Source organism: Myxocyprinus asiaticus, chromosome 22 (assembly GCF_019703515.2).
Source record: "Myxocyprinus asiaticus isolate MX2 ecotype Aquarium Trade chromosome 22, UBuf_Myxa_2, whole genome shotgun sequence".
NCBI classification, from domain to species: domain Eukaryota; kingdom Metazoa; phylum Chordata; class Actinopteri; order Cypriniformes; family Catostomidae; genus Myxocyprinus; species Myxocyprinus asiaticus.
This window is the reverse complement of record NC_059365.1, coordinates 21,771,652-21,841,607: the sequence shown is the minus strand read 5'-3', so window position 1 is coordinate 21,841,607 and position 69,956 is coordinate 21,771,652. Positions and strand designations below refer to the sequence as shown.

The 69,956-nt window shown below is 37.5% G+C and overlaps 7 protein-coding genes across 15 annotated transcripts in view; 3 read left to right on the top strand and 4 right to left on the bottom strand.

Annotated features, from left to right (window-relative positions):
• The window catches only part of LOC127412928 (39S ribosomal protein L18, mitochondrial-like), a 4,639-nt gene extending 114 nt beyond the window's left edge, over positions 1–4,525 (top strand). Inside the window, exons 1-4 of one of the 2 annotated variants that reach the window (XM_051649657.1) lie at positions 1–119; positions 1,474–1,645; positions 1,909–2,143; positions 2,244–4,525. The exon at positions 1–119 is cut by the window's left edge and continues 114 nt beyond it. In XM_051649657.1, the coding sequence (XP_051505617.1) occupies positions 23–119; positions 1,474–1,645; positions 1,909–2,143; positions 2,244–2,315 (576 nt within the window). In that variant the 5' untranslated portion in view covers positions 1–22 and the 3' untranslated portion in view covers positions 2,316–4,525. The remainder of the gene's footprint in view (positions 120–1,473; positions 1,646–1,908; positions 2,144–2,243) is intronic. The other variant, XM_051649658.1, reaches the window with a different exon arrangement.
• Positions 3,001–21,311, bottom strand: LOC127412909 (protein phosphatase Slingshot homolog 3-like). 3 transcript variants are annotated; one of them, XM_051649626.1, is made up of 16 exons: positions 21,138–21,311; positions 19,796–19,895; positions 18,562–18,599; positions 18,273–18,456; positions 15,900–16,018; positions 15,425–15,493; positions 14,464–14,529; positions 13,862–14,138; positions 9,180–9,308; positions 9,050–9,096; positions 8,816–8,962; positions 8,323–8,523; positions 7,112–7,283; positions 6,185–6,280; positions 5,193–5,288; positions 3,001–5,072 (listed from the first exon to the last, which is right to left on the bottom strand). In XM_051649626.1, the coding sequence occupies exons 2-16, from the start codon at positions 19,841–19,843 to the stop codon at positions 4,923–4,925; spliced, it is 1,839 nt and encodes a 612-aa protein (XP_051505586.1). In that variant the 5' UTR covers positions 19,844–19,895; positions 21,138–21,311; the 3' UTR covers positions 3,001–4,922. The 3 variants fall into 3 exon arrangements, with proteins under 3 accessions (XP_051505586.1, XP_051505588.1, XP_051505587.1); XM_051649628.1 differs by having other exon boundaries at positions 15,903–16,018; positions 21,138–21,310; XM_051649627.1 differs by lacking the exon at positions 21,138–21,311 and adding an exon at positions 20,973–21,127.
• A 2,527-nt stretch (positions 21,312–23,838) lies between these two features.
• LOC127412916 (sushi repeat-containing protein SRPX2-like) lies at positions 23,839–38,003 on the top strand. Of its 3 annotated transcripts, none has more exons than XM_051649638.1 (10): positions 23,839–24,091; positions 27,541–27,627; positions 27,705–27,896; positions 28,029–28,205; positions 28,308–28,431; positions 28,520–28,641; positions 30,268–30,447; positions 30,778–30,911; positions 30,999–31,120; positions 36,590–36,759. In XM_051649638.1, the coding sequence occupies exons 1-10, from the start codon at positions 24,019–24,021 to the stop codon at positions 36,615–36,617; spliced, it is 1,239 nt and encodes a 412-aa protein (XP_051505598.1). In that variant the 5' UTR covers positions 23,839–24,018; the 3' UTR covers positions 36,618–36,759. The 3 variants fall into 3 exon arrangements, with proteins under 3 accessions (XP_051505598.1, XP_051505596.1, XP_051505597.1); XM_051649636.1 differs by having other exon boundaries at positions 23,840–24,091; positions 36,567–38,003; XM_051649637.1 differs by having other exon boundaries at positions 23,840–24,091; positions 26,241–27,896; positions 36,567–38,003.
• On the bottom strand, positions 37,668–56,752 carry LOC127412903 (synaptotagmin-like protein 4). 3 transcript variants are annotated; one of them, XM_051649614.1, is made up of 17 exons: positions 56,587–56,752; positions 53,863–54,002; positions 52,546–52,761; positions 52,263–52,372; positions 51,901–52,015; positions 51,585–51,713; positions 50,711–50,816; positions 50,495–50,591; positions 50,247–50,347; positions 49,521–49,613; positions 49,230–49,408; positions 48,924–49,017; positions 42,060–42,221; positions 41,726–41,831; positions 41,523–41,631; positions 41,221–41,432; positions 37,668–38,320 (listed from the first exon to the last, which is right to left on the bottom strand). In XM_051649614.1, exons 2-17 carry the CDS (start codon positions 53,976–53,978, stop codon positions 38,178–38,180), a joined length of 2,088 nt encoding a protein of 695 aa, XP_051505574.1. In that variant the 5' UTR covers positions 53,979–54,002; positions 56,587–56,752; the 3' UTR covers positions 37,668–38,177. The 3 variants fall into 3 exon arrangements, with proteins under 3 accessions (XP_051505574.1, XP_051505575.1, XP_051505576.1); XM_051649615.1 differs by having other exon boundaries at positions 53,863–53,999; positions 56,587–56,741; XM_051649616.1 differs by lacking the exons at positions 48,924–49,017; positions 49,230–49,408; positions 49,521–49,613.
• Positions 56,753–59,077: 2,325 nt separating this feature from the next.
• LOC127412932 (tRNA wybutosine-synthesizing protein 2 homolog) lies at positions 59,078–62,384 on the bottom strand. Its single transcript, XM_051649661.1, has 4 exons — positions 62,074–62,384; positions 61,802–61,950; positions 60,595–60,684; positions 59,078–60,196 (listed from the first exon to the last, which is right to left on the bottom strand). Exons 1-4 carry the CDS (start codon positions 62,087–62,089, stop codon positions 60,173–60,175), a joined length of 279 nt encoding a protein of 92 aa, XP_051505621.1. The 5' UTR covers positions 62,090–62,384; the 3' UTR covers positions 59,078–60,172.
• A 1,078-nt stretch (positions 62,385–63,462) lies between these two features.
• On the top strand, positions 63,463–64,726 carry LOC127412931 (ribonuclease H2 subunit C-like). Its single transcript, XM_051649660.1, has 5 exons — positions 63,463–63,537; positions 63,666–63,819; positions 63,908–64,020; positions 64,242–64,361; positions 64,509–64,726. Exons 2-5 carry the CDS (start codon positions 63,666–63,668, stop codon positions 64,530–64,532), a joined length of 411 nt encoding a protein of 136 aa, XP_051505620.1. The 5' UTR covers positions 63,463–63,537; the 3' UTR covers positions 64,533–64,726.
• A 142-nt stretch (positions 64,727–64,868) lies between these two features.
• Positions 64,869–68,886, bottom strand: LOC127412910 (zinc finger and BTB domain-containing protein 18-like). 2 transcript variants are annotated; one of them, XM_051649629.1, is made up of 2 exons: positions 68,408–68,886; positions 64,869–67,578 (listed from the first exon to the last, which is right to left on the bottom strand). In XM_051649629.1, the coding sequence occupies exon 2, from the start codon at positions 67,562–67,564 to the stop codon at positions 65,810–65,812; it is 1,755 nt and encodes a 584-aa protein (XP_051505589.1). In that variant the 5' UTR covers positions 67,565–67,578; positions 68,408–68,886; the 3' UTR covers positions 64,869–65,809. The 2 variants fall into 2 exon arrangements, with proteins under 2 accessions (XP_051505589.1, XP_051505590.1); XM_051649630.1 differs by having other exon boundaries at positions 68,387–68,474.
• Between the last annotated feature and the right edge of the window lie 1,070 nt (positions 68,887–69,956).

The window sequence follows — 69,956 nt, the reverse complement described above, 5'->3', positions numbered from 1 at the left end:
GAGGCGTTTTTATAGCTGTTAAATGGCTTTGTTTATTGATGTTTGCCGTAGTGTTCGTGCGCTGCTAGGTCAATGTCAGAGATCAACAGCAGCAGCTGTGTGGATTCATTGCCAGTTATGTAAGTACATGCTATAAAACTTTATTCATTTACTTCTGCTTGCACGTATTCGATTCATTACAAGTGACAGAAAGAATCTGTAACTTAAATTAGCCATCTGGGTTTGGTTATACGAGCATTTGGCAACTTGTCTATTGACTTATTTATCAACATCACGGTTACAAAATGAAGCATACTGTAAAGTCTTCTAGGCCCTGTATAGTCACAATTTCTTGTTTTCACATTTCTTTCACTATTTTAAATGGTCATGATTTGTGAGGGGTTGGGTTGATCCATCCCTTTAATTAAGACCACATAATTAAGATATTCAGTGTATTCGCTGACCTCCTGTTATCTAATACACATTTCACACACTTAAAGAAATATTCCGGGCCAATTTTACAACTTTTTTTGCCATGACGATGTGATGTCAACAAACCCTAAAATCACTATATAAACGACGATTTAAACAACTTTTCATCTCTAACAATATATGAGTTTTAACGGAATTAATGCAAGTGCATTTATAAACGTATAAGCTTCACATTTCTGCCTTTAAACCATTCACTTCTATTGTAAATGCCTCACTGTAACCTCGATTTTTGTTTTTTTAAAGGAGGGACGAGCCAAAATAATTTTTTGTGGTAATCAGCATTTTGCCACAAGTGGTGTAGATTAAACTTAACTTGTGTTGAACCCGGAATATTCCTTTATGAAGAGACTGCAGATTTCAAAATCCCTGAAAGGAGGGGACTTAAAATAGCAGTAACACATAGGGCAGAAAATAAGCAGGAAACTCTGATCTATCTAGTGTCGGATGATGTTTAAATTCAAGACTACAGGTAGTCATCACCTACAAAGAATATCAAATATTACCATTTCTAAAGTTAGCTATCAGATCAAAAAGTGTCCAGAATAAAAGCATACTGTCTTAACTTAAAGCTGAAGTATGTAACTTTTCATTGTTAAAATATTTTCTTCTATCCCTGCTTAATATGAAGAAACAACTATAAGTAAGCTATTCATAGGTTCATTTAAAAAAACAAAAAAACAAAAACAAAACAACTGTAAGCACTGTTTCTCTGTGGCGCTATAAAAATTCCTGTTTGTTTTAATTGACCTGCCCCAACAACGTTGCTCAACCAATGGCATGTGTTGGGGATCGGGACTATCTGTTTTGAAAACATTGTTTATTTTTGCATTTCCGTTCGGTGGTGCTAGTGTCGCAAGCTTTAAAAGTAGAGTCTGCTCCACTCTAAAACGGAAGTGATTTGTATACTGAGCAAATACAACACAACATCACAGGGCTGAATCCTCTCGAGGGATCTGTAGGTTTAATTAGAACATGATGTTCATTTTGATTGTCTCTTCCTAGCAGCTCGGAAATACAGTCGGCCAGCACCTGAGCCAGAGCCGGTGGTTAGTGATAATGAAGACATCAATAAAACATTTGTCAACCGAAACCGAAGGAACTTGGAACAGATGGCCCTCGCAGTAAAGGATCGAGGCTGGGGCACAGTGTGGCCCTCTAGACAGTATTATCATAGGTTTGTGTGCATTTCTAGTGTATCAAAATATTGAACATGTTTGAAATCATTTAAAAATCCTGTAGGGTTATAAATGGATTAGAAGTGTGTACAAATGATGAAAATGTAAGAATAAAACGTTGAAGGGCTTATGCAGTTAACACTGCAACTGCAGTTATGGCTGTTAGTTTCCTGATAAATTGCAGACAATATAGGGCCGAATGATATCTGTATGTCATCCACAATAAATTGTACTCCTGGTTCTATAACCTCCCTTTCCTCAGGTTGGTTTTCAGTCGCTCACAGCAACATGTCACAGCTGAGGTGTTCTCAAATGACTCGATTGTTCCTGTACTCTTTTGCTCCACAAAGGAGTGGGCTTTGAAGCAAGAACTGGGCTCCACGCGGTCAGTCGCAGCTTGCCGAGCCGTAGGTGAGGTGCTTGCTCAGCGGTGTCGTGAAGCAGGCATCACAAGAGTTTTTTATCGAGAGGTACCATGGAAGTTTCGCTCTGATGCAGTAAGTTGTTGAATTAAATTTCACTTTTTACATTTTAATACATTGAGGTACAATTAATGATGTAAATGCTTGAACTAATTTATTTTTTCCCCCACTATAGAATCAGACGTTCTGGACAGCAATGAAAGAGGGTGGGGTTGCACTTTGTGAACCAAGACGAAAATTTATTTAAATTGCATTTTTTATTATTACTGTCTTAAAATGTGACATTTGTCTGTAAATATAACTATGTTCTTACATTCAAACCGTGTGGTCATTGAGTCCATTACGGATTAATGGTTCCTAGCACAGAAGATATTACATTTCTGTGCATTTTATCTTCGTATTCCCAGCTTGGATTATATTACTAATAATGTTCCCAATGTGGTCTTCTGCTGTTGTAGCCCATCTGCCACAAGGTTTGACGTGTTCTGCATTCTGAGATGCTATTCTGCTCACTACAAATGTACAGAGTGGTTATCTGAGTTACCGTAACCTTTCTGTCAGCTTGAACCAGTCTAGCCATTCTCCGTTGACCTCTCCCATCAACAAGGCATTTCTATTCACAGAACTGGCACTCACTTTATGTTTTTGGCACCATTCTGAGTAAACTCTAGAGACTGTTGTGTGTGGAAATCCCAGATCAGCAGCTACAGAAATACTCTTGTATAAAAAATATACTTATATACAGCCTAGCTATGGTTATTTCCAGCAATATCTGTAAAACACCAGTTTAAGTATCATTTTACAGTAGCATTATTAGTAATAGAAATAACATATGGACACTTGATCTGTCAGCGGTTAACCCAACAAAACCTTTCTGAACCAAATTTTTGTGAAAGCAAATTCTGGGCATGAATTAGACATTAAATTGTAAATTCATTTTTTAATTTTTATTGCACAGACAACCTTGTATATCAAATTAAAAAGATACATTTTCAGATCATAAATAGAAAAAAAAAAAAGCAATAGCAACTTTTATATGTATCACCATCTGTGACCAACAATGGAAGTTCGAGTAAAATCAGAACAAAACATTTCACGGTCACTTCAGATAAGGCATGGCACATTGTACATTTGACATATAAAGGAAAATCAGCACTTTGCAGGCCATGGGCTCCATCAGTCATTATCACTAATACACATATGTAAGATTCATTTGTTCATGTGGGAAATAACTGCAAACCAGTGGTGAATCGATTCTAAGAACATTCCACAACATAACTTTGGTTTTACAACAATGGCACTTTGTGCGAGAACAGTATAAACATTTCACCAAATGTGTTTTACAGCAGATTCAGATATTCATTATACATATATTTAGGAAACATGCTTTACAAGACAAGCTTACATACAGTACAAAGAGCATGCATACGGTCCAATACTTAAATAGGACATCATGCACAGGTGCTGACGATAAAACAAATTGACTACTCATATAACTAAAGACACATGTAGGAGTTAGTTGTGTTAGAACAGCAAGTACATTAAAACCAACAAATTATGTAGTTATTTTGGTCCACCAATCTAAATCAAAGGCACTGAAGCAACAGAAGTGTGGCATGCAGAATGATTAGATAAGACAGCAGAGACTGATTACAGTAAGTCACATATCAACTGTGGCACGTTTTTAAGAAAATTCTCCGTTTTTTTCTCCTGCATTTTGTGCAGGTTAAATATATATTAAATTTTAGACCACATCTGTCTAATTTAAAAACATGTGTAAGTAGCTCCAAGTTTGGAGCTAAATGTTCAATCCTTGATTGCTTTCTCTAAGAACACTTTTCCATCCAGCAAGCTCTAAATAGACAGCATAAAGCTTCACATTCATGAAGAGGAAACAGCTATAAAGATGAGTAGATTATTGCATAGGAACCCTAAAATGAGTGAGATCACTAGGAATGGGGAGATCACACTCATGTATTTATTGAAAATAACACAAAAAAATAATGTCATAAGAGAGAGCAATCTTTCATGTTTCATGTAGAATGACATGAGAGATAACAGCCAAGGAAATGTCTTAACCCCTAATAATACCAAACTAAAATCTGTGAAATAAACTGAATTGTATGGCTCAGCATGAAGGTGCAAAGGATACAGAGATTCCAAAAGGCACAAGGTGACATTTCAAAAGGTAACAACAAAATTGCTGCTCTAAATAAAACAGTTCTTATATTACAGTAATACTCACTTCAATGGGTGGCTGAAGGAAACCAGCTATTGTAGTTATTTTTCAATAATCCACCTGCAACTGACCAGTTTATGAGTTTTGGGGTAGATGGACAGGTGAGGGAAAATATATGAGATATATCTATTTTTTGTTTTCTCCATGTGAATTAACCTAAAAGACTTGATTTAATAGAATTAATTTCCCTCATTTTTATTGTGCTATGACTCTTGGAGTGATACAATCAGAAGAATGATGTTTGTGTGCAAGGGTGTCCTATATTTTAGTATCCCTACTTTTGTTTCTTTTCCTCTTCCTCTATTTTCCTTAACATGACCCTTTCTTAAAGAGATAATTCACTAAAAAAAGTAAATATTCTGTCATCATGTACTCACGCTCATGCTGTTCCAAACCTGTATGACCTTTTTTTCTGTTGAACACAAAAGGAGATTTTAGGCAGAATCCCAGTCTCAGTCACCATTCACTTTCAATGTATTGAAACAAAGTGAAGTGAACAGTGAAACAGTGCCCAATATCTCCATTTGCATTCCCCAGAAGAAAGAAAGCCATATGGGTTTGGAACAACATAAGGTTGAGTAAATGATTTTTGGGTGAACTATCCCTTTAAGAGCTTCACAGACCCATTTCATCCTGGTTTTTGTTCTGTGCCTGTCTGCTGCTTGGATCAGGTGAAACATCTACATGTGCTTTTTGATATGTCAGTTCCCTTCGTCTGTGACTCTGCCTTCGTTGTGCAGGAGAATGCTTCTGACCGAAAGGGATCTAAACAAACAGGAATAATTCAGTTATGCATATGGGAAGTTTGCATGTCTGTTGACTTAGTTTTACCAGTGGAAAAAAATAAATCTATCTTACATTATAACCAGACTCTCTTTCTCTCACCTCTTTATCTATTCCTCTGTCCTCATCATCAAGCTGTATAGACTGCATAAGAGAAAACAGATCCATCCTACCACTTCTGCTGGGGCTTGAAGACACCTAGGAGAGAGTGTTTCAGAAGTTAAAAATCCCTAACACCAGTCATTATTTATTTTACACAAATCATTATTTACAAAGTAACGAGAGTCGCATGAAACATATGGAAGGCCTTTAAAATGGACTGTCCAGCAGGGCAAGAGAGACTCTGCTTGTCTTGTATGCTTTAAAGGGATAGTTCACCCAAAACTGAAAATTCTCTAATTTGCTCACCCTTATGCCATCCCAGATGTATATGACTTTCTTTCTTTTGCAGAACACAAACAAAGATTTTCAAACGAAGAATATCTCAGCTCTGTAGGCCCATACAATGCAAGTAAATGGTGACCAAAACTTTGAAGCTCCAAAATGCAAATAAAGCCTGCAAAAAGTAATCCATAAGACTCCAGAGGTTTAATCCATGTCTCCTGAAGCGATCCAATCGGTTTTGGGCGAGAACAGACCAAAATATAACTCCTTTTTCACTGTAAATCTTGACATCAGCAGTCTCCTTGGCGATCTTGATTTCAAGCCTGTTTACACTTCCTAGTGCAATCCAGCACTCTGTGCATGCGTCAAGCACTAGGAAGTGTTAACGAGCTTGAAATCATGATCGTGCCTAGAGACTGCAATGGCAAGATGTACAGTGAAAAAATAGTTACATTTTGATCTGTTCTCACCCAAAACCGACTGGATCGCTTCAGAAGACATATATTAAACCACCTGAGTCTTATGGATTAATTTTATGCTGCTTTTATGTGAGCTGAGATTTTCTTCTAAAAATCTGTATTTGTGATCAGCAAAAGAAAGAAAGTCATACACATCTGTGATGGCATGAGGGTGAGTAAATGATGAGATAATTTTTGGGTGAACTATCCCTTTAACATGAGTTTGATGAATCAGTTTCTGACTGGTCTAACCTTATCACTTTCTTGTACAGTAATAAGTGGGTTTGATGTGGCCGTCTCTAACACAGGCATGTCAGGAACACTCTCATCCAGTTGCTCATCAAAGACCTGTGTGAATGAGAAAGACAGAGGAATAAATAACAAACATCTTCAACAGTATGAGAGAGTTTTGGGCAGGTTGATAGAACTGTCACATGCCCTATTAGGCCAGTGCTGCATTGTCATTACGTCTCACATTCATTGATCATGTACATGTGGGTTTATGAAACTTAAATTTGGATTTAAATATGACACCAAGGTAAAGTAATCTTGCTGGCAAACTTAGATGAAGTTTTGTCGAAATTGACTTGTGTTTGTCTTGGAATAATCACTTAGAATGGGTTGAATATTATAAACAAATTAGTGATGTTTTGCATCAAATGTGATTGTTTTTGATCAAGTTGTTTATACATTTATAGCTCACATGAATTTTTATTACAACTGCATAATTTCTAGCTTTTAAAAATATATTTTTTTTTAGCAATGCATTTTTATGTGCCAGTTTTTTTTTTTTTTTTTTTTACTGTATATAATCTGCAAGTACAAATCTGAATTACTGTACTAACTGGGGGCAGCACTAAATAAATAAATACAAATGTTATTGTTCAGCCCTTTACACAATGATCACTGTAAGACATTATAGATATTTCTTCTTTTTTTGTTAATGCATGATTTCCTGTAAAGCTGCTATGAAACGATGTGTGTTGTGAAAAGCGCTATACAAATAAAAGTGACTTGACTTGACTGTCTGGTAGACATTATACAAAGTTATAATCACAATAGTTTAGTAAAACAGCAGTGATGGTAAATTACTTTTACTTTTGGTCAAGCTTACTTAGAAACTAAAGAGACACTGAAATGCATCAAAAGTGAGGAGTGTTATATGAACTATCTTCTTACATCTGTTTCCTCCTCCTCCTCACTGCTTTCTTCTTCTTCTGGGCTTTCCGATTCTTCCTCTTCTTCCTCTTTCTGTTCATGCCCGCTTTCTGTGGCTGGTGCGTTATGAACAGATGGCTGACGGACGTCTGGTTTGGACTTCCTCCTCCAGAGGGCACTGTGGCGCTGTTTACTGAAAGACACGTAGAAGACCACTCACAATACTGTTGCTATGTTTGGAATGTAATACTCTTTGACTATTTTTTAAAACAGCATGTGAAACAATAAACATAAACATTTCGGTAACAATTTACAATAAGGTTACATTTGTTAACATTAGTTAACAACATTATTTAACATGAACTAACAATGAACAATACTTATACAGTATTTATTACTCTTGGTTGATGTTACTTTCAATATAGTAATACATTTTTCAAATCAAACGTTGTTTATGTTAACATTAGTTAATGCACTATGAACTAACAATGAACTAACAATGAATAATAGTATTTTTAGTAACTTGCATTAACAAATATTAATAAATGCTGTAAAAATAAATAGTTCATTATTAGTTCATGATACCTCATGCATTAACTAATGTTAACAAATGGAACCTTACTGTAAAGTGTTACCAACATTTCAAACAATAGTATGCTACATGGCTGGTGTTGCTAGTGCCATGTTCTACCAGTTGAACAATAGGAACACTGTATGCTAAGGTCATGGGTTTGATTCCCAGAGAATACAAATATGGGCAAAATACATACCTGAAACCCACTGTACGTTGCTTTGGATAAATGCGTTTGTCAAACACAGAAATTTACACTGTTGTCAGATAACCTCAATACATTGCATTTTTAATTCAGTGAGTGGTGTCTATTTATCATCACAGAAATATGTTTTTTATTTTTATTTGTTTAAGTCTTTGCAGTCCGATGTAATAGTGAGTCAAGCATGAGACTAGTGCATTGCATTGTGAGGCACTGCACAAATAGTAAGAGCTTTGTGTATACCAATTTGTGTGTCATTCTGAATGTATATTCAATAACTTTATAAGGAGGCTATTATAAATATACTGTATGGCTGCGGCTGTTTGAGATGGGTGTGAGTTTCAGTTTCTGTGCCATTCTGTTCCCCTGTGTACATACATGGCTGAATGACAATAACTTGACTTGACTTGTCTGTATCTGAACTGCCATTGAGACAGTACCCAAGGTGGAAAGTATTACCTGGCACTAAGGATTCCGCTATACGTTTGCAGCTGTTTGAGGAACCCTTCATTGGGCTGCACTATAGGCCGTCGTTCTCTGACGTGGTTTAGGGTTTGATCTAAAGTCCAGCCCTGCTGCTTCATCACAAATGCGATTACTGTAGAGGCAGAACGAGAGACGCCCATCTTACAATGCACGAGTACGGCCTGTCCGCTCTTCCTGTATTATTGTTGGTATAAAAGAAACAAACAAAAAAACAATGATACATAAAACTTCAGCATTAGACAGTTATGTTGAAAAGGGTAAAAACTTAATTAAATGTAATCCTCACAGCAGACATTCTCTAAATGACTACTTCATAGGAGAATAAGAATTCCATACTGTCTGTCCATCTATGTGTAAACTGATGCCTTTACAGACAATTGTTTAAGGTAGGTGAGTCTGCAAACAGAAAAACTGGATGCATGCCATTTATGAACCTAGGTGAAGAAAATTAGCGTGTGTTGCGCACCTTGCTTCATTGATGAACCTGTAAGTGCTGTTCCAGTGTGCAAGTAGGTCTGTCGACTCCACATCGTAAACTCTAATATTCATATAGGTGAAGGATTGTGGGAAAAAGTTGTCAATCTCCATGGTAACATTCAGGATGTAACCCACACTATCAACAAATAAAAATAATCAAATTATTGTATAACCTTCTGCTGCAGAATATTTTTATTTAATAGGATAAAATAAATGTATGTACTTGTTCTTTTGTAATTCTTCAAAGTTGGCAGCATTCCATTCTGAACCCTTTGAAAAAAAAAAAAAAGGTAAATTACTCTAGTTTTCCATTAGTATAGTGGATGAGATAGTATACAAATGCCACCACTCACCAAGTAAAGGTAGTCCAAGATTCTGGAGGGTTTGTCCATCTGAGCCATTGTGACCATCATTTCATTGTCAATGTATTCTTTGTAGTCTTTCATGTCAATGCCTATTCTGGACTCCATTGCTGTTCGAACCTACAAACACAGATACAAATTTCTCTAGTCATAAATTACACATTTATACTTTCAATGTATTCCTCACGTGAGCTGCATTTATAATCATCTAAAATTTGAAACAATATTCGTATCAACTGAAACGCGAAACATCTCATGAATATCTTTATTTGACATTTACGTTCTTAGCAGACACTTTTTTGCAAAAGACATTTCTGAAAAAACAAATACAACCAACATGAATGGAATGAATGTCACTAAAATACTGCCTGAATGCCATAATACCGTACACGTGCATACCATGAAGATTCTCTGAATAAGATAACAAGCCCAGGCATATTGCATTCTAGAGTAGGTGTCTTCAAAAGGTGTGTCTTGAGGCTTCTGCTGAATAACCGTAAAGGTGCCGTGATATGAAGAAGATTATTTCCCTTGCTCTTTTGAAACAAGACTTCAGTCTACTATGCAGACATACTCCGATGTTCACTACACAAATCTTCCTCTTCAACCCAGCCAGACCACTTTCCGAAACTAAGCTGCAAAAGCATGTAATTCAATAATTGTCTTGGTTGTGATAACTCTATCTCTACCATGGTCCCAAATAATTTCCGCCTAGCTTTAACAGTTTGTGTGGCATGTCTCAGCATAATATTAATACTGGCTTTGCAAAGATGCAGTTATTATTGAGGGACGGTGCAGTACAGCATCACTCATTTCACATGTAAAGATGTTAGGAAATCATTACAGAGTTCATTAATATATCATTAGCATGTCTAAAATGGATAATTCACCCCAAAAAAATAAATGCTGTAATGATTTTGCTGTTCACATATGACTTTGTGTCTTCCGTATAGCACAAAAGGAGATGTAAGGCAGTATATTAGTCTCAGTCACTAGTGACTTTTAGTGTAAGGAAACAAGATGCAATGAAAGTGAATAGTGACTGAGGCTAACATTCTGCCTAACATCTTTTGTACTATATGGAAGACAAAATGTCAGATGGGTTTGGAATGACACGAGGATGAGTAAATGATGACAAAATGTAAAAATTGGTGAACTATCCCTTTAAAGGAACAGTGGCAAAACAGATGGTTTAACACTTAGATGCATACCTCGGGTCTTAAGTGACCCGGGACCTCATTTCACCCCTGTATTTTTGGAGTTATGCCCACACCTCTTTAATATTCCTCAACCTTTCTCTTCTGAATAGTGTAAATGGCAATATTACAAAAAATAAAATGTGTATAAATACTTAATTACCAAAAGTGTATAGGGTCATTAAAGACCCTAGATAAGAAAGTGTCCGTTTTTTTTTTTTTTTTTTTTTTCACTTTCTAAATCATACTTTTATGATTATTTCCATCTATATAAGTTTACTATCACAGGATATCTATTTTTTGTTTATTACAAGACAAATGAGTACAATATTCAAACTAATGACTGTTATATCACATTGACTTTCTGTGTGACAACGATGAATTTTCAGTATTCCATATGCGTGTACACATACATATTATACATGCTGTTTTTTACTTAAGATGTGTTAGCGAATTACATGATTTACATTTGACTTTGCTATTTGATAAAGAAACAACATGGAAGTAAACAATAGCAAGTGTAACACATGACAGTATGATATGACTATTGACAGTTGGGTGTACTACTGAAATTATGTAAGTTACGTGTCTATTTAGACTCAAAAAGCGCCTGAGAATATACATATGTGTAGCTTATGTTATGTGTACATTATGCCTTATGTGTAGCTCAATATGTGTTTGACAGCCAGTTGCATCTTATGAAATTTCAGTGTTGAAGTAATGAATCCTGTTCTAGATTTGTTGTATCATCTCTTTAATATATAAAACACAAAACATCAAAATATATCAGAATATATTCTATTCTATTATTTTCAAATTTTCTTGAAAATGTTTTAAAAATTTGACACAGTCTGGGCATTTTGTGGATCAATTGAGATAGATCTACATGCTGGGTCTCTAAAGACCCGAGTATATAATAATGTTTGGTGAAACATCCATCCATTTAAGGGTTAATTCAAAGTGTCAGAGAAAAGGACAAAAATACAAGCCACGTAAAACTAAATTACAATGTTTTTTGGTGCAAGAAACTTCAGCGAACATTATCAGGGTTGCTGCAGAGTTTTTAAAACCAAATTTAAGACTTTTCAAGACTTTTTTCAAGACCTAAACAAATGAAATCACTACTGTATCCCCATACCAAAATAAACCAACACAATCTCAAAATGAATCATCTATCACAGACTCCTACTTAAACAGGCAGGGGCACACTTATCAGTAAAACAGGGTAGGCTATATGCAAGTTTTCCACATTTATATCATATTAAAATTGGTTTATGTACCATTATATCTGATATTGGATTGTGCTGATTCTATAATGTGTTGAAAGAAAGCCAGTTAATCTGCCAATAGTTTTTTAAAATTGGTAGCCTATATTAAAATTTCTTAGTCTTTTCTTCCTGTGATGGGAAGGGCCAGACAGAGGCTACAAGAGTCAAAATTTAATTAAATTCCAGATGCACTTTATGGAACTTTTAACTTTTAACTAAGTTTGAAATACACCAGGGACTCTTATTTTGAAATGCTTGTGCTTCACTGCTTCCAGCTCCTCATTCAAACAAATAAGGGATATAAAATGTGCACTCCTAAAATAATCTACAACGTATTACAACATAAAAAAAATTTTTTTTTTCTTTTTTTCTCCCCAATTTGGAATTCCCAATGCGCTCTAAGTCCTTGTGGTGGCGTAGTGACACGCCTCATTCTGGGTGGCGGAGGACGAATCTCAGTTGCCTCTGCATCTGAGACCATCAATCTGCACATCTTCTCATGTGGCTTGTTGAGCGTGTTACCGCGGAGACAAAGTGCTTGTGGAGGCTTCACGCTATTTTCCGCGGCATCCACGCACAACTCACCACACGTCCCACTGAGAGCAAGAACCACATTATAGCGACCATGAGGAGGTTAGCCCATGTGACCCAACCCTCCCTAGCAACCGGGCCAATTTGGTTGCTTAGGAGACCTGGATGAAGTCACTCAGCACACCCTGGATTTGAACTTGCGACTCCAGGGGTGATAGTCCCTACAATATAAACAGGGTTGGGAGGGTTACTTTTGAAATGTATTCCACTACAGATTACAGAATATATGCTGTAAAATGTCATTTGTAACATATTCTGTTAGATTACTCAAGGTCAGTAACGTATTCTAAATACTTTGGATTACTTCTTCAGCACTGGTAGATTTTTTATTTGTTTTGACTATAAAAACTCTGCCAGTACAGTAAGACAAAATACACGTTAAAAATACATTCTCTGAAAAACCTAAATATCTTATGCAGTGTTGTTTCTAAAACAAGATAAATCAAACTGATCTTGTTTTAAGGATTTTTAGATATTTCTACAGGAAAACAATACAAAAATTATTATCAAGAACATGATTTTTGCGTTAATATCAAAGGTCTTACTAAAAAAAAGAAATTATGATCCAACATGAATTTTCTTGATAAAAAAATATGATCGTGCCTGGTAACGTGTGCATGTAAAATGGCTAGAAATAGCATTTTAGCTTAGCGTAAAGCTGACAATTTACACAAGGTTTATTTCTATTTCTTCTGCTCCAAACTTACTTCAAACTTACTTCTCTGTCTGCTTGTATGAATGTAACACATCATAAGAAAGTGTTTCACCGCTGTTCAAATGCACTTTGGATCACATCATTTATATGTATACATTTTTCCATCTGAAAGGACTAAATATTACATTAAACAAATGACAATAAAATACAAAGTAATCTCTTCAGTAATCAAAATACTTTTTGAATGTAACTGTACTCTAATTACCAATTATTTAAATTGTAACTGTAGTGGAATACAGTTACTTATATTTTGTATTTTAAATATGTAATCCCATTACATGTATTCCATTACTCCCCAACCCTGAATATAAACAATTAAAAGTAAATGTATTTCATCAACACTACATCATCTTCATCATCATCAACAGGTGATCTTTAGTGATCGCTTGTCATAAATTTCTGATATGGCCTAATGATTGCACTGCTCTGCAACAGCTGGAAACACTCACAAGCCCCCGCATTCTTGGAGAAAATACAATAGTGCCACGTTTTCACTCTGAAGGACGCAGCGCATGCATTTATTTAATTAAATGTTATTCTTTTAAAGTTTGATAATCACATTAGTTCATATCATGATTCCTGTCTTTCAGCCCCCATATTTAAGACCGCTTTAAATAAAAATTAAGACTTTTATTGTATCATTTAAGATATTTAAGATTTTTATGACCTTAAGTTTTGGAAAACTGAATTTAAGACATTTTAAGACTTTTTAAGGATCCGCGGGATCCCTGATTATAAGTGGACGTGGACTTCAGGGAAGAATTAAATGCTACGAAGGTATAAGATAAGAAAGAAAAAAGAAAAGTTATTGTTTAAAAGAGACAGTATATGTGTTACTAACAAACAGAATGTTTCTTGTTGTGTCTAGTATGTCTGACTGTCTATCTCTTTCGATATTTTTACCTGCTTTGAGGTAATGTTTTCCAGGTCCTCAGTCCTCATAATCTCCCGCAACTGAGCTTTGATCTCCCTCTCCACTGACACCCGATTAGTTGTTGAACTTCCTCCAGTGTCCTTCCTGACTGACTCCAGGCCAGTCATGGCCCCCCATTCATTAAGGCAGTGCTGGTTGGATTCCACATGCTCTCTGTAATGTTGTGCCCACTCCAGCCCACAGCCAGGGATGACAGCACCACGCACAGCCCGTTCACAGCAGCCATGAAGCGCCTGCAACACTGACCTAGTGCAGAGTGTGAATGACATACAACAGTAAGCTGTAAACAAGTAGTCTGCAAACCATAAGCACAGTGTTATTGCACAAGTCCCAGAGCTAATTCGGAGGCTTTTTATAGATGTACTATAAAAGGGACCATATGATGACTGACCAGGACCACAGCAAAATAAGGTAATTATTTTTTTAATAATGAAAATAAAATGGCAAAAGAAGAAAAAGTGTGGTTTTAAGTATGTATATACTGCAATGCCAAAGCTACATTGCATTTTGTCGCTGGTTGAGGAAATAAGGGTAAGTTTGTTTCCTCAGCATTTCCTGCTTTAAAACTTACCACATCGTCTGAATGGACACGGGCTTGAAGATTCGTGTTGCTTCTGCAGATGTCACACTGAAACCTCTGTAAGAGAAAGAGTGAAACAAACTGTTAAAAAGCAGAACTTTGGGGCTAAGGCTTTAACAGCTTCTGGTGAATTATGCAGATACATTCATACAGAACACAATTTTCTGTTACTTTTTATTTATTATATATATTTACAGGATATAACACCACTTATTGCAGAAGACATTCAGCATGTTTAAAATATTGTTGGGGGGGTTTCTCCCCTTTTCTCCCCAATTTGGCATGCCCAATTCCCAATGCACTCTAGGTCTTCGTGGTGGCATAGTGACTCGCCTCAATCCGGGTGGTGGAGGACGAATCTCAGTTGCCTCCGTGTCTGAGATGTCAATCCACGCATCTTATCACATGGCTTGTTGAGCACATTACCACGGAGAAATAGCACGTGTGGAGGCTTCACGCTATTCTCCGCGGCATCCATGCACAACTCACCACGCACCCCACCGAGAGCGAGAACCACATTATAGCGACCATGAGGAGTTAACCCAATGTGACTCTTCCCACCCAAGCAACCAGGCCAATTGGTTGCTTAGGAACCCTGACTGGAGTCACTCAGCACACCCTGGATTCAAACTTGCGACTCCAGTTGTGGTAGTCAGCATCTTTACTTGCTGAGCTACCCAAGCCCCCCTGTTGACTGTTTCCTAAAAAAAATGCCTTTGTACTTGAGCTCCCTTCAGTTTACATGACAAACCTCACAACCACATAAAATTAATATCATGTAAAAGATGTCTTTGATGATAAGATTAATGTAGCAAGATTACCCCATTAAATTACTTGCACTAAAAACATATACTATCTAATAATAACACTTAAACGGCAGGTATCTGCTTTCCTGCTGTTTGTCTTTTATTATTGGATTTCTGGTCAGAGTGGTTCAGTTTCATGCTCTTACCCGTCTCCATCCAGGTAAACCTGTGTATCACTCCATATTGGCAAGACAAGGCCAATAGTGCATTCATCACTGAGGAAGAGAAAAAAAGAAAAGGAAAGAGTGAGTTAGAGAAGATCTCTTGACAGGCTTTCAGAAATATTATGGAATTTGCTACAATTTCTGCTTATATTTAAAAAAGAAACTATAAATGACACAAAATGAATAGTAAAATAACTGCAAATTCAGTTTGCAAAAAAAGTAGTATTTAAAAAACACAGTCTACTTGATCTGTTTGTGTTTGTGAAATTGAGGAAATAGAGGTTGAGGTAATTAATAATTGAGGTTATCAAAAATGCTGCAATATTATTCCTATAACTGATTTTTAAATATTTTATGAATATTTATATTTTATAAATATTTATGATATTTTGCATTTCTAATGAAGATTCTGAGTATCATTAAACTGTGTGTCTTACATCTACTTATGATTACTTACTACCTGTTTGAGTCACGGAAGTCCATGCCAAGTAGTAGACTCTCCTGTTTTTCGTTAAGGGTGCCAACTATGAGCAAATATCTCACTCTAATTGAGCTCACCGACTCCAAACGCACAGCCTGAGAGAGAGAAATTGTTTACTCAGGTTTTATAAAGTAGAAAGTTTAACTCAGGCTTAACCTGCTTAAATGAGACACAGTAGTTAATGTCTAAGCTGGATTCATTAAAATAATTTCAAATTACTGAGAGATCATTATAATTCAAGCATAGCACATGTCACTGAAAAGTCTGGCTAAAAAGACCCAGGCACAACCATGACGTCACATAGAGGTTGAAAAACCTTGTCCAATCAAATGCTTTTTTGAACAAAAACGCACGCTCTTCCTACATCTGATCACTGCCCATGGCTGTGTTCTAGCCCGAGCTGATAATGCCTTCACAGGGCACTTAAAACGGAACACAATCCATGTTGTAGGGTCGTTCCAAACAGAACTGCTATTAACAATTACTTGAAAAGTAAGTTGTGAATGACCGTTATCACCTTTCAGCCCTCTGAAGCTCTTACAGTGTAGGGTTATTGTAATAAGGAATAGGGATGATCACTTCTGAATAGAACACGCACACGGGAGCTGAATACAAGGAAGGTTGCAAGAGTCTCGATACACCTGTGTTCTGTTAAACTGTATTTGTTGCACAATATCTAGCCTTTTTAGTGCAAGAAAGTGATCGGTCTTAAGTCATCATCAGTGAATTCACAGTTTAAGCATTAGAATGTGGATTTTTTCCTAAATTTGACAGAAATTCAAATTCTGAATTTTTTGACAGCCTTAAAGACACTGTAAGCGATTTTAGCAGTTCTGGAATTTCCACAAGCTGAGCCGTTGGATTAGCCACGGCCCTTTTTCCAAAACCCCACACTCCAAAGATACCAAATGAGCTTTACTGAGAAACTGACACTGAGCAGAAGCAGTTATCAAAAACAACAGCAGCAAAATAGCGCCATCAACTGACAACTGTTATGAACAACATGGCATAAAAATGGCATTAAGCCTCAATAATTTGCTGCAACTCCAATACTATGAGAACATGCAAAATCACAAAATGACTGACAGGCAGAAAGTGTCAGAGACCAGGCTCACGGACACATTTTTGTTTGCTGTTTACAGAGCCTAGAGCTGTCACAGAGACAGGTGAGATATCTCACAACACTTATTTCATCAATATCTTTCATGGAGTAGGACATTTTTTTGCAAACCTTTGCATGAAAAAATCACTTACATTTAATAGACACACTGACCTAGTAAATTGTTTTGCACATGGCTTCATTCATGAATAAAGTCAAAATTGGGTTTATTGTCCTTTCTCTCCTGCATAGCAGAAGATGGAACAAACTGTGACACAGTTGTGACATATGCTTACTGTAACTGTGTCTTAAAGACAGGCAGTAAGAGCTAACACTTCCATAAATTGGAGTAAATTGGACAATAAATACAGTGTACAGTCTGTACAAATGAATAAGGTACTTATTTCACAATGACTCACAGTGTAAGAGTAGTAGGCCTACAGTATACAGGGTTACCACATATTTGTTTGACCCAAAAATTACTTTTCCACTCATTTGTGATAACTGTAAAAGTTCACTTTTAAAAATCATTTTATAGATTTCTACCTACAAGAGCAATTTCTGGCTGATTAAATAGTTTAGAGCTGACCATAAGAAGAAAAAATTATATTCACAATAGAAATTCACATAATTTTAAATGACATTTTAAGATTTTATTAATTTCCATAACTTTTCCAGACCAGGAGTGTGTTCCCGTACAACTACGTAACCTACTGCTTTAACCACCACAGTATGATGCATCGTTGGAGAAATGCCTAGCTAGTCACTACTGTTTCCCGAAACCGTAGTAACTATGTCACACATCCATCGTTTGAACCACATTGTTTCAACAATATAGAGCTGTCGTTAATGACGCTATGCAGGGAGTGGAGTAATAATTTATGTGGATATTAAATATATGGAACAAAACATACAGAAGCCTCGGCGAAGTCAAATGATCTCCACACAGGAAACTAACAATGAACTATGCTTCTAACCACAGGTAAAGAGCTGTAGTTCCAACCACACAACTTTGCGCTGTTGTGTGAGAATGTTCGTTGGAACTATGGTTTCGGGATACACCAAATTATTGAACTTTGTTGGTAACAATGGAACTTGCGACCATAGTTGGCTAACGATGCTTTTGGGAAACGCACCCCTGGAAATTATTATTTTAAGATTCCCTGATATTTACAGGTCTTCCATGACTGTGGAAACCCAGAGTATAAAATGGGCAATGTAGTAAAATATGATGTTTGGGGGATCCTAACCAGTTTGACTGTGTCCTCTGGTCGTAGTAACGAAATCATTGCGTGCAAATGTCTGCGTTGAGTGTCAGAGGCTCGGCCTCCTTGCCTAGGACCTAGCAGAGGGGGTATGGTTTCTTCTTGTAATCCCTCCCTCTCTCTCTCATCCAGCAGGAGCACTGCCCCCTTAACCAGTGCAAAACTTTCTCTGGTGTGTGGAAATAAAAGATTAATCAGTTTCATCAGCATTTCAAGAAGTACAATATACACAAAAATACGCATGTTTGATTAAAACTGTATCAGGATCATTCACCTTTTCTGAAGCCTTCCTAGTCTTGGGATGGGTTCATCCTTGAAAACAAAATTCATTCGATTAAATTAAGTAGATGGAACTGAAATTAAATGGAGAAAAGTAATGCTAAAAATGAGTGATGGGTATGATTTACGGTGAATTGATTAGACTAAGTGATGCATTATGCAGTCTTCACTTCATTAAAAACCAGACACCAACAGATGCTGCTTGACTCCTTTGCATCATCTGACTCTGTAGGCACTAAATGTCAGTGTAACCATAAGGTTTGATTTTGCCAAGTTAACCGAATACACACTTGCATCAGGAAAGGGCTCTTTAACCTTTTTTCTCACCCAACTCACTTTAAGATGAGTGTTTGGGTGAAAAACAGAAAAAAGGAAACCCAGAAACAGAATGACAAGGCGTTCAGACAAACATTTTGGATTACAATGCTGTGACAGTGTGATAAGACACTGAGGAAGTTCATACTGATGACGACTGGTAACAGACAGTGAGAGAGAAAGATTGGCTGAGACGAAGACACCAAAGAGACAGAAGGAAACCAAAGAGGCTGTTATCAGTGCTTGTATTGAATGAAACAGGAGACAGTAACATTACCTGTTATGTGACTGACGTGTCCAGACAGAGACAGGTAGAAAGAGAAGAAAGGGGGTGGAGAGGAGGGGCAATGAGGTTTTAGGTTAAAGCTCAGGTGAGACTTTACTTAAAAGTCTGTCCAAGCAGATACTAGCAAGCTACTTCGTATGCAAGGTTTATGGGTGAAAAGGAATCTTTTTATGTTATTTAATAAATGCATAGCCTACCAAACTGCCAACAGAGATAGAGAATGATTAATGGACATTTCAAAGACCTCTCAAAAACAACTATAAATGTTATCCAGAATTTTGGCTCTACTGTAGAATCCTAACAAACTTCTGGGGCTTTTGGAACAGAAATGGATGCGCATTTACACTTTGGCCTACAATAAATACGTTCACAGCAAAAATATTCCTTTAAAGTTTAGGAAGCTTTTGGTATGCTATCAAGAAGGCATTCCTCCTAATTATACATACATACATTTGTGGACAGAAAACACAAGATAGAGGTGCAGAGTAACAGGACACACAAGAAAGAAGTGAGTATGTGTGGATGTGTGGAGAACTGCAACTGACACACAAAACTACCATATTATTTTTCTGTTGCACTTGTTGTACATTGTTGAACATTTTTACTAATTAGACCCAATAAAACTCACCGGCGTCGTGCAAACAGACGGTGTTCTGTGCAAGGTCAGCAAAGCCATTCCACAGCCTGTTATTCCGCCTTAACACCGGCAGAGAGTCTCTGCAAGTGTTCTGGTTTGGATAAAGAAACAACAACATTAATTAATACAAATACAGTACTGTGCAAAAGTTTTAGGCACTTGTGAAAAATGTTGCATAGTGAGGATGTCTTCAAAAATAATGACATAAAAAGTTTTCATTTATCACTTGATCTCAAATAAAAGTCCAGTAAACATAAAAAAGCTAAATCAATATTCGGTGTGACCACCTTTGCCTTTAAACAGTACCAATTCTAATAGGTACACCTAGACAGTTTTTCTTGGTTGTTGGCATATAGGACGTTCCAAGCTTCTTGGAGAATTCACCACAGTTCTTCTATCTATTTAGGCTGTCTCAATTGCTTCTGTCACTTTATGTAATCTCAGACTGACATGATGTTCAGTGGGGGGTTTTGTGGGGGCCAAGACATCTGTTGCAGGGCTCCCTGTTCTTCTATTCTACTCTTTTCTATTTGCAAAAGTAATGTTTGGGAGTCTAACATTTATATTTCCTATTAACACACTAAAGCTGAAGATATAAATAACCATCTTAAGACAAATGCTTTTGTGAAACATCTTATGTGCCTATATATACATATATATATATATATATATATATATATATATATATATATATATATATATATAATTTTTAATACTAAACTAAACTAAACTAAACAGGTTTGGTCGGCTGTGATAGAGCAGCCCAAAGATCTGTAAATAACATCCACATGTGAATATATCTACATTCCCAAAACATCTAACCAGCTAACTAACTAGCATTTCTTTCATCTGAACATCCATTCCAGTTTGAACAGTCGGTTTCTTCGCGATGTATGATACAACATATTAAAGAGCTCATCTGATCACACACGCCCTGAAATCTCAAAATGAGAAGTCACAATGCTCGATGTTACATGTGGACGAAGCTGTAATTATACCGTAGTAACGCCGTTGTGCATGTCATGTTGATACAGTCTACAATTTCTCAGAGCTCAAGCATTTGCTGCTTCACAAGACTACTTGTCAGGCTAACAATTGTCTGTGCCTGTAAGACCTTACGGTTTCGTCGCTGGCTTGAAAAATATGATGTTAAAAATATGATACATACCTAATATATCCTGCTGATATGTATGTTCGAGTTGATGCTTTATGCTTGTGTTGCTCCACATAAGCTACAGCTGTGTTTCAACCAAAAACACGTCTCGAGGCTTGACATGGCCAGTTCCTTAAGACAAGCAAAAGAGGGCGGACTAAAAACAGGCAGTTCGCTTACCTGAATCGTGGAAACCCTTCGGAATGATGAGGATTCACTCCTTACTGAATATGCCAGGAGAAATCTAAATTATTTTAATCCCCTGACCACAATTCGTTATTAGTCCAAAATACATTTAAAGGGGAAGGCAGTTTACTATGCCATGAAACCAGGAAGACTTATTCTCGGCCGAGAAAAGTAAATGTGCCCTTAAATGGAAGAGGCGGATCAGGAGTTATTTGTTTATTAAAGCGACAGAGCCATTATTAATTATTTAGTTAGTCGGGTCGAAGGTTCATTTTTCGAATAAAATTATAATAAAATTCTCAACATATTTTTTTATGCATTCCCTGATAGCACACGTGAATCACCCAGACGTCTATTTGATGTGTGTTTACAGCTGTGCTGTAAAAAAAAAATAGTTTGCCTTTAGGTTATCATAACTTAAAATGTAGAGTTAGACTAACAGCTCTGGATTGATCTTGTTGAGATAACTTAATTATTACACTTTTTGTTAGCTTAGAAACTCTAGATAATGCAAATCAAAAATATAAATCAACAGAACTGCAAACGTCATGTTCACGTATTCCAATCATGCACTGCCACACATATATATATATATATATATATATATATATATATATATATATATATTTGTTATGTAGCAATAATTCAAAGCTAATCTTTTTACTTGATGTGTTTAATGATCATCTCCATCACTGTGCTTAGCATATAAAGTGATGAGGCCCATGGGTGTCTTCATGACAAGCTTAAGATTGATTTTGATGAAGAGAGCAGGTGTTTGCCTCTGATCATCAACTAATCATTCACCATCAAATGGAAGATTTGAGAACTTCTAAGGTTATCAATATTAATGAATGCTAATACAATATGCAATTAAACTTCTATATTCAATCTGAACTGCTTTAGAACAAGTTGATTGATCTTATATTGAAATAAGTCAACTTTATGCTCTGTTTAAATGACTTACCCTCTTAAAGCTGAAGTACATGTAATTTCTGTGCCACCAAACAAAACTGCATAAATAAACAATGTTTTTAAAACAGTTTTCCGAATACACCCCTCGTCTGCTGTTGTTCAAACCGTCAGATAGTCCTGCCACCAACTCACGCCACTGGTTGAGTAACATTGTTGGGGCGGGTCTAAGCGGGTCTCTCAAAACAAACACAGGAATTGTATAGTGCCACAGAGACACAGTGTTTATTTAAATTATAGATTCAATAAATAATATATATAGCAGAATTCTTACAAATTGCTGCTACTCTGTGCTCTTAGCCTACTCCTAATCCCGAATTTAAAATGTAATCCTCCCCTCCTAGTTTATATCATATATAACGTTATATCTGCCTGGCAATCACATGGTTGATACTAATTATTGCAAGATCACTAAGAAGATCCTGTGTCATGGTGTAGCCTACCTATACTGTTTATCATGGTTATCTTATGTTTGTTCATAATGTAAGAATACATTATGAACATCCATAATCCTAACCATATAGAGCATTTAAGGCTGAGTAGCCTGTCGGGGCAACTTTCTCCCATCGCAATCTTGCAAGCTGTGCGGGGGCAGGGTGGCACGATTCAGGGCACCTATCTCCCATCGCAATCTTGCGAACTCTGTGTGGGGGCGGGGTGGCACAATTAGGGGCACCTTTCTCCCATCGCGATCTTGCGAGCCAGGGGCGGGGCAGCACAATTCGGGGCACCTTTCTCCCATTGCGATTTTGAGAGCTCTGTGTGGGGGTGGCCTGGCAGGTGCCCTGTCGTGCCGCCCAAGAGAGCGTTGCTGCCCTAGGCACCTGCCTGTATAGCCTACGTCAAGATCCGCTACTGTTTTGAGGTGTTGAGGTGTTTGATTATTAGGTCTATGATGGGGGCCTGGGTAGCTCAGCAAGTAAAAACGCTGACTACCACCCCTGGAGTTGCAAGGTTGAATCCAGGGCGTGCTGAGTGATTCCAGTCAGGCTTCCTAAGCAACCAATTGGCCCGGGTGCTAGGGTGGGTAGAGTTATGCTGGGTTAACCTCCTCATGTCGCTATAATGTGGTTTTCACTATCGGTGGGGCGCGTGGTGAGTTGTGTGTGGATGCCGCGGAGAATAGCATGAAGCCTCCACATGCGCTACTTCTCCGCGGTAACGCGCTCAACAAGCCATGTGATAAAATGTGTGGATTGACGGTCTCAGACGCGGAGGAAACTGAGATTCGTCCTCTGCCACCGGGATTGAGGTGAGTCACTATGCCACCACGAGGACCTAGAGCGCATTGGGAATTGGTCATTCCAAATTGGGGAGAAAAGGGGAGAAAATCAAAAATAATAATGAATAATAAAAATAGATTATTAGGTCTATGAACAGTGCAATACAAGCCAATCACATTTATGGGAAGTGCTAAGGTCTGCACAGCTTTCATTGCTGTAAATGCAGGATTTTTTAATGAAAAGAAAGTTGGAAGAATACAACATTTATTTAAATAGAGGTCATTTGTAACCTTTTTAATTTCTTTATTGTCAATCTTGATCAATTTACTGCATTAGATTGAATCCAATAAAATTACCAATTTCTTTCAGAAAACATAATTTCATAGTGATTCCAAACTTGAAATTTCACTTTTAAATGATCAAATTATTACATTATCAAGCTTTTACAAGCCTCAGTGCTCAGCTTCCTTTGATCATATTTTCAATGACGACAAGAGAAATGGCTCATGCAACAACAACGCCACCATTCGTCCAGCAGAGTTGAACATAGGACTAGTGGAAATTTGCGCTGAGACTTGAAGCTTGAAGACTGCGTAATTGCAAGATATAATTACAAGATAATAGCAGTATAAGTTGTTGTCAACATTTATAGCCACATATTCTCCTGCCTGGCAGCCAATGCAATGGTCAAAATCCATATTATTATGCTTGTCCTGTTGTCCAACATACATCAGACTCTTGGACAGATCACTGAGGGTAAGACATATTTATGTTCTTTTGTTTATGCGTCTATAAAATGATCTGAACTGAAAGACAAATTGTATTTTTATTTTTGTAGCCTATATAAAGCTAAGATTCGTGAAACCTCCAGAACAGTTCGCGGTTTTTTTCATTAAGCCAGGAAATAGCACCGCAACAATACGGTATATAGGCTATAGAAAACAGCTGTGATTTTGTTTGAGTTCGCATTGACGTTACAGACTGTGGGGAAGCGTAAAACATTTGCGGAATAATTAAATAACCTACACCTCCTCAAATCAGGCTAACGTGTAGGCTAATAGCCTACTATAAAGCCTTAAGATGTCGGTTAATTATGTTTCAGTGGTTCTCCGTTTTCTTCAACCTTATGATTGACAAAATTCATTGTCATTCAGTCGCGTCCCAGTTGTTTGGAACATAAATTATTCAGGCTTCAGAGGAATTTATGGGCCGTTCAGACCGAACGCGTTTTGTAGAATTTAAGTTCTATTTAACACGCTCCTTCGCGAGACGCGTAAACACAACAAGACGCGGCGCAACGATCAAAAACGTCCGTCTAACCAGGCTCAGGTTTACATAATAAAAAAAATAAAATAAAAAAAATAAAAAAAAAACTGACGGATGCAAGGACACGTTTGGTGTGAACGGCCCCTTAGTCACGTACTGTACTGTTTTGTGTCCTGAGCTTAAGTTTCACACAAAACATAGACATAAACATACTTTTAAGTTTCATTCATAAAGCGTTAAAGGTAATGCAAGCCGGGCACATATTATTAACATGTTCACTTCTCCTTGAGCTCTTTTCACCGTATAAACATTATAGTAATTACAAGCCACTGACCCAGTAAATGACTAAGTCTGAGCCTATATCAGCTGTGACAGATTTGACCTTTTAAAGAATGTCACCTTGTACCACTATAAAAAAGCATGTCATGTATAAAATTGATATTCAGAAACTAATGCCCTTCTCATAAATGTTTACTCTAGTGATGCACTGATATGAACATTTTTGGCTGATATGATACAGATAAAAAAAACAAAAACAAACAAACAAAAAAAAAAAAACTATAAGTTGATAACATACTGATATTTTGCAACTTACATATTTTGTCATCAGATCACTGTTTTACTTAGGCATGCTTAAAAAAAATTACAAAGATGTACAAAAGCTTTATCACCATTCTAACAATAAATCAATTTTATTGAACATTGAATCTGTTTAACACATGACAGGCCAAAACTTTAAAGACAGCAACAGTGAAAGATACATACAAGATAAAAAGATACAAAAATTACTAAATATGATAACATAATGATTGATATGAAAAAAGTTATATACTTTTGCACTTCTGTTTTTTCAGTTTAAAACGCAACATTTTAAGGTTTAGTAATCGCACAAAGCCATATTGCTATTTCAAAAATAATTCAGTCAATCATGCAGCATTAGTGGATATCACATCGATATCTGTCAAAGTCTGCTGGTTTCAAAGTTTTTTGGATGGTTTCCCTCATCATGTCGCCTATAGGTAAGTGCCGCTTTCACAACTGTCATGTCCGTTTATGGCGGGGTTTTTTTTCTCTCGCATTAACATGAGAATGAGAAAGAATAAAAATGAAATATAACATGTTCTTAGGAGTGCCAACTCTTCCACATATTGTGGCTATTATTTCTGGATTATGCATTTGAATCATCATACATTCAAATAGTATGAGCGTCTGTGTTCACATAGTATTTGAGAGTCACCACGGTCACCCCTTGCCCCCCCTCTAGAACCGCCCCTGCTCCTTTGAGAACAGCTAATGTTTTCCAGGTAGTGTAGTGGTGCAGTTGGACGAGTCTGGGTATTGATGAATGTTGAATCACTGTCTTGGTATGTTAAAACCTTTTAGACTGCACACACAGCTGCGGTCAGCCTGTATAGTCTGAAACTTATGAATTGTAGATGTGTATGTTTAAATGAATCTGTTTAAAGTGAGATTCCTCTAGGCCTTACATGGCACAAGAATACTGTTATCCTCTTTCCATATTCATCAGTGGCTTGAATTCAGTTTTTCTTTTGCTTGAACATGTCTCAGCATATAAGGAAATGTTCTCTATTGCTTTCATTGAACAGTGTACAACTTATTGTAAATGTTAATACTGTAGGCCTACCTGTAATTGACTGTCTCAGAAGCGGAGGCAACTGAGACTTGTCCTCCGCCACCCGGATTGAGGTGAGTAACCGCACCACCACGAGGACCTACTAAGTAGTGGGAATTGGGCATTCCAAATTGGGAGAAAAGGGGATAAAAATAAAAAAATTAATAATAATAAATAAATACTGTACCTCTAGAAGCATTTAAACCATTAAATAATTACATGTCACTGATTGCCTTTTCAAACGTGACTGTTATTTGTTCAGCTTTTTTTGTGCAGAGACCAAAAGCTTGGCATTAGTTGAAACAGGTTTGTCCTACATTTCCATTGAAGCTGATGCATTTGTAACTCTGTTTACTTTTCATGTTCACTATAACATTCTTCTCAGTTTATTTTCTCCTGAAAAAAGATGTTGCTTTATTTTAAAGGAACTCTGTTGAAAACTGTCATGGATAGAGACTGAAATGTTTCCCGAAGAGCTTTAAAGAGCTTTATGTATGTGAAACCGGAAAAGTGTGTGTGAGAGGAAAGAATGATGATGGTGTTTGTGCTGCATGGAAACAAAAACAGGGGTGGTTGGGGATCCTTTTCTCTACCACTGAGACCACAGGATATTGATGATGAAGCAAGTTTGCTGCTGTGATATGCTTGCCAATGTTTTGAATCAGAATTATTTGGAACTCTAAAGGCTTAAAGACACTTTTTGAGGTTTTTGGAAATGAAGGCCAGGGCTAAACAATAAGGATGGCCCACAATGTTAAAATTAAAAAGATACTCAAGGCATCATTTGGCAGAACCCTTTGGAGATCCTCCAGATACCCTTTAAAGGAGCCTCAAATATCCTATTTACGTACATAAGGACAAAATATATTTAGTGCTTAAACCCCGAAGCGTTAACAGCGTCAGGAGTTCTTAAAAGTTCTTGTAGGCACTAAGAGTAAGTTTCTCAGAAAACTGATACCCCAAATGGTGCCTTGAGTATCTTTTCATTTTTACAGTTATACTGGCCCAGTAATGGATCAAAAATTACAAACAAGTTAGTAATGTAATGTTTTGCATTTGGCATATGCCATTGTTGTCCAGCAAAAAAGGAGTTCATTAATATTTCTGTCATAGATTTACATTATAGCTGTATAATTTGCAAATTAAAAACATTGCAACTTTTTTTTATTGAGGAAATTAAACATTTAATTACTCTTTGTGGTGGGGCCAGTAAAATGTTGACTGGGCAAGTAAAAATCTGAACTACTGGCCTGACCGGTTCTGCCAAATCAATCCTTAATCTTGCACCTTTTATGTTTGCTCTCAGGCTCTGAATCGACTTACCATGGCAATACTGATGTTGTGGATGAGGAAGAGGAAGAGGCTTACTACACCCCTCAGTTGGACTACAAACGCAAGTAGTGATAATGGCTCACAAATTACAACTAATAGTGAAATGGATCAGTTATTTTCAAACCATTTTCCCATCAGATCCACAGTGGTGCCACACATTTAAGCTTCCCAATGGGGGGGTAGATTGTTCTTCCCCACAAGGCAGGAACCACCATAGCACACTTGGAACCCGCTGTTTGCTCTCCTGCGATCGAGGACATAAACTGATTGGGCAGTCATCAGTGCAATGCATGCCCATCCGCCGTTGGTCTGGAACTGCTCTTTGTCGAAGTTAGTATACTTAAATTAGATAAAAGGTGTCATAAAACCATGTAATTAACCAGGAGTTCCAGAGTACTTGGTAAAATCTATCCTCGCATGAACCATATGTTTTACTGTTTATATTATGTCTGAATCTCTCAGAGGTGCGTTGCCACGTTCTGCCACTGATTGATCACGGCACATACAGTTGTACCCGTGGCTTTGTGGCAGACTCCAGGTGTGACTACACCTGCTATGAAGGATACCAGATCGAGGGAGTTCGCTTTCGTACGTGCCAAGAAGATGGAAAATGGAGTGGCACAGATCCCATCTGTGCAGGTACAGTAAAATCATCTATATGAAAATCTAGTCTAATGTATTGCAGGTTTTTACATCATTGTTAGGTCAATTTCTCTGGGTCAATTTTTTGCATTGTTTCAGATCATGACCCCCCCAAACTGAAATGTCCTCTGTCCAGAGTGATAGTAGCAGAACCAGAAAAACTAACGGCCAGGGTGTCGTGGGACCGCCCTGTTGCAAAGGATACAGCTGACAGAGCACTGCAGTATGTGTGTCACATTATAGGAAAGCCACCCAACTCTATGTCAAAGAGGCAACCTATCAACTAATACGTTTCTTTCATCCCTCATCAGGGTCTTGCGAAATGGACTGGAGTCTGGATCAGACTTTCCTGAAGGAATTAATGTAATTCGATATAAAGTCTACGACCAGGCTCGCAACTCAGCAACTTGCAAGTTTACTGTGCATATTGAAGGTGAGTTAAAGGAATAGTTCACCCAAAAATTTAAGTAACGTCATAATTTATTCAACCTCATGTCACCCCAAACTCATATGACTTTCTTTCTAATGCGGAACACAAAAGGAAATCATTGAATTTATATCCAGGTGCGTCTTCTCAGTAAAATGGCAATTGATTGTGACTCACTTTAAAGCTTAAAGGAATATTCCGGGTTCAATACAAGTTAAGGTCAATCGACAGCATTTTTGGATTATAACTGATTGCCACAAAGAATAATGTTGACTTGCCCCTCCTTTTCTTTAAAAAAAAAAGCAAAAATCTGGGTTACAGTGAGGCACTTACAATGGAAGTAAATGGAGCCAATCTGTAAACTTTAAAATACTCACTGTTCAAAAGTATAGCCACAAAAGACATAAACAATATGCATGTTAACATGATTTTGTGTGATAAAATCACTTACTAATCTTTTCTGTGTAAAGTTATAGCCATAATGTCAACAAACCCTAAAACCCTAAAATGACAAAAAATGACAATTAAAACAACTTTGCAGCTCAGATAATACATGAAGTTTAACAGAAGAATGAATTTAAGTGGTTTTATAAAATTATAATCTTCACAATTTTGCCTTTAAAAAAAACAAAAAACAATGGAAGTGAATGGGGCCAATATTTAAAGGATTTAAAGAAAAAGACGTACGAGTTTAAAAAATGTTTTTGTGGCAATCAACATTATGCCACAAATGCTGTCAAATTAGTTTAACTTGTACTGAACCTGGAATATTCCTTTAAAATCATAAAAGTAGTCCAACTGACTCCTGTGACTCATATTCCAAGTCTTTTGAAGGCATATGATGAAATGTTTAATTTTTTCAGTGAAAATCTTGATGTCTGTTGTGTGTTTGGCATTTTTGAGTGCAATCAGAGAAGCTTGTTCATAGTGGCACACGTGTTCACGTGAGAACTTGTATCAAGCAATAAATGCTCATGAACGTGACTAAATTTTGACAACATTTATTATTTTTGGGTGAACATACCTGGAAGGCAGAGAAAGCAGATAATTCTAATTGGGTACTATTTCACAGTATTATCTAGAAATAATATTACTAAAATGCAACTAGTAAAAAAAAAAAAAAGATTCTATTTTACATAAAATGTTAATGTCCTTCTGTAAATCCAACTCTAGACCTGGTCAGGTGCACTTCCTTTATTCTGACCAAGGTATACTCCAATCAGCCACAACATTAAAACCACCTGCCTAATATTGTGTAGGTCCCCCTCGTGCCAGATGGGCTGGTTTCATTATTTCTGTAACTGCTGATCTCCTGGGATTTTCACACTCAACAGTCTCTAGAATTTACTCAGAATGGTGCCAGAAACATCCAGTGAGCAGCAGTTCTGCAGATGGAAATGCCTTGTTGATGAGAGAGGTCAACAGAGAATGGCCAGACAGGTTCGAACTGAAAAAGTCTATGGTAACTCAGATAACCGCTCTGTACAATTGTGGTGAGAAGAATCTCATTCTGAGATGCGGGTTGGCGCTGTTTTGGCGTCACGAGGGGGACCTACACAATATTAGGCAGGTGGTTTTAATGTTGTGACTGATCGGTGTATATTCCTTAAATTAATATTTTCATTCCCTCAGTGAGACGGTGTCCAAAGCTGAAGCCTCCTATGCATGGATATCTGGCCTGTTCATCTGATGGCAATAATTATGGGGCTATATGTGAATACCATTGTGAGCCTGGCTATGAGAGGACAGGATTTGCCACACGTGTTTGTCAACTGAACCGTAGCTGGTCCGATGAAGCAGCTGAGTGTGTATGTGAGTATCAGTTATGTCTACTTTTAATTGAAATACATGCATTCACTTATTAAAATGAGTGTGAATTTTTGAGATTTTATATTCTTCAAAAACTCAACTTTTGTGTTCCAGTGGAGAGAAAAAAAGTAATACTGGTTTGGAATGACATGAAGATTTATAAATAGACAATAAATATATATTTTTTATTATTATCATTATTTCTAGATATGAAAAATGACACATTTTTTCATTAATTATCATTAATTACTTCAGTTGTCAAAGTTAATTATCAATTGTAAGTTAATTATTTTTTCACTAATTGTTGCAAGAAATTTGTGCTTTTTCTTATAGTAATGGACATACAAACAGACGTCAGGTCTGCTGGTGCTCTACTTGACCAGTTTTATGAAAAGAGAAGGCTTCTTGTTGTGTCTACACCAGATAATGCTAACCAGTACTACAAGCTTCAGAACATTATGCTGCAGGTTGGTCACATACTTCATAAGCTCTAAAGCAAAAATATGGCAAGAAAGAAGAATTTTAATCATTACAATGCACAACTTTTGGCACAGGAGGCTGGGTGTGGTCTGGATCTGCGGCATGTGACAGTGATCGAGCTAATAGGAACGTCACCTCGTGCAGTTGGGCGCATCAAAGAACAACGTCTAGAGCCCGAGGTCATAGAGGGTCTTAGGTAACTTTTAAAATTAACAGCAGTATTTACAATGAACTTAAATATTGTATTTACAGACTTGGGCATACCAGGGTCAGTGATGTGATAGATACTTATTTTTTTTGTCTGGATCAAAGTTCAAAATTCAAACATACATTAAAAATACAATTTACACAAAACAATTACCATGTAGAGACAGTAAAACAAACAAACAAATATGCTGTCATGAGTAGTGCAGAATAACATTTTATTATTATTATTATTTTAAATAAGCTGTGAAAAACTTTTGTCCACCAAATCAAAGTAATGTGGTGTAACCAACATGTAGGTTGCCATTTCTGTCAAAAATAATTCCTTTAGACCCTTTAGATGTTTTAAAAAAATATATCAGATATTTTGATTATTTTTAAATTATATTTTCATTCTTATGAAAATAATTTTTGTTTCAGGTCATATGGTGTAACCCTGAGAAAACATCTCGATACTGTATTCTTGACTTCCAAAATTCATGATAATTGTAGCAAATATTTTTTTATTTTTCATACAATTTTTGTTTTTGAAAATGATTAAGTTGCGTTCACTCATTCATGTTGTGTTCATGCATTTAAGGTGCAAGAAAAGTATTATAAAACCTTTTACTTGATTATTACACCACATGACATATATATACACCGATCAGCCACAACATTAAAACCACCTGACTAATATTGTGTAGGTCCCCCTCATGCCGCCAAAACTGCGGCAACTCTTCTCACCACAATTGTACAGAGTGGTTATTTGAGTTACTGTAGACTGTTGTTTCGAATCAGTCTGGCCATTCTCTGTTGACCTCTCTCATCAGCAAGGCATTTCCGTCCACAGAACTGCCGCTCACTGGATGTTTTTGGCACCATTCTGAGTAAATTCTAGAGACTATTGTGTGTGAAAATCCCAGGAGATCAGCAGTTACAGAAATACTCAAACCAGCCCATCTGGCACCAACAATCATCCATGCGATTATCTAATCAGCCAATCGTGTGGCAGCAGTGCAGTGCATAAAATCATGCGGCTATGGGTCAGGAGCTTCAGTTAATGTTCACATCAACCATCAGAATGGGGAAATTTTATCTCAGTGATTTTGACCGAGGCTTGATTGTTGGTGCCAGATGGGCTGGTTTGAGTATTTATGTAACTGCTGATCACCTGGGATTTTCACACACAACAGTCTCTAGAATTTACTTCGAATGGTGCCAAAAACAAAAAAACATCCAGTGAGCGGCAGTTCTGTGGAAAGAAATGCCTTGTTGATGAGAGAGATCAACAGGGAATGGCCAGACTGGTCTGAACTGATAAAGTCTGTGGTAACTCAAATAACCGCTCTGTACAATTAGGGTGAGAAGAATATCATCTCAGAATGCTACTGTGAGATGCGGGTTGGCACTGTTTTGGCAGCACGAGGGGGACCTACACAATATTAGGCAGGTGGTTTTAATGTAGTGGCTGATATATATATATATATATATATATATACACACACACACACACACACACACACACAGTATTGTGCAAAAGTCTTAGGAACATAAGATGTTTCACAAAAACATTTGTCTTAAGATGTTTATTTATATTTTCAGCTTTAGTGTGTCAATAGGAAATATACGTTAGACTCCCAAACATTTCTTTTGCAAATAGAATAGAATAGAAGAACAGGGAGCCCTGCAACAGATGGCATGGTTCCCACAAAGCCCCCCACTGAATATTGAGTCAGTCTGTGATTACATAAAGAGACAGAAGCAATTGAGACAGCCGAAATAGATAGAATAACTGTGGCAAATTGTCCAAGAAGCTTGGAACATCCTATCTGCCAACAACCAAGAAAAACTGTATCCAGGTGTATCTAGGAGAATTGGTGCTGTTTTGAAGGCAAAGGTGGTCACACCAAATATTGATTTAGCTTTTTTTATGTTTACTGGACTTTGTATGATGTTAATTGATAAATGAAAACTATTTATGACATTATTTTTGAAGACATCCTCACTATGCAACATTTTTCCCAAGTGCCTAAAACATTTGCACAGTACTGTATATATACAGTGCCTTGCAAAAGTATACAGACTCCTGACCAATTATTTCATATTACTGAATTACAAATGGTGCAATGAAATTTCATTCTGTTTGATATTTTGTTTTAACACACTGGAACTCAAAATCAATTATTGTTAGGTGACATTGGTTTTCATTGGTTTTATGTTGGGAAATATATATATATATATATATATATATATATATATAAAAAAACCTGAAATATCTTGCTTGCATAAGTATTCAACCCCTGTGCTGTGGAAGCTACCAGGTTACACAGATGAAAGAAAATGCCCTAAAGAGGACACAATTACTTTTCCAACTGGCATCCACCTGTGAATCATTAAAGTTGCAATAACATTTTCTGGATAAAAAACCCATTGTTGAAGGATCATTAGTCAGGCTGTGAATCTGAAGGAAAATGAAAACCAAAGAACATTCCACAGAAGTTAGAGATAAAGTAATACAAATGCATAGATTAGGGAAAGGGTACAAAATAATATCAAAATGTTTGGATATCCCAGTGAGCACAGTTGGATCAATAATCAGGAAGTGGAAGCTGCACCACACCACCCAGGTACTGCCAAGAAAAGGCTGTCCCTCAAAACTCAGCACTCTTACAAAAAGGAGACTTGTGAGAGAAGCCACAGAGAGGCCAACAATCACTTTGAAGGAGCTACAGAGTTCAGTGGCTGGGAGTGGAGTAATGGTGCACCAGTCAACCATATCAAGAGCACTGCATAACGCTGGCCTGTATGGGAGGGTGGCAAGAAAGAAGCCGTCACTCAAAAAGTACCATCTGAAAGCACATCTGGAGTTTGCCATAAAGCATGTGAGTGACCCAGCTGCGATGTGGGAGGTTTTCTAGTCAGATGAGACCAAGATAGAGCTTTTTGGCCAAAACTCAAAGCACTATGTGTGGCGCAAACCTAACACTTCCTATGCCTCAAGACACACCATCCCTACAGTGAAGTATGGTGGTGGCAGCGTCATGCTGTGAGGATGCTTCTCATAAGCAGGGACTGGGCATCTTGTTAGAGTTGAAGGAAGAATGGATGGAGCAAAATATAGGGAAATACTGCAAGAGAACCTGCATCAGTCCGCTAAAAAACTGAAGCTTGGGAGGAAATTCACCTTTTTGCATGACAATGATCCCAAGCACAAGGCCAAAGCAACATTGGAGTGGCTCAAGAACAAGAAGATAAATGTCCTACAGTGGCCCAGTCAAAGTTCTGATCTTAATCCTTGAGAATCTGTGGCACTATTTGAAAATTGCAGTCCACAAGCGTCACCCAACCAACCTGAACAACCTGGAGCAAATCTGCCAAGAAGAATGGGCCAAAATCACTTCGTCACTGTGTGCAAAGCTGGTACATATGTACCCCAAAAGACTTAAAGCAGTTATTGCAGCAAAAGGTGGCTCGACCAAATATTAATGTGTGGGGGTTGAATACTTATGCAACCAAGATATTTCAGTTTTTTTTTTTTCATAAAAATATTTCCCCCCCCAAAACAATTTATGTGTATGTGTGTATGTATGTACAGGTGCATCTCAATAAATTAGAATATCGTGGAAAAGTTCATTTATTTCAGTAATTCAACTCAAATTGTGAAACTCGTGTATTAAATAAATTCAGTGCACACAGACTGAAGTAGTTTAAGTCTTTGGTTCTTTTAATTGTGATGATTTTGGCTCACATTTAACAAAAACCCACCAATTCACTATCTCAAAAAATTAGAATATGGTGACATGCCAATCAGCTAATCAACTCAAAACACCTGCAAAGGTTTCCTGAGCCTTCAAAATGGTCTCTCAGTTTGGTTCACTAGGCTACACAATCATAGGGAAGACTGCTGATCTGACAGTTGTCCAGAAGACAATCATTGACACCCTTCACAAGGAGGGTAAGCCACAAACATTCATTGCCAAAGAAGCTGGCTGTTCACAGAGTGCTGTATCCAAGCATGTTAACAGAAAGTTGAGTGGAAGGAAAAAGTGTGGAAGAAAAAGATGCACAACCAACTGAGAGAACCGCAGCCTTATGAGGATTGTCAAGCAAAATCGATTCAAGAATTTGGGTGAACTTCACAAGGAATGGACTGAGGCTGGGGTCAAGGCATCAAGAGCCATCACACACAGACGTGTCAAGGAATTTGGCTACAGTTGTCGTATTCCTCTTGTTAAGCCACTCCTGAACCACAGACAACGTCAGAGGCATCTTACCTGGGCTAAGGAGAAGAAGAACTGGACTGTTGCCCAGTGGTCCAAAGTCCTCTTTTCAGATGAGAGCAAGTTTTGTATTTCATTTGGAAACCAAGGTCCTAGAGTCTGGAGAAAGGGTGAAGCTCATAGTCCAAGTTGCTTGAAGTCCAGTGTTAAGTTTCCACAGTCTGTGATGATTTGGGGTGCAATGTCATCTGCTGGTGTTGGTCCATTGTGTTTTTTGAAAACCAAAGTCACTGCACCCGTTTACCAAGACATTTTGGAGCACTTCATGCTTCCTTCTGCTGAAAGATGCTGATTTCATTTTCCAGCAGGATTTGGCACCTGCCCACACTGCCAAAAGCACCAAAAGTTGGTTAAATGACCATGGTGTTGGTGTGCTTGACTGGCCAGCAAACTCACCAGACTTGAACCCCATAGAGAATCTATGGGGTATTGTCAAGAGGAAAATGAGAAACAAGAGACCAAAAAATGCAGATGAGCTGAAGGCCACTGTCAAAGAAACCTGGGCTTCCATACCACCTCAGCAGTGCCACAAACTGATCACCTCCATGCCACGCCGAATTGAGGCAGTAATTAAAGCAAAAGGAGCCCCTACCAAGTACTGAGTACATATACAGTAAATGGACATACTTTCCAGAAGGCCAACAATTCACTAAAAATGTTTTTTTTTTATTGGTCTTATGATGTATTCTAATTTTATGAGATAGTGAATTGGTGGGTTTTTGTTAAATGTGAGCCAAAATCATCACAATTAAAAGAACCAAAGACTTAAACTACTTCAGTCTGTGTGCATTGAATTTATTTAATACACGAGTTTCACAATTTGAGTTGAATTACTGAAATAAATGAACTTTTCCACGACATTCTAATTTATAGAGATGCACCTGTATGTATATATATATATATATATATATATATATATATATATAGAGAGAGAGAGAGAGAGAGAGAGAGAGAGAGAGATAGAGAGAGACATGTTTTAAACTAGATTTTAAAAAGATTTCTAATTTTTATTACCTCAGTCAATCTAATTTGTAAATGACCCACAAGCAGATAACAACCGCAATATGGCAAATATATGCTCTATAAGTTCTGATGGAGACATATTGACCCAGTCTAATTTCTAACCAAGACCAAATCTTGTTTTGATGCAACCATATTTTTTCCTTTCTGTAACAGACAGGCAATTCATATCTCTACAGCATATTTCACCATGGTGCTGCTAGATGAATATGGTGTGGATCGGGAGCGTTTTGTAAACCCCACCACCTCTGATGAGCTCTACACATACATTGAGGAGTACCTTCTCACAGAGGAGGAGCGCGAGAGACTGGAGATGTACAGAGACTTCTGTGACTGACCATGTCTGGGGATTTATTGTACAAGAGACTAACTGCTTCTGCTTGTAGATGCAAAACTGTACTTTTAACTTTGTGATTGTCAGAAGTGAAACTATGGCAGTGGTTTATTAGGATGCATGCACTCTAAAAGCCTGTTTCCTAGACAAACACTAATTTAAAAATGACTTATTGTAGGTATTATTAGCAGAGAATCACAACTGGATATGTGATTTATTCATGAACAGATTTTTCTGTATTTGGACAACTGCTAAATGGGGTGACAATTCTTAAAGGAATGTTCTGGGTTCAATACAAGTTAAGCTAAATCGACAGCTTTTGTGACATAATGTTTTCACCATAATAATTAATTTCAACTCGTTCCTCTTTTTCTTTAAAAAAAAAATAAAAATAAAAAGCAAAAATTGAGGTTACAGTGAGGTCCTTACAACGGAAGTGAATGGGGACAATAAAAATGAACATGGCCAATTTTTGGAGGGTTTAAACACAGAAATGTGAAGCTTATTTGATAAAAGCACTTGCATTCATTCTTCTTTTAAAACTTGTGTATTATTTGAGCTGTAAAGTTGTTTAAATCATCATTTTTACAGTCATTTTAGGGTTTGTTGCCATTACATCGTTATGGTAATAAAGTTGTAAAATTGATAACTTTGCAGAAAAAAGGTTTATAAGGGATTTGATCACACTAAAATCATGTCTACACACATATCCTTTATGTCTTGTAGTTATACTTTTGAAAAAGTGATTATTTTAATGTTAAAAAAATGACCCCCATTCATTTTTGCTTTTTTTTTTTTTTAAGTCGTCGTCAAAATTAATTTTTGTGGTTATCAACATTATGCCACAAATGACTTCGATTGAGCTTAACATGTATTGAACCCAGAATATTCCTTTAATAATCTAGTTCACAGCACAAAACATGGATTGTTGAAAATATTTAATATTTATTAAATGCTGATCATGTAGTTCCTAAAAAGGTGCTCACAAAGGTGGACTAACTACAGCAGGATGACATGAAAATGAAAATAACTATGTAAAGCAACATGTAAAACTTTGCTAAATGGTGGTAAGAACACAACAACAAAAAACAACCAGAAAGTCATATCAAGTACACATTTAAAAACAAAGTGTTATGAGTTTAAACTAAAATATTTACTGTGTACAGATTTTCATTTTTTAAGAACAGCATTTCAAACAATGTTGTATTTGAAGACAGCTGAAACATTAAAGAAAATAATAAAAAAAAAAATACATACTGCATATTTCCACATCATTAAATGTCTTAAAACCTTACAAATCCTTTCTTTAAAAGATTAGTGTGATGCATTAATGTTCTCACATTGCACAGCTGTAACAAAACAAAACAACACAACACATTCTGTTTGTTTGAACTGTGTTACCCCCTGTTCCGATAAGGAATTTGGCCATGTCCTTACTTGCCCCTTCGCATGGACGAGCGGAGTAGAAGAGTGCCCTCTGCCCAAGAGTCTGGATACTGCATCATCTTCTGCCACAGTGAGATCTCCTCCCCCGTGGAGTCTGCCACCCACTCTTCCTTTTCCTCCTTCAAAGTCACTGTGAAAACAACAGTTTCAGTTTACTTTTTGTGCAAAATGTGAACTCCAAAAAGTGATCACAGAACATTAGCAATATTAATGATATATCCTGAACACTACCAGTCAAAAGTTTGGACACACTTGGCTGAAATTGTCTCAAGCACTTAAAAACCTTTTGATCTAAAGGCTTATATATATATTAATTTCCTTACAAAACTACAATTATTTTGAATTAAAAAAATGTTAATCATCAAGTACCCAGCATACATGGGAACTCCTTTAATACTGTTTAAAAAGCATCCCAGATGGATACCTAATAAAGATGGTTTAGAGAATGCCCAGGGCATACAGAGCTTAATCTAGACAAAGGGTGAATATTTTTTAGATTTGTTTAAATTTTTTTTACAAACATAATTACAATACTTCCATGCGTGACTTTACAATTTTTTTTTATTTTAATTTTTTTTGTGGAACATAATGAGTTGGTGTGTCCAAACTTTTGACCGGTAGTGTTTTATCAATATTAACAACATTAAAACACCGATCATCCACAACATTAAAACCACCTGCCTAATATTGTATACGTCCCCCTCGTGCCGCCAAAACAGCACCAACCCGCATCTCACAATAGCATTCTGAGATTCTTCTCACCACAGTTGTACAGAGCAGTTATCTGTGCTACCGTAGACTTTGTCATTTCGAACCAGTCTGGCCTTCTCTGTTGACCTCTCTCATCAACAAGCCGTTTCTGTCCGCAGAACTGCCGCTTACTGGATGTATGTTATTTTTGGCACCATTCTGAGTAAATTCTAGAGATTGTCATGCATGGAAATCCCAGTAAATCAGCAGAAATACTCAAACCAGCCCGTCTGGCACCAACAATCATCCATGCGATTATCTAATCAGCCAATCGTGTGGCAGCAGTGCAGTGCATAAAATCATTCAGATACGGGTCAGGAGCCGGTTGCACCAGCTATACGTACGTTACAACTTAGCCTAGTTGTGGCGTAAATGGGCACTAAGTCACAACTTACCCTCTACTAAATATTTGAGCGTTGCACCATTAATCTTAGGTAGGACGTAACCCTACGTATAAACTAAATATTTATGGAAGCCTCCAACCAGGAGTAACGGATGAAATAAAAAAGCAGATTCATTTAATGACATCAATGAGCTCATGTTTTAGTTGACAGGCTTCAGTCCTTTCAACATATATGATGTTGTTGGCATTTACACTCGTTTACATTTACGGGGAAAAACATTATGTAAAAAACGTATTCTTCAGCATGAAACCAATCTAACGGTGCACTTTCCTGTGTACACTGCCCGGTGTTAAGTTTCAACATACAAAATAGATATTAAAATGAATAAATGTCTATTTTTCCAGCCTGTTGTATTAGTACTTATTTATTGCCCCTTATTCATTTTAGATAGTTATTAAATATTGTTATATACATAGGCTAAATATACCATTAATGAAATCTTGTTTTATTACGTATCGTATTTCAGTGGGGATATAATTTATTACAGCTGACATTTACGTGAGCAAACAAGGTTTGAACATCAACTGTAACAAGATCAAACTGAAATTCACAGCTTTTTAACACTTCTGTGTACAAATATGAAGGCTGCTTATTGAATCAATACAGGTAAACGTCATATTATGTGACTACACATTACTTTACGGAGAGCTTATGACCTACTAGTTAAGTCTTACCTAAAGCACAGGTGGTGCAACCAAATTAAGCACTTTGTAACTAACTAGTAGTTACTAAGCCCTTAGTGTGAACTTTACGTCATAACTTACGTGAGAACTTACGCACAGCTGGTGCAACCCTACCCAGGAGCTTCAGTTAATGTTAACATCAACCATCAGAATGGGTAAAAAATTTGATCTCAGTGATTTGGACCATGGCATGATTGTTGGTGACAGATGGGCTGGTTTGAGTATTTCTGTAACTGCTGATCTCCTGGGATTTTCACACACAACAGTCTCTAGAATTTACTCAGAATGGTGCCAAAAACCTCCAGTGAGTGGCAGTTCTGTGGATGAAAATGCCTTGTTGATGAGAGAGGTCAACAGAGAATGGCCAGATTGGTTCGAAATGATAAAGTCTACAGTAACTCAGATAATCGCTCTGTACAATTATGGTGAGAAGAATAGCGTCTCAGAATGCTATTGTGAGATGCGGGTTGGCGCTGTTATGGAGGCACAAGGGGGACCTACACAATATTAGGCAGGTGGTTCTAATGTTGTGGCTGATTGGTGTAAAGCTTGATTAAAAAAAACACAGATCCTGGATGCAAACAAATTTAATCAACGTTAAAAGAATATTCCGGGTTCAATACGTCAAGCTCAATCAACAGTTATTGTGGTATAATTTTGATTAGCACAAAAATTAATTCCAAATCGCCCATTGTATATTGAAAAAGTGGTTACAGTAAGGCACTTACAAGAAAGTGAATGAGTCAGTCCATAAATGCTTAAATGCACAGTTTCAAAAGTATAGCCACAGGATGTAAACATTATACATCTTAAAAGATAAATCACTTAACAACCTTATCTGTGTAAACCATCCAAAACCAGGATTACAGGGTTTAGTTGTCATGACAACAAAGTTGTAATTTTGGTTTTAACTTTACACAGATAAGGTTGGTAAGCGATTTCATCACACAAAATTCACGTTAACATGTACAGTATAATGTTTACATCCTGTGGCTATACTTTTGAAACAATGTGCATTTTAGCATTTATGGACTGACCCCATTCACTTCCATCGTAAGTGCCTTACTACAACCACAATTGTATAATTTTTTTTAAATAAAAGAGGGATGAGTCGCAATCATTTTAAATCACTGCAAATTAAAAGACTTAGAAGCAAATGATTACAAATGATACAAAAAAACCTTTACTCTTACCTGCTCCCAAGCCAAGGCGGACTCCTCCCAGGAAGTCGTTGCTGGACAGGGTCTCTCTGTCCCAGACAGTGAGCTCCAGACACATGTCCTTCAGCTGCTCCAGACTCAATTCTTTGTAGATAAATGTGTGGTCGTAGTGTGGGTTCAGGGTCTTCTTCACTACCTGAGTCTTCCTCTTAAAGGAAGCCTTGTTCTTCGATGGCAGCAGATACCTAAGTGGTAGGATTATTGGCAGAAATTAAAAGAAAATGCTTCTTTAAAAATGAGCTTAGGTAGAGGTAACGAAACAGCTGTTTGCAAACCCTTTCACAAAGGAATCGGATACACCTCCAGCTTTCATGGCAGTCAGATTTTTGGCCTCTTTGATCAACACATGCAGCTCAGCACCATCCTCAGGTCTGGCCTTTTTCCCTTCAGTGGAGTTGAGAGACATTAATTTACTCCTGTATATAACACTGAAGCTACAATTTTTGCCAAAAGATCAGCTAACTTTATTTTCCCTTACCTTTTCCTTTAGCATTCTCCAAATTATTTGCTGTTACATATTTAAGTAAAACCACCAGCTCTCCTTTGTATTGATTAAACGGAGATAATGCTGATGGGGTAGCTGCCTATGAAGACAAACAAACAAAAACAAAAAACAAACAAACAAACGTTAAAAGATGATACTGAACAAAATGCGATCTTCAGTACATTGACGTGTACATTGGCATTGAGGACAGGATGCAATTTTGTTGAACTTACCTATGAAGAGAGATAACCACAGATAATCCACCAAAGATAAATAAACAATGTCCATTGATTAAGTTGGAAGTAGAAGTTCCACAGAAGCCTATTACCTTTCTTCTAAGAGCCATACACTCCTCATGGGCAGAGTCAATGTCATGGTCATCCATTGGCACCTCCACTTCACCCAGAAAAACATTTCGACCAAAACGATCATAGTGCCAAACTGAGAGTTGTAGTGTGCGTGTTGGCAGTTGGGTGCGATTGATAGAATACTAAAACAAAAGAGAAGCAGAGAGCCAGTGATTTTGTCAGGATAGTTCACCTAAAAAAATAAAATAAAATAAAAAAAATAATCTGTCATATTATTCACCTTCTTGTTGTTCCAAACTGGTATGACATTCTTTAGTGTAACACAGAAAGGAGATGTTAGGCAGAATGTTTGCCTCATTCATTTTCATTTTATGGAAGATGCAATGAAAGTTAATGGTGACAGTGACCAACCTACTGCATAATATCTCTATTTGTGTTCCGCAGAGGAAAGAAAGTCAAACGGATTTAAAACAACAAGAGGGTGAGTAAATTACAGAATTTTCAATTTGAGGTTAACCATCCCTTTAATGTACACAGACATACACAATTATATAAGCTTGTCAAGATGAAAAATGTTTTTCGATGTAAGAAGATGCAAAGTGCTTTGGCAGGTTTGTTTAGTCTTTGTGTGAGCAGCACATGTTGTTTACTCAAGATTAAAATGGGGCAAGCACAAAAATCAATATTTGTCTCACAGTTAACAGTGTACATATCTTAAGTGTCAATATCATGCTCATTTTAGTCAGTGTGCACAGTTTTAATGAACTGCTAATGAAGCACAACATCGAGAATTAAGTGTTTGTGTCTGATCTTTTTCTTATTCCAGGCCATTAACCTCCTGAGACTGTCTGCTGTGTGCATTTTCCATTTCCCTTTTCAATTTGTAACTAATAGCACGTAATAAACGTGCACAAAAATAATAATAATAAAAGAAAAAATTAATTCTAGTTCAAATAGTTTTCCTAAAATTGATGTTAACATATGGACAGGGGCACTACATTTTAAATAATACAAAGCTATAGAAAGTCAGATTTTTAAAATCACATGTTTACTGGAGGACGTTACAGACATTACAGCTGATTTTCTGTAAAGCTGCTTTGGAACAATGTGTATTGGGAAAAGCACAAAAAATCTATACAAATAAAAAAAATAAAAAAATGATTTGACTTGATTTGACTTATATTTTCTCAATGTTCTCGCTTTGCACAGTCAAACAAACAAGTTATAGCCAATGCAGAAGCATTTTACCAATCAGATATTAGCATAATTAAATCTGATACAAGTAATGGCCAGCATCGTCCAATCACTGCCAACCATGTTAAAATGAAATTATACATTATAAATTCTGAATCTTAAGTACTGATTACCATTGTCCCATGTCTGCCAACCATGTTGAGTGGTTCAAACATCATCCGCAGCCTGAAACTGAACTTTTGATAGGAAGTGAATTCAATTGGCTTTATACGAAAGCTATAGGATGCTCCCTTGCTCCCTATTTAGTGAATGACTTAAGTGTGCTGTCTGTCTGCACTGGTCTCAGAACAGTTCGAAATACACCTTATTTTCATCCTTACTCCATATTAAGCCTCTGAAAGTAAACATTTTTTCTCAATGTGAAAATGCACAGTAAATATAGGATTTCTAATGAAAACCTAGTGCTATTGTCTACTATAGTGTACATTGTGTTTAGCAGCGTGGTGTTTCGTGATAAATCGCTAAAATTTAAAAAATGGCTTATCAGATGAAACTAGAAACTCTAATCTTTTGACTCAAAAACGTTTCAATGTAAAAACTTAATTAGGTTTCTTACCAGATGTAGTTCGTTGGCATTTCTCCCAAAAACAAACTTTGCTGTGATCGGTGCCATGTTGTTTTGTCACATGACTCTGTCAGCGAAAGTTTAACCTTTTACTGACAGCCCAGAGTGTCTTGAACTGAGATCAGTCGGTTTAAATTAAATTAAATTATGCGTTGCATATAGCGAAGCCAAAATACAACGTCCACGCAAGTGGAAATGGGGTCACAAGAGGTTAAAGATGAGTTATTATGGAGTGTGTAATTTTGCTATTACTACCAGCATTTCCATTATCATGAAAACCCTGGAAATATGATACGATTTTAAAATTCTGATTTCTAGGCCTAGAAAATTCATTATTTCTATAGAGAATATAGTTATGATTGGCTCTAAAGTATTTCATCTGTGAGAAATTTCTCTTTGTAAGTACAGTATCTAGGAAATGATTGTTTAAACAAATCCTTATCCAGATATCATGAATAACTGGGAAAGTTATGAAACTTGATAGGTCAAACCCTGTATTACTCAATGGACATTGTCTCTAAGTATTATATGTTTCCTGTCAAAAGCTACACTTAATGCTGCGCTTGATTCAGCACTTATGGGAACGTCTTTAGGAGTGACCAGCTGTGAATATGTGTGCAACACGTCAATGAAATTGACTAGAACCTTTATAGCCTCTGTTGGTGACATCATCAGAATGCACCAGTACCAGGGGCATATTCGATTATCGTGGGTGCTAAGGCACGAGGGTATACGATGATGCCACAGGTAGAAGAGATGCTTGCGGGCTATCTCTCGCCTGGTTCGACATCATCATTAAAAAGACCAACTCTTCCCACAAAGCCGTGTAGAACCACCTCAATGCTTGTGGGGAAAGCTTATCAAGCAGCAGGTCAGGCTGGTGCTGCGCTACGCAGCAGGTCAGGCTGGTGCTGCGCTACACACCATGGGCATACCAGGCTGATCTGTTGAAGGACCTGAGTGTGGGTAGTACAATCGATGAGGAAGCATTCTCAGAGCTTCGTCGAGCCACAGATTTATCTCTCCATGCAACCAACAGACGGCTCGCGCTATCGGCCGTTCAATGGCTGCTTTGGTCAGCACAGAGAGGCATCTGTGGCTAAACCTCACGGGCATCAAGGATAAGGACAGAGTATTCCTACTTGATGCCCCGGTCTCATCTTCCGGCCTGTTTGGCGATTCGGTGAATACAGTCGTCACCAGGTTTCGGTAGGTGAAAAAACATGAGAAAGCCTTTGTGCAATTCCTTCCTCATCGCACTCAGGGGGAGGGGCTGCTGGCCACCCAGCCTCGCCCCGGTCCTTCTAGAAGGGAGGCTCAAAAACAAAGTGTGGTGAGTCACGCTCTCCCTTGTAAAGATTGGGGACCGACTTGTCGCCCTCAGCAGCCTCCAAAGCAAGACCTCATGACCATTATTTCCAAAAAGAAGAAGTCCTGACGGTCTTGTGCAAAACATCTACCCGCTCCTTCCCAACACCCCCACGAAACCTCTCCATCCCCACCACCTCTGGTGTTTCGGGGGGCAGTGGTTTCCAGCTAAATGTTGAATGTTCCGATGCTTCCTGTTGTTGCCCAGGACACGGAATATCCAACATCCCCTCAATGGGAAGTATCAAAATAGGTATCCATTTCAGAGAACCTGGCAGCGTGGAAGCTATTGACAGGTATTTCTATGTGAGTCCTAAAGACAGTAGAATAGGGCTACAGAATTCAATTCGTTCGCCGTCCTCCACGTTTCAACGGCGTGGTCCCCACTACCGTGAAACCGGAACAAGCACATTTACTGTCACAAGAGCTGAAATCTCTTCTGGTCAAAGGGGCCATAGAACATGTTCCCCTTCCAGAGAGAGTGTAAGGTTACTACAGCAGATACTTCCTGGTTCCCAAGAAGGATGGGGGATTGCGTCCGATTTTAGATCTTCGAGGCTTGAACCGCTCAGTCAAGGCTCTCATGTTCAAGATCCTAACTGTCATAATGATCGTGTTAGAAATTCAACATTGCGATTGGTTAGTCACAATCGATCTCATGGACGCATACTTTATATAGAAATACTGCCACAACACAGGAAGTTCCTGAGGTTTGCTTTCAGGGGCGAAGCTTACCAATATCGGGTTCTTCCATTCGACCTAGACTTATCACCTCGTACATACACATCGCACATACACAAAGTGCATGGATGCAGCACTGGCTCCATTGCGACTCCAGGGCATCCGCATTTTGAATTATATAGACGACTGGCTGATACTAGCACAATCACAAGAACTGGCATTACAGCACAGAAATGTCGTCTTAGCTCATCTAGTTTCTCTGGGGTTGAGACTCAACGACAAGAAAAGTGTTCTTTCTACTGCCCAGAGAACGACATATTTAGGGACCATATGGAATTCAATCATGATGCGGGCACAGCTGTCTCCCGCTCGAATCGAGACCATTCAGAATACCCTGAGCAAAGTCAGGCTAGGCCAAGATCGTACTGTTCCTCAGTATCCACGAATATTAGGTCTCATGGCATCTGCGTCCTCTGTGATCCCTATGGGCCTTTTGGATATGAGACCGTTTCAGTTGTGGATCAAAGCCAGGGGATTTCATCCAAGGACCAATCCCTGAAGGCAGATAAGGATTATGCGTCGCGGGCTACGTACCCTCTCTATGTGGCTCAGACCCCGGTTCCTCGCCTTGGGTCCCACTCTAATTGCATCTTGCCGTCGCAGATTGCTAATGACAGACGCCTCCCTGTCGTGCTGGGGAGCGGTCTTAAGTGGTCGTCCAGCTCAAGGGGAATGGGAGGGTCATCAGCTCGATTGGCACATCAACTGTCTCGAGTTGATGGCTGTATTTCTGGCCCTGAAGTACTTCCTCCAGCATCTGAGAGGCTGCCATGTCCTGGTGCGGGGACAACACAGCGGCAGTCTCTTACATAAATCACCAAGGAGGTCTTCGGTCGTGCCAGCTAAACAGACTAGTGTGGCAGATTTTTCTTTGGGCCCAGGGCAAGCTCCTGTCACTCAAAGCAGTATATATCCCTGGATACCTGAATGTGGGAGCGGATTTACTGTCCAGACAGAAAATACCAATGGGAGAATGGAAACTCCACCCCGAGGTAGTGAAACAAAACTGGTTAAGATTTTACGAAGCAGAGGTGGACCTCTTCGCCTCCCAACAAACAGCACAATGTCCCATCTACTTCTGTCTGAGTCACCCAGCCCCCCTGGGTCTGGACACGATGGTGCATACATGGCCCAAAATGCGCCTGTATGGGTTTCCTCCATATGGGTTTCTCTGCTCCAGGGAGTTCTAGCCAGAGTTCGTCAACAAGGATCTTGCCTCTTAATGATAGCGCCGTGTTGGCCGAACAGAGTATGGTTCTCGGAGATAATATCTCTCCTCGATGGCTCGCCTTGGGCGATACCGGAGAGGAGGGACCTTTTGTCTCAAGCGCAGGGGACAATATTTCATCCCTGACCCGAGCTGTGGAACCTTCATGTTTGGCCCCTGAAGGGAACCAACTGAGGGATACTGGGTTTTCACCTGAAGTTATTAAGACCATTCTGAGTGTCTTTGAAAGGTGGTGCACTGCACATAATGCAGATCCAGTTAACTGCCAGATTGCTTAAATTCTGGACTTCCTGCAGGAGAAATTATCAGTAGGCACATGCCCCACCACTCTCAGGGTTTATGTGGCTGCTCTGTCAGCTTGCCACACCTTGATTGACGGGGTGCCACTGGGGAAACATCCTTTGCTCGCTTGCTTCGTTCGTGTGGCCATGCGACTGAGGCTTCCTGTTAGAACCAGGATCCCTTCATGGGACTTAGCTATAGTCCTTGAGGGTCTGGTTGAGACCCCCTTTGAACCTCTAGAGTCAGTGTCTGACAAGCTCCTGACTCTAAAGATGGTTTTTCTTATGGCTATCACTTCTTTAAAAAGAATTGGGGATTTGCAGGCACTGTCTGTCTTGCCATCCTGCTCAGACTTTGTCCCAGGAATGGCGAAAGCGATATTGCATCCTCATCCTGACCGTACATCTGGTCACTCTTGAGGCCTTCTGTCTTCCGCCGTTCACAACGCCGGATCAGGAGAAACTTCACAGACTGTGTCCAGTCCGTGCTCTTCAAGCCTACGTCCACCGTACTAGCTGGTGGCGTAAGTCAGGGCAACTATTTGTTTGTCATGGGGGCCGTAACGGGGGCGGCCGCCACAAAACAGACAATGTCACATTGGGTGAGGGATGCTATTGCGCTTGCCTATGAGGCGTGCGGTCAAGCTTCGCCAGTAGGCATCAGGGCTCATTCTACCAGGGGGGTTGCTTCTTCTAAAGCTTTGGCAGGGGGTGCCCCTCTGCAGCATGTTTGTAATGCGGCAGGCTGGACTTCTCCGCACACATTCATAAGATTTTTTAGTTTGGATGTTCATGCCACTCCGGGCTCTCATGTCCTTGAGTCAACGTCACAAGCTCATGTCTGAGACCTTTCGCGTTCTTGTGAGCACAAACAACACAACCGTAAGGGGTCCAGATACCCACAATGTGGCGGCGTGGGTATTCTTGTTCCCATAAGCGCTGAATCAAGTGCAGCATTAAGTGTAGCTTTTGACAGGGAACGTCTCAGTTTACTTGACTGTAACCCTTGTTCCCTGAAAAAGCGGAACAAGATGCTGCGCTTCATTGCCGCACTGAGGATGTCCCAGGACTGCTCTTCAGACAAATATACCTGATGATGTACCTGTGGCACATCTATTTATAGCCCCTGGTACTGGGGCATTCTGATGATGTCACCAACAGAGGCTATAAAGTTTCTAGTCAGTTTCATTGACGTGTTGCACACATATTCACAGCTAGTCACTCCTAAATACATAAGCGCTGAATCAAGCTCAGCATCTCGTTCCGCTTTTTCAGGGAACAAGGATTACAGTCAAGTAACCTGAGACGTTCCAAGCAATGAAAATTAGTTATTATGGAGAGCGTAGTTTTCCTGGGATGATGAAACAATCTGTGTATTCAAAATACTACTTTTCCAGATCCTCTTCACAAGCCAACTCTGATTTTCTCCATGGAAATTAAACAATACCTTCAGGGTTTCCTTAAAACTGGGGTTGATGGTTTTAAGTTTGATGGATGTTTTCTTCTTGCTTTTGTCTGGGAGAAGGTAAGCCTTGACATATCTGCAGAACGTGACCACAAGAAAGAAATCAACAATCAGGGGAGTTGAGCTGGCCTCCCAACTGAGTGATTTCCTCTCTGTAACAGGGGACCCCAATGCCATGATTCATGGATGGAAAAATACTATTCTTGGAAGGCTAAAAAGAAATGAGGCTATCTCAGAAAATCACTCAGAAATTACTTTATGGCATTCACTGTAATGAGGCCCACTTACGGGTTGCACTTCTTTTTTGCTGCATCAACATAAGCCAGCCCTCGACACTCATGGACCAAGATAGTCAGGCTCTGACTGTGATCATCGTAGCAGAGAGAGAAGATGATTTCTCCACTCACTTCCACACTGTCATAGTCCCCTGCTTCACTGTATACACTCATTGTACTGCCCAGAGTGCTCTGTGGAGCCCAGAATACTCAAGAGTCAAAACTTCTGTTTATATACTTAATTATTAATATCATAATATGTTATTAGTTTAACAATTATATAAGAAGTACTAAGGGGGCTTACCCTTGAGCCTTGCAGATTTCCCCAGCTATCACCAAATTTTTGTCTGTGTATATTCACCAAGTTATCAATATCTTCATCCTCCTCATCATCATCCTGATGAAACGCATGCAAGTCACATGCCAATAAAGGGATAGTTTACATCAAAGTTGACTATTTCTACAGTGTGACATGTACTATACTATATGCTATACACCATCTAAAACTATTTTTATACACAATTTTGCCAATTCTTTCATAATTCTTATAGAGAACTATATGGAATACTTTTTAAAACACATTTGTTACAACACAGGACCATTTAAAATGAATTAGTAAAGGAAAAAAGGTGATTAAAAATGGTGAAAAACTTATAGATAAATATTTAAGCCCTTTTTACTATAAATCTCCACTTTCACTTTCTGGAAGTGAAAGTGGGGATTTATAGTAAAAATGATTTGTTTCTAACCCACACCTATAATATCACTTCAGAAGACATATTTAACCACTGGAGTCACATGGATACCGTTTATGCTGCCTTTATGTGATTTTGCACTGTATGGACCTACAGAGCTGAGATATTCTTCTAAAATTTTCCTTTTCCTTTTTTGGTAAACTATCCCTTTAAATTGTAACTTAAAATCTCTTGATCTTAATAAAAAAAAAAAAAGAAAAAAAAAGCACACCTTAAATTGCAGTACAAAATATATACTCCAACTAATTACAGATAAATTACTCAAATTAACTCACAGCATTAAGGCCAGGCACTGACTTGCATCTGTCTCTCAAAGAGGATACAGTACTCTCCGTTCCATCTTTACGCAAATCAAGTGTGGAGGCTGGTTTAATATCTATGAGAAAACAGTGTCTTTATATTTAAAACTTATTACATAAAAAACAATATTACATTTTGTTTTTGGGATGAATATGGATGTAAAATGAAAGTGAATGTCCATAAATGCCAATCACATTACAATTTAATCATAATAAGACTTCACCTGATAGTTTGTGCACTTTTCTGATGCTTTTCTTGAAAATCCCATCGACATCACGCAATGAGTCAGAGCAGACATTCATGTGATGAATTAAAGAGGCCTTATTTTGGAGGGTGGACAGTGGAAAATGTAAGAGAATTAGGACAAATGAGCAGAACTAGGACGGGATGGGGGGGGGGGGGGATGGATAAACAGGGTGAAGGAAGAATAAACACTTACTGCTTCAGTGACTGAGGTGGAGCTTGAAATGCTGTTAGTGTTAGTGGGTACTGTCAGTCTGGACACAGTGGAGCCTGCTGGGCTGATCTGAGCTGTCACCTCTTTTCTAGGATCAAATCAGAGACATGCATAACACAACAACAACAATGTTATATTTTTTTTTATTATTTTTAAAGTACTTAATGGGAGTACAAAGTACATTAGCATGTACTACAAACAGTACATTTTATGTACAACATTGCAAAAGTATCAATACACATAATAAAACCAGTGACAGAAAAAAACAAAAACAAAAAGGTGCCAGTAATGGTAATAAAACAATAATTACAATGTACAATATGCAATAAAACAAACTATCCACAAGACATTAATGAACATATAAGGGGCTGTTCACACAGAAACGTTAATGCATCCATCTGTGATGTTTTTTTTTTATTATTATTATTATTCTTTTTCTGTGTAAACATGCATGTGATTTAACAGATATTATTTTTATATTTGTACTATGATTAAGGGCCTAATTCAACCCTGCGTTAAGGGGCAGTCACACTAGACTTTGACAATGGATAGGATACTATCTCACCCATGAGGGTTTATGGTTTGAAATAAAAATATTTATTACAAATAACAAATGTATTATATTCAAAATATTAAAATATACCATCTACTCACTTTCCTGTGATATATACCCTCTACTCACTTTCCTGCAACAATAAAACTTGCAGTTTTGAAATACGTTTTGTTTGTATTGAGGTCCATTTGTGACGTTTAGATGTTCTATTGGTCACACGTCTTTTCATCCTCTGAATTTGAAGTGTAGTGTGACCACACCTTTATAAGTCATGAATCCCTGCGTCTCTAGTGAAGGCCTTACCTCTGCATAAGTGGGGTACTGCGGGATGATTCAGTGTGGCTGCTGCTCAGACTGGATTTCTCTGCCGATTCTGTGTCACTACGCTGTTGCTCTCTTACATCAAGTCCCTCATTAACCTCAGGAGGAGAGCTGAGACAAATAATCGATATCATAAAGAGCAAGCCTTACATACAATATTCGTAACACTCACTAAAACACTGAAAACACTGTGATATTGACATGTTTGGTAAATTATTAAAACATTTTAAAGAAAAGCATAATATTATTTGATCAATACAAACGTGAAACTATATAATTAGTGCTGATGATGGCACACCTCTTGTTTGTTTGTGTGATGTCCTTCAGTCTAGGTTTGGGCATAGGCACAGCCTGGTGGGAATTCAAGGCAGTTTTGTTTAACAGCAATTCCCCAGCTGTCTCACGCCTTTTAACTAGAACAGAGAAATGTACATTTCATAGCATGATTAAACCCAAAACACTGCCAGATTTTTTCTAGCTTGCAGAAAAAACTATTTAGTCCATTGGATATTAAATTAAACAGGATATTAATCCATGTCCTCTCTCTTCTGTACACAAAAAGAAAACATCCAACCTACAGTACATCCACCCTTTATAAAAACAGAGAGTGCATGTTCACACTGCTCTACAGACTGTCTGGCATCTGCTTCCTGCACTTACACGGAGACTTCTTCCTGAGGGAAACTCGGACTAAATTGTGTCCAGGAGCTGTAGAGAAGCGGTTAACCCTCTCGTCATAAAACCAGTCTCCAGTGCTCATCTTCAGATCTCTGAAAAAATAAAAAATAAAAAATAAATAACGTTTTTTTGAGTTTGAGGTTGAGTTTCAGTTAAACATTAACCTTTTCCATTAAGCAGGGGCTTCATTTTCCAGTCCAATGTGCCTCTTAATAGTAAGGTTTCTAAATGGACAGAGGCTAAACAGAGGGAAGGCAAAACTTACATCTCTTTGGCACACACTGTGCACACCCAAGACCCGTTGGATCGAACAGATTGACATTTTCGACAAACGTGATGTTTGCATGCCCTGCACTGGCTACCGCCGCGGATCAGAAGGCCCATAGGTTCCTGGCAGCGACCGCAGCTGCGTTCACTGTATTTTCCACTGCCACGTTTGGCCCCCTTTCTTCGGACTTCCAGCAACTCAGCTTTCAGCCTCCTGAGAGTACACAAATAAGGCTTTATCCAGACAACTGACTTCAGATCAATCTGTCTGAAGACTTTAGATCAATATACATGTCAATTGTTAAATGCATTAAAGTACTCAGATGATTCAAAGATATTGCAGTACTAGTCAAAAAGTTGGATACACCTGACTGAATTTGTTTATCACGATCTTAACTTTTTGATCTAAAGGCTCATGCTTAAAGGAATTGTTCACCCAAAAATGAAAATTCTCTCATCATTTACTCACCCTCATTCCATCCCAGATGTGTATGACTTTCTTTTGCAGAACACAAATGAAGATTTTTAGAATAATGTCTCAGCTCTGTAGGTCCATATAATGCAAGTGAATGGTGGCCAGAAATCTGAAGGTCCAAAAAGCAAATAAATGCAGCATAAAAGTAATCCATAAGACTCCAGAGGTTAAATCCATAAACATAAACAATATGATGGGTGTGGGTGAGAAACAGATCAATATTTAAGTCCTTTTTTACTATGAATCTCCACTTTCACATTCTTCTTCTTTTGTTTTTGGCGATTCACATTTTTTGTGAATATCGCCAAATACTGGGCAGGGAGGAGAATTTATATTAAAAAAGGACTTAAATATTGATCTATTTCTCACCCACACATATTGTGTTCTGAAGATGCATTTAACCACTGGATTTGTATGGATTACTTTTATGCTGCCTTTATGTGCTTTTTAGACCTTCAAAGTTCTGGACACCATTTACTTGCATTGTAATGACCCACAGAGCTGAAATATTCTTCTAAAAATCTATGTGTTCAGCAGAAGACAGTAAGTTATACACATCTGTGATGGCATGAGGATGAGTAAATCATGATAAAATTTTCATTTGTATGGTGTACTATCCCTTTAAATGCTTGAAATGAATTACTATTATGAGGGTAAAGAGTGGCTGCTCTGAAAAATGTAAATGCTAAAATATAAGACAGTTTTAACAGTTTCCAAAATGCAGAAAATAGAGTGTGTGTCTTATGACTGGTACTGTTTTGAAATAAGTTTCCATATATATATATAAAATATTCCTATTTGAATGAATGCTTGTCGGGGCAAAATGGACCCTACACTCACTTCACGCGCTGCTCCTCCAAGCGCCTCAGTTTCTCATCCCGCTGTAAGACTTCTAGTATGAAATCTTGCTCCGAGTCTGTCAGGGATGACACGTTGATCTCCATGTTCTGCACCATCCTCAAGTGTCAAAAACCCTGCTTCTAAGAAACAAATAATGAGTCTGGATGGATCAAGTCAACAGAACAGTTCTTAAATCAACAAACATGCAGATTACAGAAACTTGAAAGACCACATACATCAGTATACTGAGTAAATTATCAGCAGGGTTGGGAGGGTTACTTTTGAAATGTATTACACTACAGATTACAGAATATATGCTGTAAAATGTCATTTGTAACGTATTTTGTTAGCTTACGCAAGGTCAGTAACGTATTCTAAATACTTTGGATTACTTCTTCAGCATTGGTAGATTTTTTCACTTGTTTTGACTATAAAAACTCTGCCAGTATAGTAAGTCAAAATACACATGTTAAAAATACATTCTCTGAAAAACCTAAATATCTTATGCAGTGTTGTTTCTAAAACAAGATGAATCAAATTGATCTTGTTTTAAGGATTTTTAGATATTTTTTACAGGAAAACAATAATAAAAAAAAATTATCAAAAATAAAAATGTTGCCCTAATATCAAAGGTCTTACTAGAAAAAAAGAAATTATGATCCAACATGAATTTTCTTGATAAAAAAATATGATCGTGATCGTGCCTGGTAACGTGTGCATGTAAAATGGCTAGAAATAGCATTTTAGCTTAGCGTAAAGCTGACAATTTACACAAGGTTTATTTCTATTTCTTCTGCTCCAAACGTACTTCTCTGTCTGCTCGTATGAATGTAACACATCATAAGTGTTTCACCGCTGTTCAAATGCACTTTGGATCACATCATTTATATGTATAAATGTTTTTCATCCGAAAGGACTAAATATTAAATGAAACAAATGACAATAAAATGTAAAGTAATCTCTTCAGTAATCAAAATACTTTTTGAATGTAACTGTATTCTAATTACAAATGATTTAAATTGTAACTGTAGTGGAATACAGTTACTTATATTTTGTATTTTAAATACATAATCACGTTACATGTATTCCATTACTCCCCAATCCTGAGTATCAATGTCACAAAATAAAAATCTATTACAGAACTACGATACTAAACAACTCTACTAAACGAAACCAAAAATGGGTGATCAGAGAAGAGACAAATATATATAGTGAGATAATTAAACAAATAAAATAACAGCCCTGCTGTTTAAGAAAAAATTTAGAGACCTGGATACAAGGCGGAATTGAGGCAGCGACCTTTCTCAGTGCCTCCATGCAGTGTGGCTGTAAATGCAAGCCTGTCAGAAGCTCCTCACATCGCCCTGCAGGAGCCGAGTAATTAAGAGCAAGAACACCCTGAGATGTGTAGCTCAACATGCAAATTAGTCAGCTTTGCAATGCCAATACCACAGCAGGCAGGCAGAGAAATTCCCATCTCAGCATCTACCACAGAGAGCTCAGACTGGACACTTTGTCACTTTAAAGTCATACGTACAGCACAGGCATATCTGGATTATTAAACCTTTCATTAAAGGCAAATTATTTTTTAGGGTAATATACACGTGTACTTTTCTCATAATCTTGTTACCGAATGGGTCTAAATAAAGCAACCCAAATGTTGTGGTGGGAACACGTAGGCCAGAGAGCATGAGAACCCTGTTTTGATTTGCCACTGGTGAAAATGCTGACATTTAGATATTAAAATGTATGTTATTTGAGATTAAATAGCTAAAGGGCAACTGTGCCAGGGAAAAGGGCCCAAGCATTAGAATGTCATCAGAGAAGTAAACAACATGCAGTCAGCATACAGCAAGAGTTCCCACCCTTTGAGGACACACAGCCATGGGTGGAGATCTTTAGCAAACCTACTTTTTATAGTTATGTAGGTCTACTTGTGATGGTTATTACCCAAGAGCCTTACATATCTTCCTTGAACTCATCTGGTTGCACAAAGGTTTGAGAAAAGGGACAAAAACAAATGATCCAAGCAACCTTCAGTTAAAACTGGTTTGATGTATACAGAACAATTCGACCCTCAGTGGCCAACTTTTCCTCATTATTTAAATGTTTGACTAAAATAGAAGGAAGAACACAATGAATGGACCTTTCTACAGCTCCTGATAAAGATGCTAAGGATTTATGGGGCACATGCAAGACACGGACAACAAAAACATCAAATTAACTTATTAACTAAATAATATGCCCAACATTGCATATCAAAAGAGCCTGATGATGTAGCTACTTTACTCGTGTGAATGCAAACCACTTTTCTCCACTAAAATACATTAACGCAAATGTAGAGTGAATAAAGCAAATGTTGATGCATAACAGATTGAGAAACTCTTAATGTAGCTCAAATAGAAGCAGTTTTCTAAGGTGGAATACAACCAAATAGTTCAGAGAAGTGCTGAGAGAATTTAGGGACCGTTCACACAGAACGCGTTTTCGGTCAGCACTATTTAAAATAAAATTAAAAAAAACGTTTTCCTATGTAAACAAGTAGGTCAAATAACTTAATTTATTTACAAACCGCGTCTCAATACACCCTCTTTCTGTTTTATTCGTCGCACTGCGTTTATCTTTGTTTTAGTATAAGAACGCATTTGGTCTGAACGGCCCCTAACAGAAGCACAAACATATACAAATCTTCTCAAATGCCCAACTTAACACTTCTCCGCTTACCAATGGCGCAGGAATTTCCTCTCGCGTTCCCTTCTCCGTGCGAACTCACTGACTTCCAGCCTTGCCAAATAAACCTCGTCCCGGAACAAACGGAAACTTTTTAGTAAGCCCTGCGCGTCAGAGAAGCTGGGACATTGAGGAACAAGTGCGCGTCCACGATGCGCGTAGACGTCAGCGTTTTTCCCGGGAAGTAAAAGGAACAAAAAATGTCGCTCTCTGAACCACAATGAATCCTTTTCGCAAAAGAGATCAAATGAAAATAACCCAACACTAGTCTATTAGCTTTGCAAAATGTGACAATCGCAATAGCGTTTTAATTGTTTTGTGCATTAACAGCCATTCTTCACTTCACTTCACTTTTATTGTCACACAACCATATACACAAGTGCAATAGTGGGTGAAAGTCTTGGGTGCAGTTCCGAGGAACATCTTTCAGTTTAATAGATTTTTAGATGTTAAACGATATGTAAGTAATATATAAGCAGTTTTTACAATTATTTTAATTACAATTATCACAAAAGACTAATAGTTTGTATGTTTATTAAAACTGATTTCCAAAGATGTAAAAATGTTCAACATTCAGAGGGTAGAATTTATCCGTAAAGGAATATTCCGGGTTCAATACAAGTTAAGATCAATCTTCAGTATTTGTGGCATAATGTTCATTACCACAAAACTTGATTTTTTACTTTTCCATCCTTTTCTTAAAAAGTAAAATAAAATAAAATAAAAAAAGAAAGAAAGAAAAAATCTGGGTTACACTGAGGCACTTACAATGGAAGTAAATGGGGCCAGTCTGTAAACATTCAAATACTATTTCAAAAGGCTATTGCTAAAGCTGTGTATTAACATGATTTTAGTGTGATAAATTCACTTACTAACCTAAACCCTAATAAGTTCATTGCACTCATTTGATTGAGTAAACTCGTTCCCTCAATTCCATTGAGTAATGGTGTCTCCCAAATCTTGAGTATTTAAGTTCAATTAATTTGGTTTTCAAGTAGAGTGAACTTAACTATTTGAGTTAACTACATGCAAGTAGACTTAACTCATATTTGAATTTAAATATTGTTGTTTCTACTGTTGTACAATTTAATTGAACTGATTACATTTTAGATAGTGGGGGGCTTTCCACTGCAGCTATGTGAGGCTGATTAGGGCGAAATATATTGAAACATTAAAAGTTATTTCGGATAATACTGAAACATTAAAACGTATTTCGGATAATATAAATTGTTGTATTGATCAAGTTGTGGAGGTGTGGCTCTATTTGTCGCTTGCGACTGGAGTCTCATTGTGCGCATGTGTGTGTAAGTGTGGGGGAGGCGAGGGCTCTTTTTAACCGAAATTGAAATATATGTTAGATATTTTAGACATAGTTTGACGTTCTTAACCGATTCACTTTAACCAATGACTTTGGTTTAATTTGTTATTTTGTTGTGGTATCCTGTACAGCTCTTTGAAATAACTGAAATAATTTGGCGAAGTGATATGGAACCGTTATGTGGTCAACACCTCCCAGCAAACATGAGACGTCAGCCAGACATGTAGCTTATGGATATATTAAGTCAATCGGTCCAAGACCATATCTGTATGTCTGCACGACGTGCAAATCAGGTTCAGTATCTGTACGTCTGACTACGATCCCTCTTGGACGTAAATATGTTGTTCAACATTTGAACGTCTGGCAAGGAATGTTTGTGGACGTGCAGGATAGGTGCAGAAAATTGACATATATATTAAATTCAAAAGTTGCAATGTAAGTTGCGGTGTAGTACAGCATAAAATTCATATTTCTGTTATTGTGAATTATTTGATGCTATGTCAATTGTTCTTGATATGCTACAACAGGCAACTATACGACGCCGTCCGAAATAATCTTTAGCAAATGTGATAAACTTCTACTGCAGTTGTTTGTTTGTCCAATGTTGCTGTTTTATAGCTGTCTATGGCGGACGCGCTTGCGCATGCGCTGCTCAGGGTATAGCTGGCGCGTGAACTCTCAGCCCTCCCCTCAGACGCTGATGAAGACGAGGAACGCCTGTGAAACATCTCCGTGATTATTCAGGTAAGTGTGTACATCATTTTAAAATACACTCTTTTTCATGTAATAACATGTTAAACTGTGTTTACTTTTAGTTTTGTTTTAAATAAGTCATTTATTGCAGAGAAATGTCGAGTTTTGTGAAGTTTTCATTTGTCCGTTAAATTGAATATGACTCCGCAATTTTCAAAGTACACACGCACCTTATGCTTACGAGTTTGTTTGAATCGCTTAATATAAAGCACTCTCGACAGATAAAAAAAAGTATTTGCAGCGTGTCATCACAGTTAGGTTAGAGTACAGTTGGTAGAGCAAAAGCTGTGGAGATGGGATGTACAAGAGATTCAAACCTTGATATGTTTTCATACAAATCTGTAGACATGGTGTATAACTACAGGATGCCTCTTCACTTTTATATTTTTTTGTATTTTTCCACTCTTGCAGCTGCAGTAATGGCATGGGGCAAGATGCAACCGTACAGAGTATCAAACAACACGCCTCGGAGCACCTTAAGCACACTCAATGGGGACACACTCAATGAACATTAAATAACCTTTTTTTTTTCTTCTTTAAAATTGTGACAGTCTTATGAGTTATTTGTTATTGGTTTAATTGTTGTCCACTGCAGTTTCACTTGTTTTCCTGATTTTTGGAAAGAGTCTGTACAATTGCTTTGCAAGTACAAATGAAAATTGGAATTAAAGTGAGTTTTAATTGAATGCAGCGTAAGACTGGTCCAGAAGCAGTATAAATTACGTCTAAAATGAGTCTGCAGTTGACGTTGTAAAGACGTCTACAATGACCCCATTTGAACTAATTTTTAACCTTGTAAAGAGGTAATGTTGACGTCAACATTGGACGTTCAGAGGACGTCATAAAAATACGTTTAAATCTGGCTCCTCAGCTGACGTCTTTTTAACGTCTTTTGGACGTATCTTTGCTCAGAGGAACTGCTTTATAGCCGTGCGTTTACTTGGAAAATAATTGCACACCTTAGAACGTCCATGAACCAATCACAATCAAGCATTCAACAGACCCGTGGTATAAAGCTGAAATAATACATGCGTTTTAACAGAAGAATTAATATGTGCTTTTATAAAATTATAAGCTTCACATTTCTGCCTTTAAACACTCCAAAAATGGGTCCCATTCAATTCCATTGTAAATGCCTCACTTCAACCTCGATTTTTGCTTGCTTTAAAGAAAAGTGATGTCTGAATTATTTTTTGTGGTAATCAACATTATGCCACAAATGCTGTTGATTGAGCTTAACTTTTATTGAACCTGGAATATTCCTTTATTACTAATTATCAAAACAATTCACCATCAGTGTGTGTATGTGTCAGAGAGGTCTACACTCCAAGTCCAGTACTACATGACTGATATGTGGCGCATATGTTTTAACATGCTCTATGTGCATAATGTTTGTCCTTCATTTGGCCCCAGTAATGTCTAACAGCAGTGTGCAGATATGGCTGGCTTTGTCTCTAGCCCAGGTAGTCCACACTTCCATATCTTTTTGTTTCCTTAGAGGAGATTCCTTCACAGCAGAGCCCATTTCAACATCTACAGCAGATGAATATTCAAGTCTTTGATGATGCAAAGTGTTAGTGACATTTTGGTGGACATGCAGTATTCCTCCAGTGCTCTTCTTTAGCAGACAACAGGCCACAGGCCAACCCTCCTCTGAACTTGGATGAGGCCCATATTCACTCGATCAGCAAGATCAGTTAAAGGAAGGGTTTCAAATGTATTAATCTCACCATGTGTACAGACTTACATTTATTTCAACTGGACTTTTGGACTGCTAGCAGCCTGATGCTTCTAGTGTGTATTAAAGAAATGATATCTCTTGACTTCCATAAATCTTTACTTTATCGAGTACCCAATGAGCTGTTTTATGGAACAGTTCTCAATCACAACTTTTGCCAAATTAAGTCAAATGTACAAACTGTATTCTTCACCTGTCTGTTGTCTCCATGATGGACAGTGCAGCAGTTTAACACATCACTGATCAGCAGGTTTTTGTGTAGAGCCTTTACTGCATCTGGGTTCTATTCACATGCATGCACATGGCAAATCACAAAAAGTGAGCACAAGCTTGAAAAACATTTAGCAGGTAATGAGACATTTTTAGACTAATGACTAAGAGATATTATTATGGGATAAAATAGCAACAGTATTGTAGAATTATTTAAAGGAATATTCTGGGTTCAAAACAAGTTAAGCTCAATCAACAGCATCTGTGGCATAATATTGATAACCACAAAAATTATTTTGATTTCTTCCCTCTTTTTAAAAAAAAAAAAAAAAAAAAAAAAGCAGCAAAAGTTCCAGTGAGGCACTTACAACGGAAGTGAATGGGTCCAATTTTTGGAGAGTTTTATAAATGCACACATGAATTCTTCTGTTAAAACTCATGTGTTATTGGAGCTGTAAAGTTGTTTAAATCATAATTTTTTACAGTCGTTTTAGGGTTTGTTGACATTACATCATCATGGCAATACAGTTGTAAAATTGGCTATAACTTTGCTCAGAAAAGGTATGTAAGCAATTTTATCACACCAAAATCATGTTAACATGCATATTGTTTGTTTTGTGGCTATACTTTTGAAATAGTATTTTAATGTTTACGGACTTTCCCCATTTACTTCCATTGTAACTGCTTCACTGTAACCCATATTTTTGCTTTTTATAAAGAAAAGGTATGTGGTATTAATGTGGTAATCAATATTATGCCACAAATGCTGTCGATTGAGCTTAACTTGTATTGAACCCAGAAAGTTCCTTTAATATAATACTCACAATAAAGAATATACATTCTACTTATTATAACTAAAAGACTGGATCTACAGAGGGGCTAAGATTTATTCACACACCAATGTCTTTCCAAATTGCATTAGAGAAGCAGCCGTCACCAAACAGGACAAGATCCCCATGGCACTGCCAGCGACAAGGCACATCTCTCTTTAGTTATTCACTCCATATTTCACATTTGGAAACCAGCATTGACTGTGTGGTCTCTCATGCACAGATTTTTTGTTTCTCATTTTTTGAAAACTGGGAATAATAATAATAATAATAAAAGAGTGTGTAATGCACAGACTGAAGTAATTTGGGTTCAATTATCCCATTGGATGTAAATCTTGGTTCCCAGTTATCAATGCTTACCTGGACATCAACAACATCACAAAAGCTGTCTCGTGCGATACATTCCTTTAGTGCCACCATATCAAGCTGTGGCAGAACAGATGCCAGGAGTGGAAGCGTTACAGTCCCATCTGGGTGCTTTTGTGTACAGTAATTGCGGTCCAGAACACCTTGTGACAGAATATATTTTCAGCGGAACAATTGAACATCTTAATACAACAAAAGGTTAGCAAATGAAAAATTTGTAAAACCACTAAAGTTGACTAGTTTTAACGTAACAGACAAAAACCTGCCTGTACAGTTGTGCATGACGCTGCGGCACCTTTAAACACGGAATAACAACCATTTTTAACAGGAAGCGTAACCATTTCAAATATCTTCATCACCTAGCCAAATTATGACAATATGTCAAATCGCGCTGGATAAATGTGGCTTTTTAACACTACAAGAGTAATGGATATCAATGAAACACATTCGCCTGAAAGCGAGATCACTTCTAGCCGGAATTTCCTCAGTGTTGCACATGGCATCAAAATAAACCTCCATTTCAACGCTTGAGGGCGCTGTTATAAAATACATATTTTCTGTACTCCGATACCACAATTACAAGACATTACACAAATAAATATAAGCACATACACACACACATTAAAAAAAATGTGTGTTTAACTTAACACATTTTCTGTTTTTTTTTTTTTTTCTCTTTTAACATAGGTTAAAATAATTATAATTTACTATTTACAATAAGATTTACAATAACTCCTTCAGAATTATTTTTGAAATATATAAAACAATGGTTTTGTCTTTAGGCACTTACAGTAATTAATATAAAATTTCCCCAAAATAAAAAATAATATTTTATAAAAACTGAAAGTGATCATCTTCTATTATTATTTTCTATACTAAAAGTTATGTAAATTCTGATGAATTGAGTTAATTAATTTTTCGAGATTCTAAGCCAATTAAATGGAGGGCCAAATTACTCAAACGAAATCATTAAATAAATCATTTAAATAAATCATTGAATACATAATGAAGTCGTGAAAAAAAAAACTATAAAATCATTACATTAATAATGTAATCACGAAATAAATCAATAAATGCCCCTTGTATTGTAATGAGTGACGTGCCGATAGCAGTAACTGAAAAAATAAAAGACACAAACATCATGCTTAAATAAAAAATCTACCCAAAGATAATGCTAAAATGAAAATGGATGCAAACTAGTGCTAAAATAAAACACAAGGGGCATTTATTGATTTAGTTAGTAATTTAACTATTAATGTATTTTTTTTAGGTTCTTCTCTCTCTCTCTCTCTCTCTCTCTCTCTTTTTTAACAGTTTAACTATGCATTTAATGGTTTATATAAATATGTATTCAGTGATTTCATTTGCAGTAATTTGGCCCTCTGTACATGTAAGCATGTAAGACCAAATGATTAAATAAAGTTTATTCCAAAAATTAAGGAGGTATCCTTTACCATGAGACTGTTTCATTGTTTTAGACAGTAATATTATTATTTACTTAGACTGTATTATTATTTTAATAATAATTACATTATATTACTATCATTATAAGGTAAACTGTCTATCGCAAACTATCAACCGACTTCATTCCGGAAACGATAGATGGCAGCATACGCTGAATTTTACCGCGAAAAACACTCCTGTGTAGTCGAAGAAATACATCGCGTCCAATCAAAGTGCACGCTGCCGTCTCATGAGGCACGTTGTAAACAGTGCTGAGCACAAGTAAGGTAAGGATGAGAAACATTGTTTAAAGAATTAAAACCTAGTAAACTTACAACTGTCTTGTTAAACATACGCATTACTGTATGTAGGACAATTTAGTGCACCAGTTTTCTGATGAATTCTGTTTTATTAGATGTCAGCGAACAGTTGTGTGACATCTATCCGGCTTGACTCTGTCAAACAAGCGGACAAACCGCAGGTCTACTTGTTACCTTGTGAAATAGAGCTTGACGGGCCTGCCGAAGTCTCAAAGTTCTTTACTTCCACTGTGAAGGAGAGCAAACAGGGTTAGGTGAACACCAGTGCAATGTTTAAGAATTAAACTTGCTTTGTTGTGGCACTCTATCTGATGAAGATAACATGTTTGTTCTGCAGAAATGACAGTGTCATTCAGAGGCCGTGGACTGAAGGGTCAAGAATTGAAGTGCCCACAAGGATACACCGGACTGGTGCTAAAAGAGGTTCAGAGGCCTGCATCTGATCAAGAGGTGACCTAGACTGCACTTTGTTTTTTTTTTATTTATTTTTTTTACATTTACTGATATGAATTTCTGAACAAGTAGGCTTCAAAAATATGTTACTTTATATAGACCTTAGGGAATTGGTGGACAGTTAAATGAAATGAGTTAAATGAGTTAAATGAGCATAGATCAAGTTCTTTTTGTAGGACACAAATGCTTACACGTTTTTTGCTCACAATTTTTATTAGGACAGAATAGTAAAAGTTTCGTCAATGTTCCATAATTTCACATACTGGAATTTAGAGACGCCCCCAACATCTGATGATGGAGTTGTGACAGCAATGGAATGGCCTCGGCTAGCAGAGACCGTAAGTAACTTTTGATAACAACTTAAAACATCAGCAATTCAGTAAATCATTAGAATGCGCTGTACTGAAAACAATTTTCCTTCAAGTGAATTAAAATCTCAAAATAATTTATCTTATTAAACTTAAAATCAATAATTTTTTCTGCAGATACATGGACCTGTGGATGACTGATCATTGTTTTATTATGGAGATGACTACCTGCCTCTTCTCAAGAACACTGTTGAAGCTATACAAATGTGAAAATCCATTTCTAGATGACAACTAACTAACTTGGTTGTTGTATTTGACCACCATTTTTATTGAACAGATGGCAGAAGAATTAATAATTTAATATGGATAACTATTAAAGGCTTGTTTTATTGTTGTCCCCAGTGTCAGTTTTTAGTTTTTCATGTATGGCCATTATATATCAGTACCTGATATACAGTGGTCTAAATATTTTACAGCAAAAACTGGACAATGATGATCACTTTTCACAGACTGTGATGATGCATTTCCACATTAATTTAGAAGTAGCAATCTAGTAAACCTAAAAAAAAAAGCTTTGTGTTAAATTACCTTGGCAATAAGTAATACAAAACACAGTCAATACTGCTTGATTAAATCCAGCTGCTAAGAGACTGACAATAAATGTAGCATTCTTCTGACTGCCGTGACATTTTTGTAAAGTCGTGGTAATATAATAGTGGGTTTTTTCTTTTACTGTTAGAGCAAATGGGAATGCAAAAATAAGATTTGCTATGGTCTTCTATTCATCTCTATATGTTTACCCTGCTATAATTTACTAACACATTCCAAACCTGGGAATGTGAAAAGGTTCCACTGACCAAATCCAAAGGCACTAAAAGCTGTTTAATTCAAAGTAACCATCTCTCAGTCCAAAAATACATGCATTCACAGACCACATACATGACATATTTCACCATCGTTCTAATGTAGTAAATTATCTGATGTGATGGAATGCTTTTTTAGAATCACAGCTACAGTGCTCCATTAATTGCTAAAACAATCCCAGGAACCAATTCCCCAAATGGTATCAAGCTTATATTTCAGCAGAACAACCACAGCTGTACAACCACAAATAGTGACTAACAAGGCCTTTTTTTTTAGTATGTGTGATGGGACCACTCTTAGTGAATTCACATACACTTCTTACCTTTCTATCCTCTCTCGGGCATTTTGTATAAAAGGATACACTTTAGCATAAATATTCAAACAAGATTGTTCAAATAAAATAAAAACTTAAAAACGTGTGTAACTGCAAAAAGTTCAATAACTACATTTTTGTTACAAAAGATTGTGGACAGCATGGGAGCATTCAAGCAGTATCCCTTCCAAGGCTTCTGTCCTCTTTTAAAATATTACACCAACGTGGAAGTGTGGAGGTGGTAAATTATGATTATGTGGCATTTGCAGAACTAATAAAAGGATTGGGCCACAAATGATGGCTATGTCTGGGGAGAATGAGGAGGGGGCGGTGAAGGGGGAGGGTCCGACTCTACCCTGCTGCGTTTGACCGCCAGGTCATGATCATGTGCCTTTCTGATGTGCCTGTATAAGTCACCCGACTGTGTGTAACTACGATAACAGTAGCTGCACTCATAAGGCCGTTCCCTGGTGTGTACAATGGCATGTCTTCTCAGGGTGTAAGCACAGGAGAAAGTCTTTCCACAGGTGTTACAGGTAGGTACATCATCTACATAATTCCCAATAGAGTCCTGAAAATCCTCAAGGTACATAGCCTGTTGCTCTGGCTGGGAATTGGTTGGAAAAAGGGATGATGGAAAGCCAGTATTATCTGTTGCAGAAGTACTAGGACCTTGCGGTGAAGAAGGAAATGAGAGGGGCTCTTGATGGGCAAGGTGAATTAATGGGTGAGCAGGTATGAACTGAGTGTTGGCAAGCTCCTCGATATTATGGTTACTGTCTTCGTAATCATCACTGTGTACTAAATCTGCATTTCTTCTTTGACCACTGTCCAAGATCTCATCCATGTCATCAGACTCTTCATCAGAAATCACAATGGCCTCCACTTTCACCTTGATACCGTCCTCATTTTCCTCCCCTACTGCTGAGGACTCTGCTGAAGTACGATAGAGATGCTTTTTACCTTTACTTTGTGTGTGTCTTGTAGTAGATAAAGTGTGCCCTTGTCTCATTTCAGTCTGAATGTTTTGTGACAATCCAGGATTTCCAGTAAACTGTCCTTTATTCTGGTCTTGAATGGGTTTTACTGTTTGACTCTGCAGACTGTTGGCTTGCATGAACATGCTAATTTCATTGGACACCAAGTGGGCAGTGCTGGTGTTGTCTACACTGTTCAGAGTCACTGCAGAGGCTACAACAGGTTGGGTCTCTTTGCTTGTCTGAATTTGTTCTGTCGAACTGCATGGACTTGAAAGTGCAGAATCAAGGCTAGCTGACCTTACAGATATTCTTGTTTTGTCATGACTAGGACAAGAATTACTAACAGGTAACTGCGAGTCCATTCCTGGCTGGGTAGTGTCAGCCATCTCTGAACTTTCTACACAATTCGAAACACCACTGTGTGCAAGGAGATTGCCCATCCCTACTTGTGTCTCAGTCTTTGTATCACTATAAAGTGACATTTGTTGGCTTGACTGAGGAAAATGTGCTAACGAGGATAATAAAGATGGATTTCCAACTGTCACTGGTCCATCTCTTCCTAATTCTCTACCTGTCTCTGCACCAGGCCTGTTCTCTTGAGGTGTTACATCAAGCTCTTCTCCAGTTTTAGCTAATGCATTTGCTACAACTTCTACTCTTGTGCTGTCCGCCTCGGCCAATCCACGACCCTGCAGTCTTCTCTTACAAACTCGCACCACATCGTTCATGTGTAAGAAGCTGGCTGCAGCAAGCACATCCTCTGGAGGAGGGTGGGCTTCCGATCGCAGCACTCCCTCATACATAAAATCAAGAAGCATTCCAAAGGCTTGAGGGGTCACTATATCACCATTAATGGTGACTGTGTCTCTCTGGGGCACTCCGTTGATTATGCCGGTATTGCCCATTGACTGATCAGAGTAGAACATATGGAAGAAAGGGGAGAAAGATGCTAGCACGGCACGATGAGCTACAAAGCGAGTTGGGCCGACCTGCACGGCGCAGTCACAAAGGAAACCTTGCAGACGCTGAGAGTGCAGGCAGGCCAAGAGTTGCTGACTATGTCCTGGAAACTCCATTTCCACTGACAAACCTATGGAGGAGTTCAGAGTTAAAGGGGAAGTTCACCCACAAATGAAAGTTCTCTCATCATTTACTCACCCTCATGCCATGCCAAATGTGTATGATTTTATTTCTTCTGCTGAACAGAAAGTAAGATTTTTAGAAGAATATCTCAGCTCTGTGAGTCCATAGTGAATGGTGAATGGTGGCCTAAATTTGAAGCTCCAAAAAAACAAATAAAGGCAGCATAAATAACATGAGACTTCAGTGGTTAAATCCATCTTCAGAAACGATATGATAGGTGTGGGTGGGAAACAGATCAATATTTAAGTCCTTTTTTACTATAAATTCTCCACCCTGCCCACTAATTGGCGATATGCACAAAGAATTTGAATCAGCAGAAACAAAAGAAGAATATGAAAGTGACAGTGGAGATTTATAGCAAAAAGGACTTAAATATTGATCTGTTTCTTACACACACCTATCACTTCGCAATTTAAGATATGGATTTATCTACTGTAGTTGTATATTGCTTTTATGTGATTTTTGGACCTTCAAAGGTCTGGTCACCATTCACTTGCATTGTATGGACCTACAGAGCTGAGATATTCTTCTAAAAATCTTTGTGTTCAGAATAAAGAACTCATACACATCTGGCATGGCATGAGGGTGAGTAAATGATCAAAGCATTTTCATTTCTGGGTGAACTATCCTTTTAATGAAAAATAGTGTTGATTCATGTTGTTCTCCAGAAGATAATGTAGTTTAAATAATAATAAAGAGAACATTCCAAACATCAGCATCTAGTTTCTTGTCGAGTTGACATGTTTTTAACTTACAGAAGAGTCTTGACAATGTACCTAAGTCCACTTGAAGGTCAGCTCCTTTGATCCACCATCATATTAGTTTTGTCGATACACTGACATCCTTTTCATTGGTGGCCGCAAAAAAGAGCTCAAAATCTTAATCTTGAACTTCACTTTCGATTTAGCACATAGGGTTGTAATTATTGTAGAACTGAATCTAAGCAGTACACCAGTCAACACTCATTCACTATTCGAGACTAACAAACTAGTTAATTATAACATGTTACCTGAAAGACTAAATTAATTAAAGCTGCTTTATTGTCTTCGCATATCCTTCATAAACAGCATCCTTCTGTGGTTCGATGACTACACCATACCTTTATTGGAACACCGTAAAATATTCCAAATGAGCAAGAAAAATGCACTACTCAAGAAGATAGCAAGTGATATATTGCTGTTTATAAATACCGACTGATGCATTTGTATTTAAAACAAGTAAGCGCCACGGGACTGTTTTTCTTTAGGACAATACATTACATACACTTCTACGTGAATGCGTTTATTGTATGTGTGCACAGCCTGCTCTGCCATCTACTGGCGTGGAAATCAAGAAGAAAGAGTAAACAGGTCAAGACACCATATACAAATCCTACAAAATGTATTTTATATTTATTTATATTTTATTTATTTTATTATATGTAATATATAATTGTATATAAAATAATTTGGCCTCCCTAGATTTTCCTTGTGCCTCCCCCACATGTCAAAATGTATGGCGTCATTTTTATATCACCAGAACTTGAATTTGAAAAAGCCTCCGAATTGAAAAAAGACTGGGTGTAATTTGATGTCATCAAAAATATTTGCTGTTAATTTTAAATATATAAAAATATTTTGTGTGAATTCACCTAAAAAAAAAAAAAAAAAAAAAAATAATCAGGTTGTGAAATTCAAGTTTTTATTATTCAAGAGGTGGATTCCAGGTCGTGAAATTCAGGTCTCAGTATTCAGGCTGTTGAATACGGGTTGAAAAATTCAGGTGGCAAAATTCGAGGGAATGCAAGGAAGAGCAAAAGTGTGTCGATATAATCCATCTCTCTCTCGGACAATCGCAAAGCGATGGAAACAGCTCAAAAGTCATTTACAGTGACAAAAACATTGTGAAAAAACAAATGTTTCTATAACATCAAATTACACAGTCTTTTTTCAAGATCATGAATTCGGAGCTTTTTCAAATTCAAGTTCTGGTGATATAAAAATGACGCCATAAAAATGCCACCCTCCCCCTGTTCAGTTACGTATGTAATGAAGGCTACTAAATGGCACCACAAATGTATTTATTAGCATTAATTAATTAATTATTAATTAATAATTTGTTTATACTATTTTATGAACACCACCATTATAGAATAAAATGTTTATTGCTAAATGTAAAAAAAAAAAAAAAAAAAAAAAACGTTTATAAAGTAATAATGTTTATTTTATTCAGAGAGTTTCTTCTCTTCTCTTTATTTATTAAATACCACTATTATAAAATACAATAATAAACGGATAATAATAAGTCACAAAGAATGTATGAAACACAAACACTTTCTAGAACACA

Bases quoted from the DNA above. Each gene is read 5' to 3' on its own strand.
- LOC127412909 (XM_051649626.1), bottom strand. From the start codon at position 19,843: ATGGCTTTGCTGACCTTGCACAGAACACCGTCTGTTTGCACGACGCCG. The intron at 14,139-14,463 runs GTAAGTTTTAAA...ACTCTGCACTAG, and splicing joins GTGTCCATTCAGACGATGTG to GTCAGTGTTGCAGGCGCTTC. The intron at 9,309-13,861 runs GTAAAAATATCG...CTGTGTTTGTAG, and splicing joins AAAACATTACCTCAAAGCAG to GTTCGAACAGCAATGGAGTC.
- LOC127412916 (XM_051649636.1), top strand. From the start codon at position 24,019: ATGGTCAAAATCCATATTATTATGCTTGTCCTGTTGTCCAACATACAT. The intron at 30,448-30,777 runs GTGAGTATCAGT...TTTTTCTTATAG, and splicing joins TGAAGCAGCTGAGTGTGTAT to TAATGGACATACAAACAGAC. The intron at 30,912-30,998 runs GTTGGTCACATA...CTTTTGGCACAG, and splicing joins TTCAGAACATTATGCTGCAG to GAGGCTGGGTGTGGTCTGGA.
- LOC127412903 (XM_051649614.1), bottom strand. From the start codon at position 53,978: ATGGTGCAGAACATGGAGATCAACGTGTCATCCCTGACAGACTCGGAG. The intron at 51,714-51,900 runs GTGTGCCATCAT...TATTTGTCTCAG, and splicing joins ATCACACAAACAAACAAGAG to CTCTCCTCCTGAGGTTAATG. The intron at 38,321-41,220 runs GTAAGAGTAAAG...TTGTTTTCACAG, and splicing joins CCGCCTTGGCTTGGGAGCAG to TGACTTTGAAGGAGGAAAAG.
- LOC127412932 (XM_051649661.1), bottom strand. The intron at 60,685-61,801 runs GTAAGCATTGAT...GCATGTGAATAG, and splicing joins GTGATGTTGTTGATGTCCAG to AACCCAGATGCAGTAAAGGC. The intron at 60,197-60,594 runs GTGAAGAATACA...CATCTGCTGTAG, and splicing joins ATCATGGAGACAACAGACAG to ATGTTGAAATGGGCTCTGCT.
- LOC127412931 (XM_051649660.1), top strand. From the start codon at position 63,666: ATGTCAGCGAACAGTTGTGTGACATCTATCCGGCTTGACTCTGTCAAA. The intron at 64,021-64,241 runs GTGACCTAGACT...AATTTTTATTAG, and splicing joins GGCCTGCATCTGATCAAGAG to GACAGAATAGTAAAAGTTTC. The intron at 64,362-64,508 runs GTAAGTAACTTT...TTTTTTCTGCAG, and splicing joins GGCCTCGGCTAGCAGAGACC to ATACATGGACCTGTGGATGA.
- LOC127412910 (XM_051649629.1), bottom strand. From the start codon at position 67,564: ATGGAGTTTCCAGGACATAGTCAGCAACTCTTGGCCTGCCTGCACTCT.